Consider the following 71,111-nt stretch of genomic DNA (forward strand, 5'->3'; position numbering starts at 1 on the left):
AAGAAGAAAGGAGATAGAGGAATTGTTAGGATGCCGTTCAGCTAAGTTCTAAGGGTCGCAAGTGAAAAGTGATGGTAACTAGACAATAGAAAAAGGAAGCTCTTTTCAAATAAGCTAAGAAAGAACTAAAGAATCTATGCAAAACTTCTATCTCATTTCTTTCGGTTTACAAGTTGAGTAAAATGTATGATGCATTGGATAACAACGGAGAGAATCAACTAAAATTTATTAGTTTTATTATGTTCGGCTTTTAGAATAAAAATGTCAACAAAGTCGGAGGAAGGAGAATACTTATTTGAACACCACAAAGAAGGTACAAGATATTTTGCCATTGAAAAAGATATATGGAAACCTCGGAATCTTTGGGTCTTTCCTACCCTTTATTTCTAATGATAAATCTTGATTTAATTATGGCGGATAGCATTTATGGAATGTCTAAGATAATTTTAGAGTAATGAAAAGGTATTATAGTTTAGCAAATTATGCTTAAGAGTCCAAATTTGTAGGCTGGTGAGGCAGATATATGTTTGGCCCACATCGCTAATATGATCCATTTGTAATAATATCGACTGTTTCCTTTCTCCACCAAATCAACATTCAAGATATTCTGGGGGTGAAATACTTCAAACCACTGGTTTAGATCCAATACGAGTGGCTCTTCGACCGACACGCTTTTGGTTTTGCTCATAGATTCTCGATATAGACCTGAGTTTTTGTAATTTTCTTTACAGTTGTTTGAAAGCTGGGCGGATCAAGTGTTCATGAAATGACTGATTTTATCAGTCTCTAGTAATGGGTTCGGCCCATTTCTCCCTCTAGTTATTATGTTTGTGCTATACCTTCAATTTATTTTATTTTTGCTTTATCATAAACGACCCAACTTGAATTTGGGATTTGCAGGTATGTTTAGTAGAAAAGTTCATCTTTTGCATGGGCTCTTTTTTTTTTATTATGAATATCCAATCCATTTTTTATTCCCATGTATTCATTTTACTTCTAAGTGTAATATTTTTCCATGGAGTTTACAGGTATAATGCTAACTATAAGTATATCTAGATTTAGGCAAAAAATATCTTATTATATGAAATTTGCATTTAATAAGACATCAAGTTGAGAGCTATAAGTCCTAAAGCTTCAACTTTTATCAATAATACCTTTTAGAGATGGTTCGTCCAACTTCAACATAATATTAATATATTTTATATTTTTTTTCAAATCCATCTTAATTTAAAATGGTTAACCTTAATCAATTTTAGACCCGCTCATATTTTTTTTAAGTTTTTTGTAAAATATTTATATTTTTTCATATACTAAAATTTTATGTATAACAACTTAATTAGTCACAAAATTTTTTCCATGATTCTGTTTTTGTTACCCAACTATGGAAATTTTTAATTTAATCATTAAACTAATTGGATTCTTTTTTTAGTCACTATGCTCTTTAAGTACGTATGAACCAACTAGATGACATAGTCGTTTATTTCTCAGATAAACTACTTCAATGGTCCCTTAATTATGAATGTGTTTTTGTTTTGGTCACTCAAATATAAAAAATTTTCGATTTAGTCACTAAAGTTTTTGAAATTAGATTTTTAATCACCATGCTGTTAAGTTGATAACGAAAGTTTGACGCAACATTTTCTTTTGTTGGCTTAATAATAAATTTCCATTCAATATTTTTATATTTTATCAATTTAGTCCTAAACATTCTTACTAATATTTAGGGCTAGAATTAGTTTTATAATTTTTTATTAGAGGCTAGTAAAATGAGTTTTTTTTTCATCGGAGAACATCGTTTTAACATGAAAAATTATATAAAAAAACTTTTCAACGAATTATGATCTTTCTTGCGCTGCAAACTAAGAACTTTTGAGACTTTCCATGTTGGAGTAGCACTATTTTAATGTAAAGTGTTAAAAAATTTTAGTAAGAATTTATGATGAAATTGGAAACCTTTGAGTTTTCTTACGCTAATCAATACTGGAAAAGAGCATAAAAGAATAGGAAGAGAGTAAAAAAGGATAATAATTAGGATTAAGTTTGACCATTTTCGTAAATGTTGAGAATTAAAATATTATTTTTTTAAGAATTAGAGCTAAATTGATAGAAGATCCAAATATTAATGGCTAAATTTATTATTAGACAATAAAAATGTCACATCAAACTTTTGTTATCAACTTAGCGACATCGTAACTATTTTTTTTTTCAAAAACTTTAGTGACTAAATTAAAAAAAACTTAATTGGGTGACAAAAAAAAACTCTCATAGCTAAGTGGCCATTCATGTAATTTATCTGAGAAATAAACATCCATGTCATCTAAGCTATTTTAGGCTTAATGACATAGTGTCTAAAAAACAAATTCGAATAGTTTAGTGATAAAATTAAAAATTTTCATAATTAGGTTACCAAAATGGAACCGTGGTAAAAATATAGTGACTAATTAGGTTGTTTACATAATTTTTTTATAATATGTTTACATTGTAATATTATATATTGTTATAAATTTAATTTTTATATGTTATATATTATATAATATAAAGAATATTAAAAAAACCTGGACGAGTCGGACTTGAACTTTAAGTGCTTAAGCCTAAGCTCGAAACATATTTTGAATAAGATTAATTTTTGTAAATATTTTTATCCAAACTCTAAGTGTAAATAAATAAGTTGAGTATTGAACAAGCCTAGCTATCACTAACCACATGTTTAAAAGGAGTAAAGTGTAAAATTAAAATAAAAATGTACTTTCCATAAAAAAATATATGTATACCATAGAATTGAAGCAAAATTCTTCAAAAATAAAAGGATAAACCACGTAATTTATTTATTGAAGAATTACACTCATATAACTTTTAATTATTTTAAAAGTTCTGACTCATTTTAATAAATTATTTAAGAAAACAAAGGATAAAAGGGTATGATAAAGCTAGAATATGGTTTTCATGCTGTTGATGCCCCTGCAGGAGTGGGAATTAGTCCGCCAAACAGTCCTGGCCCTTAATACTTGATGTCCACTCTCCAGACGAAGGACATGGTCTACTTCAATTCCTCTATTCTTTTCATTGTTCGGTACCACTCTCGATAATGATCGGATAACATCTTCTTTCAAGCACTCTTTCCGGTACTCAATTTATTTTCCAAAGTTCATGCCTATCCCTAATTGAGTCTGGAGTGCTCTGACAATTATTACTTGTAATTCTTAATTAGTAAATCATGAAAACTGACATTATTTTATATCTATCAAAGCTACGTAGTAGTTGGTAATTAAAATAAAATAAAGTAAAATAAAACATCTGAGTTACCTCCAAAATCCAATCAAGGTACTTGGCATTGTTCACATGGTAATTGACATCTAAATCATTCCATCCAGGCTGCATGTAAAGAAAAAGACTTAAGCATATGAGTTGAGCCAACTGGTTCTGATTATATATACATACCGTCAATCCAGTTTTGATGTGATCCATTGCGTCAATTTGGGGACAAGAATATCTGAACACTTCGACAATGGGTTCAACATCCACCCTAAGATAAGCTTTTATCTCGTCTTTCACTTCCTCCGGTAACTTGCATGTTTTTCTTGTGTTCTTATTCATCATCACAGCTAAGCTGCACATTCCCCGCAATGAACTAAATTATAATACCATATATATAAACACATCACAGGTGATTAAAGGGTAACATAACAAATTTTAACCATGAAGCTCGAACTAGAGTTTCGCCTGTGTTGATGTCATTGATAGTCCAATCAAAACGTACACCGGTCCTTCCGGATGCACAAGTCCAGTGGAGTATCTGAACAACCTCACCCCTTCAAAACCACAAACACTCTTTGATTCATTTTTCCACATGGTAACTCAATCATGTACAGTAATAAAAAACTGATTTGTAAATTAATAATGTTTTATTGACAAGTTTTAACTAACCAACAAGGATATCGATCCACCTCGATATGCTTGCCGCGAAAGACCCATACCAAGTCCATTTTACGCATTCCCGGTGTTATACCGAAACATGTATCGATTGTCAGACCTAATTTCTTGGCATAGTTCAGCGATGCTTCCTATTATATATACCAACAAATAATCAGATACAATCAATTTGATTTTATAGATCCGCTGATGTAAACAAAATATGATGATTTGAACGTAAACCTGTAAATAATTCATTATAGCCTTTGTTGACATTTTATATTCAGAGTCGATCTCGAATGATCTTACACTAACATCCTGCTGGAAAACCAGTCCACCTTTTACCAATCTTCCTGCCACTGCCAAAGGTTGCAACAAACGTAAGACTCTTATCTTTCATCATGTTAAGAAGAAGAAGTTGTCGTACCGGATAGTGAAGTGATCTCCTCATTTTCCATTTCTTTTATCACTGAAGGTACTCGAATCTCACCATTAAGGGCTGGTTGAGCGTGCAAATTGATCTTCAAACTACAGTTAATAACGCTAAACCTAACTGTCTTTTGGATCGCATTTGAAGTTATGTTGACTCGTTGCAAGGAAACCTTGGATTTATTCCATGTTGAAGCAGAGGGTGGCATGAAGAATCTAGAAGTTGCCATTATATATTTAGATGGAAAACAGTGGTCTTTGATGAATATTGGAGGAGGCAAATGTGACCAAACCTTTGAGTTTGAAGGACAACTATACATCACATATATATATAATGGCAACTATACATCAAACCTTTGGATTACTTATATATAATATATAAAAAAAGGGAAACAAGCAACTTGCAATATTAAAATGAAATAATGTAGAACAATAAAGTTAAATACTACTCTACTTCAGTGATTACAAGATCTATAGAATATCGTTATATTAATTTTCTAACTTTGATATTGATTTTTATAATTATTTAAACTTGAATTCAATAAATTAATATTATCAATTTAAATATTATTTATATTTTAAATTATTTTATGGAAAGCACGTACATTCCTCTAAAAAAATATTGCTTTTAATATTATAAATTTGAATTTAAATGTAATGATTAAAAAAATTATTCAAAGTAATTCTATTCAAACAAATAAAATATATTACACTTATAGTCAATTTTAATTATAAAAATAGTTTTTATTTGTCATCTAATATACACACAAAAAATATTTTGAATGTCACACAAATGAGTAGAAATATATTCACACATGTAAATACTTTAATATTTTCGTAATTTTTTTTAATTTAACAAAAATCCAACTTCTTTTACCTTGATTTTTAAATAATTGCCATAATTTGACCTAAATTAAAACTTAAGTTTTCAATTTTGTATAAATATGTAATTATAACTAATTTTTATGGTGGAGGCATATTTTAAATACAAAAACGAGATTAAAAAAAAATTAAGCATCAAAATATAAAAATAAATGTAGTTCACGACATAAATCAGTTTTTATATATTAGCTTTAATATTGGAGCATTAACATTTGGTATTGTTTATATATATTTAAAGTAATTTCAGTAGCAACATGGAGGTTGTAGACTCTATTATGAAGCTATTTTAGTTGGATTGTAGCATTGGGAAGAATTTATGATAGTAATTAAAACATAAAATGGCCTTATAATTAAATGTAAAACGCTCTTAGTACTATATATTGGCTAGCCGAAGAGATAAGATGAGATAAATAACCTGCCTTCCCTACATTGATCTGCCCCTAAATCATTCTCACGCAAATTTTAAATTTCCGAGTCATATAGGAAACCAGTGATAGGGCTGCTGTATTAACTAAAACAGGTGTGGACCGTTTTAATTAATGTGTTACGTAATTTCTCCGCATGCTTATAGATTAGACTAAAATTAATTTTCTTTTATCTGTTATCTATGTATTAATTAAATTATATTTAGTTATTTTTTAAAATTTTATGATTTTGATTTTTGTTATGATTACGGAATTAAAATATAGTAATATATAATTTTAATTTTAAACGTGAGTTTAGATAATATAAATATAAATAAATAATGTTCTTATGATTAAACGTGAGTTTTATTACACAGTGCGTATTATTTTTTGAATCTAAAATTTCAAATGCAAACTCTATTAAGGATTTTCTAAAAAATCCAAGGGAGCTCCATTCGTGAAGAAATAAACTTTGTGCCTAATTTTTCTTCCCCATCGTTACTAGCAAGATATATATATATAGAACGAAAACCAAACCCTTTTCTCCTAGTTTTACCAAACTTCTACGAGTACATATTAAATTTAGTGGTAAATAATACAAATATAGAAAATGCTACTCTATATATTACATTTTAATTTAAAAAATAAAATAAAATAATTTGTGTAAAAAAATATACTAGAAATTCAATCACACGCATGTGTATTGAGGCCACGTTTTTAAAGCACAAAGGTGCATTTGAAAATAACATAGAATAATATTCAACCGAAGCATTTGTAAGTTTGCATAAATATTGCTCTTTATTCACATGGTTTACTATTTATAAGTAAATACATACAGATAGACTCTTTGAGGTGGTTATGTGAGATTTGATTTTTGCCTGTACTAGGATTTTAGTAATACAGCATACAGAATTGAGGTGTTGACAGGTATGTTGTATTTGCTTGGCAAAATATGCAGACAATGATGAGCTGAGGGAGCTGCCAAGCGGAGTGTGTAAATAAGTGGGCGAAATTCAATGCCTCTTGTCCCTTATGTAAAAGTGACGTTGGTGGGAGCAACACTGCATCACCATTAGCTTGGGAAAGCGATGGACGAGAAACCAGTTGAAGATGGCATAATGTCTGGACGTGTCTCATCTTTTGCTGCTTGTTTTTTATAGCATAGCTGGGTCTCTATTTTTTTTTCTTGCCACGTAATTATTTAAATCGGTCTTCCCTTTACCAGGAAAATTTCGACTAAATTTGAAACAGGCGTTAATAGTCAGATCTAATTCTAAGTTAATATGTATGCTATGTTTTTTAATCCTCAATCAATCCTGTTAATGTACACACTTCAACATTTTGATGTTTCAAAAAACACCGACCTCAACTTTGCATCTAGCTCCAACTTTTACTGTTTTGACATCAATACAAGTCCGTTAAATAAATAAAAAGATAAACAAGGGCGGGGAAAATATTACCATCTGAAAGCTAATTATACTTTTTACCTACTCTCCAGCATTTCGCATGATGAATCATAATAATTAAGAATGAACTTAATTTAATTGCAATTCAAAATTTAATGATAAAATCACGCAGCAACCACAAGGGCAACAAAACTAGTAATTTAATGATCAGCGCCACTCATTTCGACTCCATTGGCAAAATTTTCCACGTTTATGTATTAACAAATACTACAGTTATGATGCGACTGACTGACTGACCAAGTTATGAAATGGGCAAAGTACAACATGCTTCAAACATTCGCCTCTCTTCTACGCTCACCTCAATATTCCTTTACCAAACAAAACTTTCTATAGCGCCTCAAAGTTTGTGGCAAACCATGGAGCCCAGCTCTAAGGATCGCTCAACCAAATGGTGAGCAATTTTAAAGCGATACTATTTTTTTATATATATTATACATATACTCAACCCTAGAATCATTAATGAAAAAAAAATTATACACATTTGCAAAAGGAATGCATTTCATAATCAATAAAGGCAAAGAGAAATCTGATCTCACAGGATAGCCGTGGCTTTGCATAACTTTCTAAGATACTCTCCTCTTTCCACGCCTGCCAAGGGCAATCATCCTTTGGTCTGCCATTCCATGGACATTTGAGTTCGAGCTCTGATGTCAGTTGATGCCAACAAGCGAAGCATCACCTTCAAATTTTAAGGTTTTTAAATGCTTCTAGCTTTCCATTTGATGTAAAGGCGTTTCCACTTTGAATGATATCAGGACCGTTTGCACCCCCATTCAAGGGAGTTTCAGTATCCAGATTGTTCAAGGAGTTGTTCACAGCAGAGCTACGACTACCTTCAAAGTAGATAGAGTACGGGAAGTACTCTGCACATCTCACTTTCCATCCTGCGGTATAAGACCATTATCAGACCAAAGGCGTTAATTCCTTCGGCTTGAGCAATCTTTACCATAGACAATTAGCCTTTCCAGAAGAGTAGAAAGCATTATCAATAGCCACAGACATGCATATTTCCACTATTTGCAGGATAAATTTCCCGCATATACTCAAAAAAGGTTTTGGAACTCCAGCAATAGCTGAGTGCTATAAACAGACCAAAACATAAGACAGCGAATGAGAACAAAAATTTGAATAACGAAAGTCTTAAGCACAAATATATCCCTTCAAATTGTCTACAGGTTACAGAATTTTACTTCGATCATCTAAAAAGACACCTACCAACTAAAGCAGCCATTTCTCAAGTAATTTGGTCACCATAACAAGAATTGAATAATCAGTGATAAATAGGAGTAAAAACTGATCATGAAGTCCAACTTTCTTTAAGATGCAAACAATATCACAATATCCACATTTTGAAGATTAAAGACCGTGTACTAACAAAAACCATAAAGCCATCAGAGCTCATAAGATTTACAGAAAATCATCGATTGATGTTGAAACCATAATTTTCTCTATATTTTTTTAAAGAATCCTAATATAGTGTAGTTCTTTGGGTAGCTAATCTACAACATTTGATAACAGAATGATGATATTTAATATCATCGAAATTCTTACTAAAACATCTATAAAAGTAATTCATTTCCTAAGAAGGTAATGGAGTTAAATTCAAAATTTTTTAGTCAGCAGAAATTAATGTGGAGAACTGTAACTTACTCAAAGCAGAATCTGTATCAATAAGAACATTGTCTAAGAGTTTATGGACTGCAATACAGTCCTTGAGTTTCCACTCCATTACCGATCCAAGTGCTCCATTCCTGGATCATAGAAACAGAAAGGGGCAATTAACCTCGAGAGAAAGTTGAGATGCATGGAATACATATCACACAGTAGAAACTTATTACGTTGGCACAACTTTATTGGATGAATCTTCAATTATCTTAACAGCCTCAAGTTTCCTGGTGGGGTCCAAGGTATATAACATTTCTGCGACTGTTGCTCTATGCATCAAGGAATCTGAAGAACAGAAAAGTGAAACATTATATGACTATACCACCTACCTCAAGAAGCCCAAAATGCATCAAGTTAAATAAGCTCAGAAATACCTTCATGATTACCAAGGAAAATTTTGTTTGCCTCATTAAGAGTTTTCTCCTGCAATTGACTGGAGAAAGAGAAAAAAAAAAAGGGAATTAACGCATCAGGGATCAAAAAAATAATAACAGTAATACAAAAAACTCCCACTTGGAGGAATAACTATCACAAAGCCATTTCTAGAAAAACCTGATGGAGGGACGCTCAGCTTCCAAGACACTCCACACAAGTTTTTCTGCATCAGACACCGGAGCGGACATTGAGCTCACTTTATGGAAAAATTTGATCTGAATTACACAAAATTCAAATGAACCATATAAAGATTAGATGACTTTGTATCTATGTACAAAAAAAGAAGGTACTTGTACTTCTGCAAGATGGTGCATAATATAGCATGACAGATTTTACATACCAAGCAGCAATGTGAATCCGGATTATCAGCATCCAACCTTAGCAGTTGCTTTACAGCCTTCCGGAAAAAGGAACAAAAACAATACAAACATATCATTATGAGATCATGAAATAATAGAAGTACAAGTGAGCAAAACCATTGTTCTTCAATTCAAAGATATGTCTACACATTCTTTGAGACTCTGTTTGGGAAGATGACTCTGAGAGAGTGGACTAGGACTATGAGAATGGAATGCCCCATACCATGTACAAATTAGTTAAAATTCAACATAAGAAGATGAATTTCAATTTCACACATTCTATGGGTACTTCAAATTCACCATTAAATAAGATTCAACAGATCCATGAATTTTAAAACAATCAAGAGTCAATTTTCAAGTGTTTTATCACATAATTTACACTAAATCCAAAATCCAAAATCCCTTCTTTTAAATTCAAGTTACAAACACAAGATAAGGCAAAGATGTTTGGTTTTAATGATGCAGTTTCATTACTCCAACCAAGTATCAAGGCAGCAAGTGAAAATGAGACGAGGGGGCTTCCTAACAGAGTAAACTGATCCAAATTCTTAATCCACTTGGTTACATTTAAAAATCAGTTCTAGTTGCTCAAAGACAAAGAGAAGAAACACAATCATGTTCAATGCAAATATAAATACCTGAAAGGCAAGCAAAATCTTCTGCTTTCTCATATTTACTTCAAAAGAAAGCAAGTGTGTCTCCAAAGAATCAGGTGAGTTCTTCTGAAGCAACTTCAAGTACTTTGTTGCTTCCGACAAGGGATCATCAGTCTATAAAATATATAACATTAAACAGAGACCTAGCTTAATAGGCATTAGAGACACATTTTTACAGCAAAAGAGGACTTCAATCAGGAATCTAATGCATAATATAAAGAAGAGAGACAAAGCTAGATAACCTTCAATAATTTTTCTCCATAAGGATCTGGATCTACAGGTTTAATGTGTCGTCTCCCAGACTTAGACGTTCCGCTAGCACTTGATCCTTCATTTTTCTCCTCTGCCTCCTAAAATAAAGCACAGCATTAGATTAAATCATCAAAGAAATGTTATCCAAGAATCATCAAATAAAGCTGATATACTTTCTTAGCTCGTTCTGCCTTCCTCTGCTTTTTCATTTTCTTTTTTTGAGTAGCCTTTGAAGTGTTGTCCTCTACTTCAGCTGGTGAGTTCAAAGGAGAATCGTACAACTTTAGGTAGCATCTGCACTTCAAAAATAAGTTAGGAGTTGAAGCATTCATCAATTTCGAGCAAAGGTTTTCTGAAAAAAGAGACACCGCATAGGAGCCATACAATGATTCAATCACAATAACTATTAACCCAATTTATGGTCTATCACAGTATCATCCACTCCCATTCCACCATACAATCATTAAGAATCAATGCAGAAGTGCTAAATTAACAAATAATTTTTGCTACAGTAAAGTACAACTCTCTATCCTTAACCCAACAGAAATCCAGGAACCATCTTCCTCTCATTAAACCAGCCACAATCTCAAATTGCAACTTGCCCACAAAAATAATTGCTTATAATAATATCATCATAAAGGAACAAAAATTACCTTCAAGAAAATTTTCATACAGCAAGGTTCAGACAATGCATTGCTGCAAATTTCAACTAACACATAATGAATGCACCTGAAATCTATGCAATCATCCCCCCATTCCCCAGAAGGCTAAAGCAAAAAGAGGCAAAGACTGACGGTGATGGAGTCTGAATTTTAGAAAAAGGAGATAAAAAATAAAATTGAAGAAGGTTTTAATCTTGCAAGAGGAAAACCATAAAAAGCAGGAAAAAGTTCATAAAAGGATGAAGGTAAACAAAGTTCAAACAACAAGATCAACAAGACGCAGGAACCGGCAACTGGAAGATCATTGAATCAACTTCTCATCAATAATGGTAGCTACATTCTTACCATTTGGTGTTGAAAAACTAGTTTGGTCTTATATTTAGGAAAGATTATCACAAATGTAAAAGACAAGGCCACCAAAAATCAAACGCAGCTTTGCTACCACAGGTGCACTTCATTACAACCTCACTTACAATCTTTATGTGCAAGAAGAAAAAATGCAATCAAAATGATCAATAATTCAGGGCGGTTTTCAAATCAAAATTCAAACCCAATGTAGGAAAAAAGAAAAGATCAAGCCCGGATAAACCTTAATTGATTAAAAAAAGTAAGGAATCAATCAAAAGATCAAGCCCGGATAAACCTTAATTGATTAAAAAAAGTAAGGAATCAATCACTCAAGATCGATCTTCATTCTTCTTTGATTCAAAGTGAGGAATCAGAGAAAACAAGATGCATAGAAGCGATAACATTGTCACAGATAGTCAAACAGAATAAGTCTACTATGAATCCCTGAAAAGCTAGCAGATCAAACAAAATGCTTCACCTGATGGCACCAACTGCTGCTTTGTGAAAATAAGCATGGGAATGCAACCGATCTTGAAATCTTAGCATATCAACATATGCACGCAGTGTCATTTTCCGTAAACAATAAGAATGGAAATCAAATTGATCTTCAGTAATATCAGCATAGTGCTTCTCCACAGCTAAAAATTTCTTAAGGGCCCGTCCAAGATCACCTTGTCGAAAGTAGCTTTCACCAGAAGCAAGTTCATACCTTCAAAACATGAACAACACTCAGTAGATGTATTCAGATTATAATAAGAGACAGCAACACGCCCAAGGCAATAAACAAAAACAAACCACATGCACTGCATGTCATGAAGGTTGTTGTGCTGGTCTCCATCTTTTGTGAACAATACAGCAATTTTTTCTGCCAAAGCCACCTATAAGAGTACAAAAAGCTTGCTGAGTGTACAATAATAGCGATAGAGATAAATATCATATACACACAAAAAAAAAAAAAGATGGGGGGCAGCTTCAGAACCTGATCAGCCTGCAACATACGCTTGACAGATTCACTGTTTATGTAGCGGTCTGCAAGATCCATACACCTAGCTTCATCTGCCAATGAAGCCGCAGCTACCAAATCACCAGCATGTTTCAATATCCGGCTCTGTGATCAAAGCAGAAGCAACTAATATACACCTACAGCCAGCTTCAAGAAAATTCCAAGAACTTTTCTAGAAGACAGTAAAAGAAAAAGGCTCATAAAGAAGCTATAGCCATGTGGCCAAAACCCTATAAGCAATAAAACCCCCAAAATCCGAAGAAAAGAGGTCATATACTTGGCTCATGCCCATTAAGATTTATTTTCCTCAAGAAAAACTTGTTTCCATTTTATAAAAATATGTACAGCAACTTCACACAATTTAGTGCACAATAAATAGACAATCAAGGTCAGCATCATGGCAAGTGACAAGTCTAACAAGCAAGTAATAAGTCCAAGGAAATATCTTGAAGAGTTCTCAAGCAATGATATGCCTCATGAAATGTGAGCCACATCAGGCAAAACAAAGTCAAATACAGGAATACTAGAAATTTTTTTAAATGATCCACCTGAAAAAAAATTAAAAACAGGCAGAAGAAGAATACAAAAATTTTAAGGTTGATGACAAGAACAAACCTTGACAGAGTATAAATCAATTACGGTTGGAGTGTGCTGTATAGCCTCATCAATTTTTGAAAGAGCAATGTCATACTGTCCTCTTCTGTCATAATGCTGCATCAATAACTCTTAAGTTATTCAAAGGAAAACGCAAAAGAAAGCACCAGATATTTATTGCAAAGAAACTGACCATGGCCCATGGAGTGAGGAAAGCAGATGGTTACCTACCTGAGCCAAAAAGAACAAAATCCATAAAAGTGTTGAAGGGGGCTCCTTCTCAGTCCTGACATCAATATGAAACACAAGAGATCAAATGACTCAGCATAATACCAAATGTGTGCTTGTGTACAAGCAAACAAACAAAAAACATATAGGACTTCACACACAACCATGTAAAATAACCATTATGTACTCATTTAACAGATAACAAATAAGCAACTGAGAGAGGATTTGACTAAACTATAGGCTGTAATAGATAAATAGCACTGGACCAAACCCAATATCTAAACATTTTAAAACTCTTAAGACTTGCTACAATATCACACAACCACCTGAAAGTATATATTAACTCTAAGGGTAGCAAATCCAAGTATTTATTTGCTTGAAAGACGTATTATACTATTACTCATGGGTTGAAAGCATATAATACCTATCAGGGTATCTCCCGTCCCCACTAATTGAATGCTCCAGCTCAAGAATAAGTTGCTCCAATATGTCTGCCTGTAGAAGTGTCAAAAAAGCAGGAAACATTGGTCTTAATATCATGTACCCTACTAGTTGGCAAGTAGTGTAGGCTAATATTTAAAATCTTAATTTTAATTTTTAGATGCAAGGAAACTTACCTTGCCGGGTTGATCATACAAAGGAGAAAGATCTGAGAATAAAGAAGGAACACCCTGAGAGAATAGAGAAAATATATCATTATTTCACCCAATAAGGTATAAACAGCAGTAAAACTCATCTGCATACATACCTTTGTTAGAAGGGGCTTAATATAATTAGCTGCAGCTGCACAGAACTTGTCTCCTTGCAAAAAATCAAGTGGTATCCTCTAAAAAACAGAGTTTGAATATATAAGTACTGTAAAATTCATCAAACATCATAAAGAAAATAGGCATTGCATAATGTCACAGCAACAAATAGAATTGTCATGCATTAATACATAACAAATTTGAGTTTACAGGAAGAAACCATTCAATTACATCCTCACTGAGAAAGCCAAATTCTAAAAGCTCTAAAATTTGACAATTTATTTTATCCATGCAGTAAGGAGGCCATGTCAACTCATGGTCATGTACCCACCCTTAAAAGCGCAGCTTAACTAAAAGAAGAAAACAAAGATAGTCCTTACTAAAAAGAATTAACTCTTGAATTTGTGATGCTGCCATGTCACCTTCTAAGGGTTGACAGTGGCATTTTAACCATCTAGAGTTCATACTGTTGTCACATCAAGACATCAATTTACTCACACCGCAAAAAATAAAACCATCTTTTTTAATATTATTTCAGCATATCACAAGTCAATGAATGGACTCAATCTTTGGTAGAAGCACATCACTGGATTCTTCTCATCACATTATTTCTTAGGTTTAACCCATAAATTGGTACCTAAAACATTTTTCCCATTTTGATACCTAAACTTTTTTTTTTTGGACACAAGTGATATATAAACTACTACTTTTTTTTTTCTCATGTTGGTAACTCTATTAGTCCAACCATTAGTCAAACCGTTAAGTCTATTTTTAAAAAAGGCTTAATCCAAAAATTAGCACCTAAACTATACCATTTTTCCCAAGTTGGTACTAAACTTTTTTTTGGTTACAAATGATACCTAAGCTATTTTTCTATTACCCATTTTATAACCAAAATATTATATCCATTAAAAAAATTCTAACCAATATTAGACAGCCACTTCATATATACTTTAAAAAATATTTTTTTTAATTCTGCTATTTTATTTTTTTCTTTTACATTATTTTTTTCTTTATTCTTCTTTTATAATGTCTAAATGCCAGTAATGCTCGAAATTTGCTCTCCCGAGATCGAGATGCTGATGATTAATTCTGTTTTCGAACTTCACCGCCTGCTTACCCAACCTAACGGATCAAAAAGTTCTTTCATCGATCAAAACCAGTGTTTTCAAAACCGGCTAGGGTACCGGTCCACAAATAAAGGTTGAACCAATTAACCCATAAACCGATACAGACCAGTTGAACCAAGCTAAAACAAATTGGTTGAACTGGTTCTCTCTAATTTTTAATTGTATATTTTTATTTTTTATGAATTTTTTAATAATTTATTTAATCAAACCGAGAACTGATGGCCCAACATGAAGCCTAAAATGCTGACACTTGTAAAAGAAGCCCGAGATGGAAGGAAGAAGAAAGAAAAAAATTATAAAGTGAAAAGCAACAATATATATACATATATATAGAGAGAGAGAGAGAATAATATTTTTTGCCTTTTCTTAGCCACATGATCATTTTTAATTGGTTATCTTTTTTTTAAATAGACTTAAAGGGTTTGAATAACAGGTAAACTAACAGAGGTGCCAACTTGAGAAAAAAATTGTTTAGGTACCAAAACGGGGAAAGGAGCATAGTTGAGGTACCAATTTGTAGGTTAAGCCATTTTTTAAATAGACTTAACGGTTTGACTAGTGGAGGTGCCAACTTGAGAAAAAAAATAGTTTAGGTACACAACTTGTGACCAAAAGAAAAGTTTAGGTACCAATACGGGAAAAAGAGTATAATTTAAGTATCAATTTGTGAGTTAAGCCTATTCCTTATTATAAGTCATAAAAAAAAATCCATAAACAATAAAAGAAAAGACAGCCACCTTAACAGCAGATGACCAGGTGAACTGTTCTGCAAGTGATTTGTATAATGCATCCAACCGATCAATTTTATCAGAGGAATACTTGCCATTTTCAGAATATAGACTAAAACATTTCTGCAAGCCTTCATAATATCTGGAAAATGCACATGCACAAAATATAAAAATTGAAAGTTTGGCTCCCCAATAATCAGAACTAAAAGCAACAAATTACACCAGAATATAGGCAAATATAAATATTGTAGGACTGCAATGAGGAATCCTCAAGCATGAAGAAGAGCTGGACAAGTAAAAAATCTAGTTGATATTATTTATTTGCAATGAGTGATTCATTAATAAGTTTGATTAGGCCTTTCAAATGAGATACCAAAGGCATAAGATTCACCTGTAATTGTCGGGATTCATGGCAAGTAAAGCCTTGTAATGATTGACACCTTCTTCTAGGCGTCCAAGCTTCACCAAGAGAGAAACCTCTTGTTCTTTGGAAGTCAATTTATCAACCTAGAAGAATAGAATCAGTTAAATTTCTTAAGTCCAACAATTAGGAACTTGATAAAAATTTAAACATTTAAAGCACCCTGGTGTTATATATGTTCGCACTTACTATTTTTGACTCTTTCTTGTGCAATTCCTCAAGTGCTCTCTCAAGAAACCCGCATTCCTCTAGCAAAGAGATCTGGAGAAAAATACCATACCCATATAAACATCAAAGAATCTTCTGGGACACCACAACTAGTAATATATGGCATCTATTAGACAAAATATATGTAATTAGTATGTTACTATGCAAATATATATTGATTAAGCTATTTCTAGGATCTCGTTCCTGTAGTTAAAAAATAAATATTTCGTAATATTATGTAAAAAAGAGGTAGACTTGTTTATAATGTGTTTGCAACAAAAATCCAGAATGGTTCTGTAAAACATTTAATTAAGGATCAAGAAAGACAGGTTCAGAGGCAGTTCTTACAAGCACTACAGATTTGATTCCCTGTAAAAGGCACAACTCTTCTTTGAACAAGCCATGTTTCTCCCTAACGTGAATGATATGCCTAAACAGCAAAGAATTAAAAACCCTATGGATGCAAAATACCACCATGGGCCACAGGTTGGTCCTCTATCTCAGACTAAAGTGAACTTGAAGATGATTTCATTTCTTCTCTAAACAAGAAGAATCATGAAAAGCCACACATCAAATGTAAAAAGGCTAGGTTTGCTAATTAGCTACAACATTTACATAAGAATATTAGATTTTGGCAGAAATACAAGCGGAAGGTCTAATGGCATGCAAAAATTATCACGCCATTTAGAAATAAGGTAAAAAGACATTAATATCTTGAATTTTTGTATATTTATCATTATTTTATTTGGTTTATGAATAATTTCACTAATTGTGTTAGTGTTTGTCTGGTTAGCTAGAGACACCAAACTCAATCACTCACGCTTATATATTAGCATAAATTCTAAAAATAGGAATATATGTATAATGAAGTGAACTTGTGAGAAATGCCAGGCACACGCATATGCATGCAAGATCTAAAAAGTATTACATCAGCAATACCTTGTATAAAAGCATTTCACCATGCTCACATTTTTCATTATCAGGTGGATAATCATCTTCTAATGTCCCTTCATATGCTTCTAAAATTTCAACTGCTTTTGCAACACTGATATAAAAATGGCATTTAGCATAAATAACTAAAGGATAAAGATATGAATCCATAAATTTTCCTTCACATGGAATCACTAAGCCGATGCAAAGTAAAGAAAAACCACGCCAACTGATGTGCCAAAGCAATAACTTAAGTACATTCCATTAAAGCATGAAACACAGAATCATTTTACACCAACAAGTAAAAGCCAAAAGAAATTATAGCATCATCACAATTTCCATACAGCACCATAGCAAAAACAGCAGAACTCTGCAGTTAACTAGGCATGAAGGCATTGTTAAAATGCTAATTTGCAACAAAATTTCATAAAGGTAGATGTCAACAGCTTCATTGTAGAGTAGTTGAGTATAAATTTATCCAGCCACCTACCTGTATATTAGTAACACCTTCAATACAATTTACACCCACCATATATTGTGCTAAGAGAACTTAGATACTTCAACAGAAATTTGTATTTTTAACCTTTTATGAACTCTGATTGGATGCTTAGTTGCAATCATGCAAACTAAATGAACCACATTTCAAATGGTATATCCAGGCTAGCATATATCTGATCATGTAATTAGAAACAAAGAATTTGGATTTTTAAGCATTTAATTTAAAGAATTGACTTTGAACTAATTAACAAATGTTTCAATCTTCAATCAAACAGGCCTTTCAATTCTGAACTTCAAATACAGCATAAAAATAACAGCATTCCAAAGCATGTTTCACAAAATAGAAGTCAACAAATTTGATGAAAAGTAAGCATAAGAATGGGTCAAAATATAGTTAAATAAAGAAGAACAAATACTTTGAGCATAAATGGTTGGCTACAGCAAAGCCAATCCAGTTCATGCGATGATTTGGTTTCAAAGTCAAAAGTTGTTGTCTTGTCTCAACAAATCCTGTCAAATCTCGCATTTGTGCCTGTGATAAAAAAGATGAAACAAAAGCATAAAGATTTCTGAAACAACTTGGAATGAGGAATATGAGGAACATCTTAGATCAAATACTGAGCCTAGAAGCACAAATCACAGAGAATGAAGATAAATCAGCTTACCTGCAAGAGTGACAAGTCCCGTAGTATTTCAATGTTGTCTGGATCTATTCTCAAAGCATTGCGATAGCATTTAATAGCCTCCCTGTATTCCCTATCTGACCGGTAAAGGAGACCATAAACATGCCAGCAAACATGACTTTTAACATCATTCTACATTAAGTCAAACATGAAAACAATGTTAAGAAAAGATGACCCAGCTTCGACATTACATGGATTAAAAGAAAAGAAACAAGACTACCTTTAAACCTAGTCGGACAAGTTCATATGCTTCAGATTTACGATCCATGCAATTTAAGGTCAACCCCTTCATCGACAAAGTTTCTGAAAACATGTAAGAAGCCAATAAATTAGTACACAAATACAATAACATACAATTACTAGAAAGTATAAAATACTAAATTGAAACTTTTTATTTCTAAAAGACAGGAATGCAAGCGGGAAACTACTCATCTATGCCAATACCACACATCAATGAATACTCACAAAAACCAACCAAGATGAAGAAACTATTAAAATATTGTACATTGTAAGACCTCATAGGTAAATAAAAAGCAGTTATACTCATGGTAATGCAATATTTCTAACCAGACATCATGGAATAGTCAGTTATACTGCTTTCCAAAATGTCACTGACAGCAGTCACAAAACGTAATTGGAATCCACAGAAACAATCACGTCAAGTTCATAGGCATTTTTATAAAGATTGTCCAAACCAAACATAGAAACCAACACAAACTGCCCTTTTTTTATATCATTCTGTTTGTTTTAGAGTTCTGGCATCTTTACAAAGGTACACTTAGAAAGACCATGAAATGAGCAATATGTGCCTCTCAGTCAAAGGAGTGCATCAAGTTAAACTACCTCCATGATCAGGAAACTTTTTCAGTATTGCATCTGCAGCCTTCAGTCCTTTCTTGCACTGTTTAGTTTCATATGATTTCTGCAATGGAAAAACAAACAAGAGCTTTAGCAATAGCACATGGATGCCCATATCAATAATACAAAAGTTCATCTATGAAAATTAGCTAGAGTACAGTAACAGATAAAAACTAATTACATAAAAATCAGTCTAAAAGAAGAGAGAAAAAGAAAAAGGAGTAAAACACACCAGTCAAAATTCTACTTTTCACTAAATATTTTTTTTCTTAAAAATGGGGAAAGGGGAGGACTTCCAGCGATGTGCAGAAAATCTTCAGATGTTGCTACTGCCGACAAGTTCTTACAATATGTAAATACTAAAATTTAATCTATGAGAATTAGCTAGAGTACAGTATTAGATAAAAACTAATTACATAAAAATCAGTCTAAAAGAAGAGAAAAAGAAAAAGGAGTAAAACACACAAGTCAAAATTCTACTTTTCACTAAATATTTTTTTCTTAAATATGGGGGAAGGGGAGGACTTCCAGCGATGTGTAGAAAATCTTCACATGTTGCTACTGCCGACAAGTTCTTCCAATATGTAAATACTAAAACTTAATCGTGAAGTATACAATTACATAAAACCAGGCTCGGTCAGTTTATCAAATCTAATGAAGTAGATTGCTTTGCAAATATCACTGTAAAAGTCTTAAAAGTAATGTGTGTCAAAGACAAAACAATCGCATTCAGTTAGGAATCAACAAAGGTCAAGTCTAAAAAAATTTAACAACAGGCAAGAAAATTTACTCAAATAGCAAGTCATTAAATTGTCATTTATCTAATTTTCTCTATGATGATACAAATAAATTATTACCAAAGGAAAGCGCAAAGTGTACCCTTCCTTTAAAAAAATCAAACCAAACCAAAATTCAACTTTCCTAACAGTTGCTAAACAGAAAAAAAAATGAAATGAACTTAATATATACACAAAAATTGCCCGAACACAAAAAACTGATTGACGAGCAAGCATATCGACTCCAAATTCCCATGTCTCATTCGATATCCACCATTCTTCTGTGCAACTAAACAGAGCAGCATCCAGCTAGGGTTTTGCAAGCAATGAAGTAAAAGAGATAAAAGAAGAGCGATCGTAGAATTACAAAAAAAAAACATATAAAAAGCAATTCGAGTATAAATACCAGGTAGAAATACCTGGATACCAATTGAAATATATATATGAGAGAGAGAGAAATCGAAGCCTTACGACGATAAGTTTGAAGAGGTTAGCTTCTTTCGGAGGCAACGAAGCTCCCATTGTTTTCTCTGTGGAAGAAAATCACAAACTTCTAAAAGAGAAATTAGGGTTCAAAGAAAATTGAAAAGATTCAAAAAGAAAAAACAAGGTGAGAGTTCGGGTCTGCAAGAGAGACACAGTGGTGGCGCTTATCGGCGTCTTCAACCCTACTGTAAACAACACTAGAAATTGTAGAATTTCCTCTTTCATGGGGCCTATTTTGTAATTTCGTGATATATTCTTTTAAGGATCAAAACATAGTTAAATGTTAACTAGAAACTCGGGTAAGCACGTGGAAACACCTATTTAGAATAACATATAATAAATAATTAAATATATCATTTGAAATTAATTAATAATAACAAATAAAATGTGTATGAAATTAAAATGAAAAAAAATTAAAGGTTGAATAAATATTTGATTGAGTGATAAATTTGAGGTTTTAACGAATTTAATTGGTGTGTTTAAATTCTATTATATACATATTTTAATAGTTTTTGTTAAAATAAAAATATTAGTACTCTCAAATAATACAAGTTATTTTAATTACCGTAGGATACTTTTGTAATTTTTCTAATCAAGTTGGTGCTCGTTGAATTGTGACATTAACTCAATCAGAGACTTAAATAATAGTAAGTATGGATATACAATTGATGAAAATAATAAATTATGGATACTAAAATAACAATGTCTAAAAAAGATCATTAAAATAATAATAGTAATAATTTAATAAAATGGTATATTAGTTATTAATAGTATAGATACATAAATTTAGTGAGAGAAAGTTTAAAAGTTTTTTTAAAATTTTACTTAAGATTTATTATTAGTGTAGTGGTAAAAAAATTGTTTATAAATTTATTAAACACTAGTTTAATCTTAGATATGTTAATTTTAGTTATTTTATCTAAAAACTATATAAAAGTATAACAAAACAAAAAAAAACATCAAAATAATAATCGTAATCGTTTATGATTTTATTAATAACATAGATATACCTAAAACAAATAAAAATAAGGGTTTGTTCTATTTGCTAATTTAAATTTTTTTCTCAATTTAGTTAATTTAATTAAGATAATTATTCGAATTAATTACTGTCATTAAAATTTTGTTAATTCATTGAAATGTTGCTGACATGGTGCACTAGCCAATTGAATAATGACACTTTTTTTTTTACTTTTGACCAATGCTTAAGGACCTATCTGTAATTATTCCAATTTTTTCTTTATCATCTCTTTGAAACTTGTCCTTATCCACCATCATGGAAACTAGTTGGTGGCAGTGATGGCGGCACTGGTGAGGATCCTCCACAAAGCGTCAATACCCACCCTTCAGGAAGGAAGCGTCGCCGTCGAGTGACAACGAGAGAACGTCGATGGCGCTTGCACCTGTTTCCCTCATAGACAATTAAAAATCTCATTCCATTGACACAATTCTTTTGTTTTTTTCTATTTTTCAAATGCAAAGCTTTGATTTTTCTGATACTTACTGATAACTAATATCTTTAATTTGTTTGGGTATATCTTAATTTTATTGTCGTTGCAATTGTTTTGCGGCAATTATTGACTTGAAATTTGTTGATGTTGGAAGGGAAAGAAGTATTTTATTCTTCTCAGAACAATAGCTCTTAGTCTGGTAATTTTCTCTACATTAGAAACTTTACAATATGCTTTTCTTTATCATCTTACCTAGAGCATTAATGATACCAAATTATGATTCCACAAGTAACAACTCCCATATTGGTCAAATGATACCTTATATGATAAACTTGGGTATTATTTTGCACTGGTTTCCCTTAGAGAGCAACTCAAAAAATGAGGTCTCTCGCTTCTCTATATGTTTCTTCTCTATATGTTTCAAATTGTATACATAATTACAGAGGTTGCAACACATGGATAGACCATCATCATTAACACATGGATAAATCATTCTCAGTTGTTGAAATTGATCTTCACAATAGTTTTTTTTATGGAAGCATATAGCTATTTAAACCTCACTCAAATTTTTGCAAGAGAAAGTTTCCATCAATGAAGCGCTCAACGAGTATTGGGAGACGATATTTTGGCCGTTTAAAACGTGCCAGCAAAAACGGGGGCGACGTCCTCTCATTGTCAATTGGTGGTGACACTTCCTTCCTCACGAATGATTACTGGCACTTTTTGGAGGGTCTTCGCCGATGTCGCCATCATTGCCACCAACTAGTTTCCTGGTGAGTAAGAAGGACCAAGTTTCAGAGAAAAAAAAAAGACTTCGGAATAATTTAAAATAAGCCTTTAAGCTTTAGTCAAAAGTAAAAAAAAAAAAAAGTTGTCACCTGTCACCATTAAATTGCCTAATGTGTCATGTTAACAATTTGTTAGTGAATTAATAGATTTCTTAATAACGGTGACTATTTCGAATAAACATCTTAATTTAACTAAATTGTAAAAATAAAATAGAGTGATCAAAACATAAAAAAAAACCCTATTTTAGAGTGAAATTGGATGTAATTTACCCCAAAAATAAATACTTCAATGTTTTTTTCTAAATATATTTCATTTTTTTTACTTTAACTTTAATGTCTCAACTAACAAACAAATTTTGATCAAAATGCCATGGAAACCTTTATATTAAAAGTTGGATTATATTTTATCTTCTCTACTAAAAAAATTGATAAAATAGCGCAAGTTACATGTAACGGTCAGATTATTCTATCAAACACGTCAGTTTTTAACAGTTGAAATAGATGAAATATTTAATTAAAAATGGTCATTTTACTCTTTGATCTAACACATAGGAATTAATTTGTCTATTTTTTCATAAATAGGATAAAATACAATATGACTCTTAATACAACGGTCTCCATGGTACTTTTACCAATAGTTTTTACTATTCAATTATTAACTATGCAAAAAAGAAAAAAAATCTTACAAATATAGAAGGCCCTTAACGAAAAAAAATCAATTAAGTTATTCTGTTAATAATTTCCCTCTTCAACCATATCGACCAGATGGACCAATCAAATGACGATTAACCTTTCACTTTTCTAATAAAAAATTACCATAAAATATAATAAAAATATTAAATTTTATATAAACTTAAAAAAAATATGTATAAAATCATAACAATTTATAAATATTATAAACCCTATAAAAATTTTAATAAATTACAAAAATAATAAAAAAATCCATCAAAATTTATAAATATTATAAAAACTTATAAATATAAAAAAATCATACTTCTTCATTTTGAAAATTAAATCCTTGAAATAAAAATAAACATGTGACATCAAGCCAACCATTATATAACATGAAGTTGTCATAACGTTAGGGTCATCTTCATATTAAATCAAATGTTTTTGACCTTCCACATGTAAAAACATCAATTCTAGGACACTCTCATTTTTATTGATAATTTATTATTTTTATTTTTTTATGTCTAATATTTAACTATAATATAAAAGTTTGAACCTTAGAAATTATTTACTAAATATTATATGTTGTAAAATGATTTTGCTACAACTAAATATTATAAAACAAAACTTCATTAATTCAGCTACTAATTTTTAAAGATGCTTGATTCAAAGGATTTTTTAAATTGAGGAATATAAGGTGCATATTGTTTTGTATCTTCTTTATTATTTTACAAATAATTTTGTATTTAGGATTTAAATTAATATTTGTAATTTAGGTTTTCTTAAATAATCATGTTTTTTCATTTATTTACTATAAGACTAAATTCATTTGGACTGATAGTAATATAAATTCTAAACCCTAAGTTCTACCTCATTATTCATAAACTTTAAATCATAAAATTTAAATACTAAATCATAGAATACGAAACATCAGATACTTAATTAAAATTTAAATATTAACTTTACAGCTTAAAAAAATATAATGATTAAATAATATTAACGTTTAATTCTTGTACTTAATAATTTTTTTTATCTTGGTTCCTGAACTTTTTTAACCTACACTGATTTTGGAATTTGACAATTTTTTACAAAATGATCGTTAACCTTGAATTTTATTATTTTATGATGACTTGATACTTTGAGATTTTTCACATCATCACTTGAATTTTCTTTTTATTTAAAAAATGCTATAATTTATTTAGATTTTAAATTTTTTTGTACTTTAATTTTTTATATAAATTATTTTTTAAATTTTTACATGATGACAAGGTATAATCTTAAAATATTGCACTATCACTCTTCATCAAAATCCTGATTTAAGAACCAATTTGAAAAAAAAAATGTAAAATTTACAGACCAAATGTTGCTTTATCCCTATTAAATATTATAGGTTAAAGCTTCCATTTGGTACCTAAATTAGACGAGTTTAAACCGTATCATCCCTTTCTTCTCCCACAATATCGTAATAAATAAAAAATATTAAATACTAATTTACAACCTTAATCTAAAAAAGAAAAAAAATCAAGATGAGTTTTCCTAAAAGTACGTAGGACTTGAGAAAAACAAATTAAAAAAAATTAAAATTTTACTTTCATTTGTATTTATGTTATAATTAAGTTATTTTGAATCATTTCATTTTCTAAAAATAATGTAATTTTTGTATAAATATATCAAATCCATAAAGTAAAATTTAAATTGAATTGATTGGATTAAAAATATTATTGTTTAAATTTAAATGGAACCGCACTATTATGATTTAAAAAAGTAAAATAATAATTAAAATAATGTAAATTTTTGAATAATGTAAATTAAAAATAGATTATTATTAGATCAATTTTTTGAGAATATTATTAGACTAATTCAATGTAGCATGTTACAACTCATAGAAATTGATCTATCATATTTTCTCTAGGGCTTAAATCTCAAAGTTATATATGGATTTTAATTTAATGTGCAACTGTATATATGAATTTTAATTTGAAGCAATTATACATGTGAAACTCTAATTGTGGTTCAAATATATACTTGAAACTATAATTTTGATTTAATCATGCACATTTAAAGAATAAATACATTAATTTATTTTTATATTAGATAAATATAATTAATTATCTATGAAATATATAAATATAAAATGATGTTTTATCAATAATTGTGTTAATAATTTACAAGAAATGGATCAAAACAAAATTTTATGTATAAAATTGTACAAAATCAAAGTTCATGTATACAATTACACACAATCATACTTTCATCTATAAATTTGAGATTTATCCCTTAATTTTAGTCCAAACTTTGGCAAAAAAACAAGTTAGTCTAAATCAAATGCTCATAATTTTGATAAAAGTATGATGCGGTGGTTGCTCACCTTATCTATTACCTATAAGGTTGGAGGTTAGATCATTGCTTAAGGAAATTGAGCAAATTTTATGGTCAATTATTTACCTCCTTCCTTTTCAAATAGTACCCGCAATGAAAAAATTAATTACTGCTACTGGCAATAGATATCCTAGTTCCAACCAAAAATAAATTTAATGACATAACCATCACTCTTCCTACGAGGATGTGACTTGTTTTTAAGAGAGTTCTGTTGCTAGTATGTATGTAAAAATCGCACAATCAAAATATAATTATACATTAAAAAATAACATACAATAAATTAAAATGAATGATTTAACATTAATAATAACACATGCAATATATGAGAGTGAAAACTTATATGTAAAAATATTAAAATGTAAAAAAAAACAAATAAAGTACTAGTTCAACTGAACTAATGTTCGATTGACTCGTAACACCTAAATAAAAATTTAAACAATAATATAAAAAAAGAATGGTAGAACTAAATAAACTATTAACATCAAAATTACTCATTTATGTATAATTTAAACAAGTAAAATTCTATTGGATAAATGACATAAATAATATTCGATTAATCAACTATAATTTTTTTTCGATCAAACCATGTCGTGATTTTGATCTTCCGAAGAGAATTTGATAAATTTTCAATTTATTATAGTACCACAACACATGTTAAGTAGATCTCCAACAAGCTATGTATATGATATGCATACAAGTATGTATATTCCGACCAAAATATAAATATATTTTTAAAGGAGTTTACTATTGGAGAGATTACAAAGTTGAAAATTGTTTCTATGTGCTTTTAAAGTCTTTTAAACTGAATTAAAAGGCAATATCACATCTCCTGACAGAAAAAAGAAATAGCTAAAGAAATTGTACGACAAATGACAGGGGGTTGCTGATGACTGATAGAAAAGTTCCTAAGAAATGAAAATAAATAAAAGAATGAGAGTGGTGCACCTAAAATAGACACAATAGGATGCTATCGGCTTCTCATACACCTGGTCAGAACCTCTACAAATCTCTTGTACATGTGCTTCTTTAGATAATTTCTTTCTACCTTCTTTCTTCCTTCCATCCCCATTTGTTTCCTTGCAGATGGATTTTTGAGCAAAAACCGGAGATTTTCAGCAAGAACTTGGGTCCCTGGGTGACCCATAGGGTGCAAAAGCCCTGTCACATTGTGATCAACTATCTCTTTTGTGCCTCCAGCATCAGTCCCTAACACCTGTGCCCAGTTCATATATACACGTATATAGAAGTAAAGAAAATCAATTGTCAATATAACAAGAAAGTCGAGCATCTATCTTTTTATGCAATAAACCCAAATTTTGAATCACCTTGAACTTTAAGTGATAATTATCTAGCTTCCATGACCAAAAAAGTTTCTAAATATACATTATTTACCTTTGCCAATTATTTATTCAAGTCAATGTTACTTACAAGTAAAAAAGTTTATTTAATCTCGATATGGAAAATATCATTTATGAGATACCTTCGTATAATTGTCTAGAGTTAGCTTAGTTCATATTCATGTGGTCAAACTGATATAACACATTCTAAATACTCCATACGCATTCCATTAAGCTTGGAAATACATGCACAGATAAAATTTGCATGATGTATGGACACATGAAACTCAACAAATATCATACGTTGGACTTTCCAAAGCGCAGTTATAAGGAAGAATAGGATGAAAGCAATTAGAATGGAACTTCACGTACTAGGACATGCAACCACTAGAATCATTGAATCTGTGATTAATACGTAGCAGGGAAGTAATAGAGAAGAAGTTATCACTCACTAGTACAACCTTAATATAATATCCAACAAAAGCTGTCACATGCAGGCATAAACAAATGATTTCTTACCGGAAGACCAAATGCCATTGCTTCAACAGTCACTCTCCCAAATGTTTCTCCTAGTCCCTGTAAACAGAATGTAGACATCATTACATGTTTCCCTTTAATCGAAAAGAAACCTAAAATTTGATAAATAAGTGCTAACTAGGTTGAATGTAATTAGAATGTGAATTGAGATTCATAATTAACCAGAGTTATAGGTTTTAATCTTGCCAATATCCTATATGTTGTTTCCATGAAGAAAATCAATCTGTTGAAATCACATAGATTTCTCATCTCCGTAACAAAAACATGAAACAATGACAACCAGAAATAATATAAGAAACTTAAGTGCTACATGGAATCCAAGACCAGTAATGTTTTGATAAGGCATGACCCACCAAACAACCATAATATGTGCTTCTAGCACCAGATGATGAAATTCCCTCGTTAAGTTTATTTCAACTCCTCATGCAAAAATGTTTAAACCAGGTCAACATATGCTTGGTAAGGTGTTCCTTATCGAAGTTCTAGTAAGTTGACTATCAGTCATTGAAACCATTAGCATCAGATAGAGACCTTTTTTGCTTGAAAATACTTGGAAAGAAGTCCACATTAAGCACTGCCCAAATGGTTCAAGAGTTTTTTTTGTCGGTCCAAATGGTTCAAGAGTTTAAAAAGAGAACACCAAAAGGAAGTTTGAAAATAATATCATAAAGTTTTAACACAAAGAAAAATATCACACTTCCATTTAGATGTGAGAGAGATTTTGGGTCTAGTTTCTAGTTTTAAATCATTCAGGACTGTAATCAAGTAACTAATCACCACCATAAAAAATGAAACAAAGTACTGCCATAGGCCTATCATAATGTTGAAGTCTACACCAAAGGCTATGAGAAGATCGAAAAGTTCCTGAAAAATCCAAATCATAATGTTGGTGACAACTCACTGCTCAAAAGCAGAAGAGATTTCACACCAGTAGTTCTGTGTACACTTTCAAGGCTTTTGAAATTTTTGAATGTACAAGAAATTGAACCTTGTAATTTTATCTGTGAACTTTGGTACGAGGGAAAGAGAGGATTGAGTCTAAACTTATAACCTGCTAACAATAAGACAAAATACTGCTACTTTTATGGCCATATCTCTTTTCTGCAATTTCGTGTGTTGTATTAATCAACAGCATAGCAGTAGCAATACAACTTTCTTTTTTCCTTCATTCAAAAAGTTTGCCATACAGTTGCACATGGAAACAACACGATATCAAAACAATTTATATGCACTATGAGCACAAACTCTACCACTAACTGTAAAATGGGATAATTTCAGCAATGTATTGATCAGATGAGGCAAAAAATGAATCTATGGAAGAGTAAATAAGTGCTAATTTTCTGCTTCAATCATATGGAATAATACTAGCAAAGACATTAATTATATGGAAGATATAGTTAATCAGATGAAAGGATTGATTATATGCAAAATATTCCATCTGAAATGTAAGAAAACTAAAAAGGATCAGCAATAAAATGTAGAAGAAATAAGAGCACATCTATGCTAATTTAATCAAAAACCATAGATGATCTGTCACCTGGGAGTTCATGACGTAAACATCTGCTGATGAATATAGAGAAGCAACATGTGTAGTTGTAGGAGTCCAGAGTACAGACTCTGACAACTTTGCATGCAGAGACAAAAATCTAAGAATTTCTTTAACATAAGATATCTTATTGCTCTTAGACCCAACAGAACCAATAAGAACTTTAAGAGCTTGTTCTTCTGTTCCTTGGCTATCAAACAGCATCTTCCTTCTGTGACTGTTTCTGGTCCGCAAATCTCTAGAAGATAAATCACCATTGCTCGACTTCAAAACCAAACCTCTTAAATGATGCTTTACACCCAAGGTGGAATGATCTTGCCTGATATCTAATGATTTTTTAACTTCAGAACCAGTTTGCAAAGGATACTGATCAATGAAGAGGTGTGCTGCCTCAAGAAGGAAGAGCTGGCCCTTTCCAGCATTTATGCTACTTAGGGACATCACAAGCATATCATTATCTTTCAAACCCATCTCTTTTCTTACTGCATCACGCAACAACTGCCTTTTTTCTAGCATCTTTTCTGGGCTGGAAGATGGAGTATTTAAAGAACAAGGAATGCCAGCTACAAAAGCCAGCTCATCACTAACAGCAAGTGGAACAAGAGCAGGCTGAGATCTCAGCTTAATATTTTCTTCTTGACACCAGGTAAGCCACTGTTTACTCTGCAATTCAGATAAGAAAATAAGCATTTTCACCCGGTGTAGAACAAGCTTTGACCGATCAAAGTATTCTCTCCTATTTTCCATGATCCACCAAGCAATTTGACTTCCTCCAGCAGGAAAATGTGCAATATATTGATCTGAAACCAACACATCACATTTAAGCAAAGCACGATGACTCAAAACTCGAGATGCTGCAACCTTACATCAGATCACGGTTGCTCTTCATATCTGCATAAGCAATAACTTAAGAAAAAAAATCTCCTATAAATTTCTCACCTATCCATGATGCACAGACTGCTGACCCTGCAATCACAAGGTCTGCCTTCATGGCAGTTTTGAAGCTAAGGTCTGCTCTGTCTTCAAGCACTTTGATCCTTCTCCTTGCAAGCTCGGACGTAAGTCCTCCTTTCTTACTCAGAACAACAGCAGATACAGTGGCTCCACAGCTCAAGAGCTCTGTTGCCAACTCCATCATTGAAATCGGAGCCCCAGTCATTGAGAGTTCATGAAATACCAACACTAATCTTCTGGACCAAACAAGGCGTGCAAAATGCCCCTTCCTATCACATGTTCCAGACCGCTTTTCAGGACTCCACTCCAGAACTCTGTCCTCCACTGATCCAAATGGACCAACAAGCAATCTGTAAGTAGAATTTGTATGTAGAATTTCCTGTTCTTGACCCTCGGAGTCACTAATTTCATTGTTCATTTTTGCCTTCGGTTTACCACGCATCTTGTGCAAACTACGCCTTGCTCTTTTACTCCTTTTCTTCCTTAATGAGACTTCATTCCCTTTCTTGGCCAAAATCACATCAAGCTTTCTATCACTAGACACCTGAGTTTTATTAGTTCCATTATTCACTGCTACGAAACTGTCATCAGCAAGCAAATCTCGTCGTGCATTCTTTTCAGCATCCAAAAGTTTATTTCTTGGATCACCAGTGAAGCCCAAAAATTCCTCCTTTTTATGACCATGAGCCCACCTGGATTGTACATAAAATCCAAGGTAAGCCCAAAGAGTAATCAAAAGCAACCAATAAACTAATCGATTGCTCCTAAACCATTGAATGCCACCAGCTCCACTTCTTGCTTCTCTTCTTGGAGTTCGGCTTGAATGCAGTCGCCGAAATGTAGGAGAACTCTTTGGAGTAGATCTTCCAGAAAGACTGGACTTAAAGCTCCCTAGCCTTAGTGACGGTGGTACCTTGCTGACACTTTCCTCCATTAGCTGAGGGATATAGCTACTTCTGACAACCTAAATCAACATTCTTCTTATCTTAGTGAATACCAAAAACAAAGAGCAATTAACGATCTGTGTCTGTTCTTCTAGCTCCACAATGCTTACAATTACCGTGTTCTACAGGTTTCTGAACTCCAAACCTACATTAACGAAGAAAATAAAAATTTGATGTTCTTTGGGTAACAGATTCATATCTAATGCAAAAATTAAAGAAATAGAAGTAGAAAATATATGCAGAGACACACACACACAAAGTTGGCATAGGTGAAGAAAAGATAAAGATTAAATTTATAAAAGGTCTCTGTCCGTTCCTGTAGCTCCAAAATGCTCACAAGTATCTTATACAGGTTTCTAAACTCCAAACCTACATCAATGAACAAAATTCAGGTCTGATGTTCTTCGAACAACAGCTTCAACATCTAAAGCAAGAAAAGTAAAAGATAAAAGAATATAAATTCGTGGAAGTTACCAATGTTAAAAATAAAAAGTATATGAAACGATCATCGGATAAAGAACCAAGTTAAATATTTTAAAAAATATCGTAATGTTCTAAAAAAGCCTGAACTTTACTTACACTTTCCTAGAAATCAATCAAAATTTGCACTAAGAACTAAATCAAAGGATAAAAATCAAATACCTCTGTTTGTAACTCAGTATCTAAAACATCAAGGCAATAAATATCAAGAAACTGATCAAGAAGCAATTCACATTCTTCAAAGTTCATGGAACATTAAAACATCCTAAAAGAAAAATCGATTAATCTATTTCCTACCAAACAATGTGTAGAGAGAAATTATTTCCAACTTTCTATTTGCACTCACTGAGTAACAGTTTCTTAGGACCAATCAGAATATTGCAAATGAAAAGCTAGATTCAATAACTCTTAATAAGCGCAGATCCTTTTTCCCCTCATTCCATTTACTTTCTCAGCAACCAAACATATTTTAAGAAAAAAAAGTAAAAGAAAAGGTCTTCAATTTCATTACATACCACATTCTCTTTTCTTATATTTTCTCGACAACCAATGCATCTTTGCGTTTCTAACTTAGCAGTCGACAACCAAAGCTAGAATCAAACTTTTAACAGTTACAGGAACTTAGAGCAGTAAAAGCAGAGCACTGAAACTTGAGATCACATATATTTAAGAAATATATCTATCTAAAAATGAAACGTAAAAAAGCAACTAGAGTTTAACTTACACTAAAAGAGTAGACTGAAAATGAAGTTATCACTACATTATGTCATATCTGATCTCCATTATTGATTGATCTAACTTCGAAGCTTACACTAAGCAATAAAGTTGCAAAGAACGGGAGAAACAGAGTTCAAAAAAGTAAAAAAAAAAATTAAATAAATATTGCGTACCGAGAAATATGGGAGGTTTAAGAGAGAGAGAGAACCGTCTGAAGGTTTTTTCTTGAAACGGATCGCACGTGCTATAGAACACGAGCGAAAGGGGATCTTAGAACAAAATATTTGAAGGATGGGAAGGGAGTTTGTATAAATAACAGTACGATAAATTTGTAAAGCTCAATTGTTTTGCGGATCGTTCGATCTCTCCACGAGATGACGTATATATAAATCGGATGGTGGTAAAAGTTATGATGGGCAGCTGTTGGAAGAAGCCGTAGAATAGTTGTAGTTTGTGTGAATAATTGCACAATGAGCTGTCGGTGGATTAAATTAATAATTAAGGCCGTTAGGTTTATTTAAGAAGATTTGCAAATGCTTTGATTGATGAAGGCTCACCAAACTCTGGGTCCCACTAGATCATTTATCCATTTAAAAAATAAAATAATAAAGAAAGAGAAAGATGACATTAAGTATAATGTAAAATCATTTTTCAATTCAATGGATAAAAATATCAAAAAATGCAAAGCTAGCTGTTCAACTATATTACCTCAGGCACAACTTCTTTTACTAATTTCTGCCTACCACGTACCAAAACATTCTTAAAACTCCGGTTCTTAAGGATTTGATCTCAACAATCTCTTCCACTATCTACAAATATAACCTCCGTTGTATTAAGGTAAAAAAGAAATAAAGAAAAAAAGATCTTCCAACTTCAAAATGATTTGCACTGATAAAATTAAAGGAATCCACTGAACAAGAGCAGAATCAAACTGTGCAATGTATCAGCCTTCAAAATCTCAAACATTGATCACGTACTCTCAAAACCAGGCAAGCGTGCTCACCAAAGAGAAATAATAACACCATCTGTGCAAATAAAAAAGAAGGAAATAATAACAATAAAACTAAGGTTCATCAAGCAAACAGCAGCTGCACAATCATTCTTGTTCATACTTCTTATAAAGAAGCCCGCCTAAAACCTCTCAGAAGCTTCATTAGAAAACCGAGCCACAAGAAAAACCTGCCAGAAATTATAATATAGCAGTTTTAGGAAATTTTACAGTGGAAGTCAGACTGAGAGAAAAAGAAGATTATTTTTCTCTAATATCTATATTCATACCGCACATTTAAACAAAGCGAATGCCACCCGTCAAGCCACACTACCATACTTGAACTGACTGCAGCATGAGCAGGCGTTTGTCATATATAACTGCCAGAACAAAATTGGAAGCACGAGAAAGAGACTTAAGTTACAGAATGAAAGAAAAATGATACCTCCAATTAGTGGGAGGGAATAAGTACTGCGCATAATGAACGGATCGGAACTCATTTAAGCACAAATGCCAGAAAAAAAAATTCAACACAGATGAAATACCAACAGGGCCATGTTAAATCAATGCCACAGTCTCTGAAATGTTACCAACATTAAAACTGCACAGATGATGCCTAATCCTTATGTGCCACAGTGACAAAAGAAATCTTCATCTCTTACTGGAAGGGGGGGGGAAGTGCAGACAAGTTAATTACGTAGTTACTTATTTTTGTTTCTATTTTTATCTTTTGAACATCAAATAATAAGGGCTAATGAGTAATAACTTACTTCTAAAGAACATAAGATTTTAGATCCCAATCAGAATAAGCAAAACATTTAACTAGGGATGAAACAATGATTTACCTACACTATCCTGGAACAAGTTGCAGCCCAAAGTGGTCCAGGTCAAAAGCTGGGGAACACAAAGGGCCTGAAAGGAAGGCCTGCACCACCAAGTAATTCACAATAAGAAATTCCAACCATCCACAAAGGCAATGAAAACTTTTGAAAAATTAACCTTCATCAATTTTATTTGGACGGGCTCCATCTTCAATAAGCGAATCACTTGCTAAAGCTCATTTCTGAATATCTGCATGGATATTAATAACAAAACAATTCGAGAGGCTTAACAGAAGCAGAGTGAAGAAAAAAAATTCCAACCCTCCAGAGAAAAGAAGTTAAGATTTTCAACTTGCCTGCGAGGCTGTTTATTTGGGTTATTTTGTCGTTGCCCAAATTCATCACTATGCTCTGCACAGGAAAAACTTTATTTAACTACCAAAGTTCAGAAGTCCACCAATAACAGCAAGATCATTGCTTACCAGTTCTCTGGGAAGGCTTCCATTCGTTATTTGGCTTGTTAGAAGTATTTTCTTTACTGCAAAGGGTAATTAAATATTAATAAACAATCAGCAAGCAGTGATAATGAGCAACTGTTTAACTAGTAAATAGCATAGAACAAAACCAGTAACAATGTATGTAATCTCATATTTCATGTACTTTTTGCCACCCTCCTCTCTCTCTCTCTCTCACACACACACACCTGCAGGTGTAATGTAAATTGCAGAACATCTATCTTTAAGAGTGCACAAAGAGTGCACAGCTTTGACCATCAAACAATCTACAGATGAAAACATTGCAAAACAAAGAGAGGCAGCAACGCGCTATCAAAAATAAATTAACAAGAACTTCAAAACTAATAAGTACAGTTTTAAAACATCCTTCAATAATTATTTTCTGTTTTAAAGTAATCTATGTGAAAAGCAAATAGTTCTATCTTCTATATAAACCAATTATACAATCATCTTCCAAAAGGTCTCACGTGTCGCAGCAAATATAGTGATTGGGATTCTACAAAAATGAAGACACAGCCATGTTTGTTTGCATAAACAGAAGAATGCATATAGCTAAAACACACAGCTGAACTTAATCATGTTTTAATGCTGATTAAAGGGTTTCTTGCAAAAACATTCCAACCAGATCTTAACCTTCAAATCTGACAACAAAGAGGCAAAATATTGCATGCTTCCAGTTTCCAAGATAATTGGAAGTTAATATTTCCCTCCCCCGTTTGGGAAGAAGGAAATCAATGGGAACCAATGCTATTAAAAACAAGCAGGTTGAGTAATGCCACAAACCTTGAGGATCCAGTTGAAGATATCTGTCCCGATGGACAAGCATGATAAGACCCATCAACTGCAATATAAGGTGGACAATATGTTGCCCCTAGAGCCCCAGCAGCACCTGTCAATACTGGCAGCCTAAACAAGAACATGAAACTCATTAATCTTTTTGGCTTCAACATATAAATTAATCAGAATAAAATAATAAGGATAAGCGATCAATTGAGGCATTTAGCATTGCAATGGTAGCCAATTAAATGCCCAAGCTCTAAGCAATCCTAAACCTTTCACTACTGTCAAAATCTATAGCAAATGAGATTAGCCACAAAAGGATTATCTGGAAACGAATGGGGAGCCTTAAAAGATGGCTCATAACCGAGCTTATTTTGCATTATTAAAAGGTGACTTCTCTCAAAAGAAAATCAATTTGGCAGTTAATGAACTAACCAAGATGACCCTCATTTCTCACCGGAAAGCAGACGTAGTTCTTTTTTCATTTTTGGTGTGTGGGGGGTGTTCTACAGGGAAAAGAATTACTGTACCATGTCATTTCAGAATTTCCCCTTCCAAGTTGCGGCTGGGCAACATATCCAGGGAATGCCATGCCAACAGCAGGAACACCAAGGCTACCAGGGTGCTGACCCCCAAATTGCATAACTGCATGTCGATCATTCAGGGGATAAAAGCATCAAAAAATTGAGCTTAGAAAAAGCTAAATACCAGGAATTAGGAAAGAACAGAAATATTGAAGAGAAGATATAAAATAATAGAACTGAATATAAGCAACCCAGTAAACAAAAGCTATTCCTTAATAGTATTTCAAAGACAAATAAACTCAAACAAGCTCCAATCTCTAGCCAACCCTGGAAAAAGAAAAGAGCATATCCCAATTAAAACCAACTCCTTGCCAGGAATCAAAACTCCATCTGATGTCTTATCCATACTCAGATGAAAACTAGATCCATACAAAATTGGGCCCAGTATTTACAATGCACGGTTCCAGGCAAGCTGATTTCCCCTTCTACATTTTACTTTTTCTGGTACATGCTGCTATCTAGATAAACTATTAAAGAACTAAACACATAAAAAGCTTTACCAGGCAAAAAGGCAGGAAAGTTTTGATCACCATGGTTAACAGCAATACTCCCAGTAGCTCCCATAATCTGAGCTCCACCATATAGAAAAGAACCCTTTCCAGCTCCTTGAGCACTGCTTTTTCCCTTGCTCACCAATGCACCCTTGGATTTACTTGTTTCTGACGATTCAACCTCTCCAGATTCATAGGAACTGACTGACACAGCTGTCTTTGGAGGAGAGGAAGCTTGAGACCCAATACCAGGATGCTGGCCCAACTGCTGAGCAGCTGCTTGTACAGAAGAGATAGCCCTGCCATGAACAGGATTTCCCTGAACAGAATTCACCTGCGTTGGTGGAGAAACTCTGTTTAATTGGTTATGATGTGGAGCAGGATGATAGGCCTTCGGTCCTGGAATAGCTACACCTCTACCCTGTACCCTGGACTGAGAGGGTTGACCAGTATTACCCAATGAAGGTCCTGAAGGTAGCATCTGCATGTTGGTTAAAGGCTTCACAGAAGTTGACGTGCTGGAATCATCTATATAAAGCTTTGCCATGCTGAGAGAATCGAGTACATTCTTCCCTTGTAATGAATCGGATTGTGACACAGAAAAATTCTCATCCGTAACAGAAAGGTGAAGCTTCCTGCTTAGGTTTCCAGCTAGCACGTCCTTCTTCTGAGCTAAAGTAATGTCTTTGCTGGAAGACCCTGAAGGATAAAAGGGTGGAGAAGCAGAACTCAAGCTCGATTCAACAATATGTTTCCTAGCAGAAGCTGATGCAGTGCCTGCATTTGTTTGTGGAGCTCTAATTGAATTGGTTTGTGAAGTTCTCTCAAGAGGCTTCCCGGTACTAAAAGATTTAAACTAATTCAATGTCATGCAGGCTTAATCATGGTAGGAAGAGATAGAAAATTCAACAAAACAAATGTGCATATGAATACTCACGATTTGTTTAGTGTTGGAGTTGCCTGACTGCTCTTTCTCATACTAGGTTCATACCTCCTAGGTCCTCTCCCTCTTAATGCCTTAGAAGCATGGGTCTGATTATTACTTTTCCCCAATGCTTTGGTCCTACTTCCCCTAGGATAACCACTATCTGGATCCGTATTTTTACTCCGAGCTCGATATCTACCTCTAGAAGATCTTCCCTGAATGTGAAAGAAAAAAATAATCTCAGTGGGAAAAAGGAAAGGATCAAATGATATTAGGAAAGGAAATGAACACTTATCCTGCAAGTTGAATATGTACAAAACCCTTACGTCTTCATAATGCTTTTCTTGCAATGTCATCTCCTCAAATTTGTCATGTCCCCATTTCCTATCATCTTTAGATTCCCACAATTTTCTTCCACCATGTGTTCGCCTAAAATGGACATATCAAGTTGATACACGACTTAGAAACATTTGTAAAAGCTTTAACGGAAAAGGCAGAGCAAGGACATGGCAATGCAAACCTAAGAGTATAAAGAAAAAAACCTAAGTACAATAGTGACTATCGAACCGCAAAAAGATCAAATTAAGACCAGAAATCAAGCAATGGAAACAAAGAAGTAATTCGGTTCAACAGTTGGATTATACTGCTAATCTTCACAAAATATGCACAAGCTATAAATAACGTACGTCTTTGCACACATATCAATGAAAAATGTGGATATAAATAAAGATTTGGACCATAGTTATTAAAATTGCATGTAGTTGTAATGGCATTGCCAGTATAAGAAAGAGTATGTTGACAATTGAAAGTTACTTTTTATAAGTTAGTCATGTTATTAGTTAAGATGGCAATTTAGACCCAGAAAAGCTAAAGAAAAAGAATGGAGACCTATGACGACCGCCAACATTGTCTCGGAATCTATCATCGTGCATATAAAACGCCCCAGCAGTCGGCACAGCAAATGGCTCATTTTCCTTCTTTTCTTCTTCATTTTCCTCTCCTACATGATTATTATTAATGTCCACTCCGTCATCCACATTCCTACTCTCATCAACCACCGGTGCGTCTTTTACATCTTCTCCAGTTTTCTCCACATTCACTTGCAACTCTCCTTTCCTTGCTTCCTCCATCTCCTCTTCATCAATTTCTTCCTCCTCTTCATCATATACTTCTTCTTCTACTACTTCGTCTCCTTCCAAGTCTGATTCTTCTTCTTCGTCATCATCATAATCTGCAGCACCGCCCTGACCATCGGATTCATCGGACCGAATCGCAGCCTTCCGATCCATCTTCCCCTCAGTGTTATTAACCTCTTCCCTTTCACCTTCCTCATCGTCACTCGCCGCCTCTCTCCTCCGCATCCCCAGCGAACGCTTCACCTCCTCTGGATCACTCTCGTACTCCACCTCTTCCTCCCCCGTCGTAGCCATCACGTTATTGCGGACCGAAACCAACTCGACTAAACTTCAAAAAGGAAAAGAGAAGATGAAGCAAACTTTGTAATGAAGCAAAGACCAAATTCAAAACTGATCGCCTAAAAGTCGAAGAGAAATCAATAACCCAAAGAGCCTTGAATTACAAGGGAAAAAAATAGATTTCTTATTTATTTTCAAAGAGTAGGATCTAGGAGGAAGCGTTATTTAGGAAAACCCTAGACTTTTACAGGATTTTCTTTTTTTTTTTTTTTGGAGGGGGCGTAAAACTAAAATTGAACGGTGAAAAGAGAGGACTTTCTACCTTGTTTTGTTATGAAGCTCTTTTTTTTTCTTTTTTTTTTTGGTTAAAGAGGATTACTTGCGTGGGATAGGGTTATTTTAGGAAATTAAAGTAATTAACTCGCAAGTAAGAATGGGATTTGGGAGAGACAAGAAGACTTTCGGAAACTTTATCCTATTTTCTATAAAAGTAAATGTCAGTAGTTTTATTTTCTTTCTTATAAGGAAAGGGGATCGAGTATTCCAACATTAATAAGTTACCAAAATAAAACTGCTGAAGAATAAAAATATTAATATAATAATAAATAAAATATTAATTAATTTTTAATCTCAACGTTTATGTAGCAAACATTAAATTACGAAATGTGAACAGTTTAATAAAAAATATTAAAATAAACGTCAATAGAAAATTTTATTAAATAAAAGGTTGAATAACACCTTATTAATTTTATTATATATCAAAGGTACACACGAAATGTAAAACAAAATTTCGAGTTAAGGTTATTGCACTTTGTGATAGCAGAAGAATGCAAGTAGTTTTCAAGAAATAATATGAAAACTTGGAAAAGGAAAACAGTTGATGGATATAAGAAGAAATTTGATTAAACGAGGAAGTTTTTACTAACCGAAATTAAGGTTCTAATTCTTAATCTCAACGTTTATGTAGTAAACATTAAATTGCGAAATGTAAACAACTTAATAAAAAATATTGAAATAAACGACAATAAAAAATTTTATTAAATAAAAAGTTGAATAACACCTTATTAATTCTATCATATATCAAAGGGACACACGAAATATAGAATAAAATTTCGAGTTAAGGTTATTGTACTTTGTGATAGCAGGGGAATTCAAGTAGTTTTCAAGAAATAATATGAAAAATTAGAAAATAAAAACAGTTAATAGATATAAGAAAAAATTTGATTAAATGAGGAAGTTTTTACTTACCGGAATTAAGGTTGGCGCGGCATAGATTGAGCACAATTATCACTACAACTAACTGTAGACCTCAAACTACGAATGATAAAAAAGATAGGAACATTGCTAATGGAGGCAAGGGGAATTTCAGGAGGTAATAAAGGGGTTGTCCGAGCCCTAGGACTATGAGTTGCCGCTGGCAATGAGGTCGGTGGGCCCGAAAGAATGGCGATGGAAAACAATGGCGAGGCTCTGCTAGCAGCTCGAGGAATTAGTTTTGGTAATTCATCTTTCGTCTCCGCATGTTAGCTTTCAAAATTCATCCAATGAAGCTGTCTTCCACTGTACTAGTGGATGTTGCAAACTTCGTGCTGAATTCTTATTGTCCAACAGCTATAAACATACACATACACACGGACACATGTATATGTGTGTATTCTCTACATTTAGTTAATGTTAAGAATTATACCATTATTTTCTCTATATAGTAGTCTTTTTCTTTTTCTGACACACTCGAAAAACAATAAGAACTACTGGTCCTTATTCCACTAGAAGTAAAATTAGTTACTATAAAATACTTGATAATATTATTCGGTCACTAAGGTTTTTGAGCCTAAATTAATTCTAAATTGAAGCGGAGATGTATTATTGTTTCTTTCTTATACCAAGCAAGAAAATAAATATAAGAGACTTATATATACATTTTATTTCATTCTCTTAATACATTTTCCATTTATTATGGTTGATATTTCTGAGTTAGCTTACTATTATATATTATAATAATCTCAAATATTTAATTGCAAAGCCGAAGAATTGGTAACATATATTTCATGAGATGAGAAATTGAAAATATTGAAAGTTCAGGTTATCCTATGAGAAATAGAAAATTTTTACGATATTAACAGCTTAGAGGTTGAGACATAAAAATTCCACATATTCATCCTAGGCCAAGGGCACGGGTTTACTAACAGTCAGCTTGGTAGATCATGGAATTGCTTAGTTCCAGGATTGGCACCAAAAAGAAAACCTGAGGAATAAGCATAACCAAGTATAATATTTCCTCCAACAAAGGTAAGGACTGCTTGCAAATGGCAAGTTCAGGACAAACCAGATAGATCTAATGGGGATACCTTTTTCAGCATTCTGAAGCTTTAGGAGAATTTTCTGGTGTCTTCGCAACAACAGCTGCATGAAGCTCTTAGACCATGGAAGCATCCTTCAACTTCAATGCAAATGCAGACTGCTCCTCATCCTCTTCCACATATTTAGGTAAACACTTGCATTTAGAATCAATCTGTAATATCCTCTAGCTCCCTCTGTGACAGCACTGGCTCTTTCTGTCCCAATTACGAGGACATTCACCTCAACTTTCTCCCTTCCTATCCCCATATATCAATTCACAGCTAAGAATACGACTCTCATTCTCTTTTCCCATCTCAACCGGGACGTCTTGTCGTAGATACAATTGAAGTCCCCAATGTGTTTTAGACGGAACAGCTTCAGTTCACTTTTTTTATTTAAATTATCATTCTCTGGACGTCCTGTCGTAGATACAATTGAAGTCCCCAATGTGTTTTAGACGGAACAGCTTCAGTTCACTTTTTTATTTAAATTATCATTCTTTTAAGAGAAATTCCAGAAATCGTATTTGAAAATTTAATATTCAAAACATCTGAAACCCGAATGTGGTAACGTTCATTTATCAACTTCTGACATCTTGTATAAAATAGGAAATTTCAGGTTTAATTTGAAACCATTAAAATGACATACAAGACAGCTGTGCTATAAGACCAGCACAGGAGGACGAAGAGCAAGAATAATAGTGATTGTGATTGAACAGTATGCGTTTTATGTAGAAATACGTTTACAGTACAAGTTCCATATGAAGACTAAAAAAAGAGAATCCCCAAAAAAACCAACCAGAAGAGTCGAGGCCTCAAGAGGGGACCAAAAAATAGTGCCTAAAAACAACATAAAATGCACTGAATTGGGGAATCGTCAATAAATTCTCAAATTATTTCTACACTCACTATGGCACAAGAATTTTTTTATTTTAGGACCAAATGCCTCAGAAAGAATATGCTAAAACTTAAGCAACTAAAGTCATAATTTGAAAGCTAACCAAATAACTTGTATATGTTCCATCCCAAAATTCAATGTGCTTGAGGGATCCAAATCATCGGGAATGCAAAGACAATCAGCCCTTATATTTCACATCTTTCCAACTTCTAGTTTGAAATCTGCTGATCAAATAAGAAGTTAATACCGTAATAATGATAAAGGGGAACCCCACTTTGAAAATAATTACTTATGGTCTAATTCTATTCCGGAATAATTAGAAATAAACTGTAACTGGTAAATCTTGACCGATAACTCCTACCCTATTGAAGCACTCCATTTACTTTTATTTGGAAGGGAACAAATGCTATAATAGAGATACAAGAAGCTGGAGAGGTTCACCGTAAAGGTGAAGATGTTTATTGCCCTAACCAAAATAAGTCATGGGTCAAATGAATTCTATGTTTCTAATTGGTACGGTTAAAAATGCATTTTCGAGAAATAATAGTAGTGATGGTGGTAGTAGTAGTATTAGTAGTAAAGTTTCTCACATTAAGTACATGATGAATGGAGCTCAAACTGAATGTCTTCATGAAACCTAGTGATCTGGTGTAAGCACTGCCAACATGAAGGAAAATGGTAAAAAGTAAGAATTTAAGGGATGACAGAACAAAAGAACTGCCAAAAACACCACGTCAAAAAGAATATAACAAAATTTAAGGCTCTCATTAATGATCTACAGTTATTCAGAATACCAAAATAATAATACTTTGATATTAGAATGCAAAAAATTGATTGGACAAACACAAAATAGATAAGAATAGTTACAGGGAAGGATGGATCAGGGCCAATAGATGAGCCTCATATTAGTCAATATCAATAGGTACCATATTAACTTGATCTTGCCCAGTTTGGCGCACAAAGTTGTCAATACAAAAAAGAAAGGAGATACTTGCAACCAGCAGAGAACATCTATCAAATTCCAAATAACGAGAAAGATGAAAACAATTCAGGAGAACTGTTTAGAAGTCAGTTAGTGGTAGAGTGTTAGTTAGTGGTCCAATAAACGAATCACAAAAAATGAGTCAGAGAAGTCCAAAATAGAAAGGGGGTAGAGATGGCATGTTAGAAACAATTAATCACCAGAGACAAAATTTCGATTTTCACACTGCCCCAACCAATTGCTTTTAGGCTGACGGGGTTCCTTCAGTATTCGTACCCCACTCTTCTTCTGGCTCGTTACCATTAACGAGTACTGCACCATCGTTAGAATCAGCATCTACAACAACAGGCTCCTCTTGGCTACCATCTTCTCCATTCTGCTCCTCTGAATTCAGACCATGCCCATTTGGTTCTCCAGCCTGTGATGCCCACCAAATAAAGGACAGACAATAAAATCAAACCAGACCCCTGAACCACTCAAGCAGTTCCTATTTTTTAAAATGTCGCCGACTTAAAAGAAAAAACAGATACAAATGGATTCTATACCTCATAATCAAGTACACCATTCACAAGAGGCTCCTCATCATTCATAAGAGGCTCCTCATCATCAATTTGCATGTTTCTGAAAGCCTCCACAAGTGTCATCTTCGATCTATCAGCATGGTTCAAATAATCCACTGCAAGGGGGTAAACACCCCTAAAAACCAATTGAAAGTAAATAGCATATCTATGTGAGATAAAAACCGGATGTGTCAACCATGAGGCTTTGCAACCAACACAAAATGATTAAAAAATTACAGCGCAACCAAAAATGACCAAACAGCTGGATTCTGAAATGATTTATCCATAAAAGCGGTAATATTATCGAACAAAAAGGAATAATACAAAATTTCCTAGAAAACAGTAACAAATAACAATAAAAGAAAAAGGAATAATTTTTTATACCTTGTTTCTGCCACTTTAGATTCAACAGAAAGAGCAAGTTCCCAATCCTCAAACAAGTTTGGATACTCTCTAGGATCAGCCAAAGATTCAGCAGCTTTTGGATTAACCTGCAGATAATGTAAAAATAACTTTCCTTTTACAGTTTATACTGTTAAACAAAACAAGTAATAAAATGTCAGGGCAGGTAGTTTTGAGTATGACTATAAGAAACATGGAAGCCCAATAGATTCATGTTGCAAGGATACAAAGAAATTACATGTTATTGCCCTTAGGGTGCAAATAAAAAGACTCCAAATGCTCCACCCCCCATTGGTTTAGTAGAAAAAACAGATTCCCACTTACGATTGCAGCAGTACATTACTTGTACATTATTTAAAAAAAAAAAAAAAAAGAAAAAGAAAGGATAAGAGTAATTTTCTTAGCCTTCAGATGCAAAAGCTCTATAAGCAGAATTTCATACCAATCTTTTCCAGAAAAGTACCAAGATGCTATGTAATAGAATTAACCATTATCTTGAACATAAAGGAAAGAAGCCAAGCTATACTAGTTTACTCTGGACAACAAGGGGTAAATAGATATTTCGCCAATGGTATTCAGGGCAATGTTGAGACATGCTTGACTCATGGATGATAAGTATAGAAAGGAAAAGCAGAGGAAGAGGAATGCTTCATAATTTTTATTATAGACATGCAACTTCTTGAATCTTGTAAAAACTATACAGAAAATCAAAAAGAGGAATTAAAACAAACAGAAGGTTATGTACGATATAGCTAACCCTGTAATCAAGAATAAAGCATTGAAAAAAAACAGAGAAACATATAAGGGCAACTAACCTTGTTGAGGTCTCTTCTCCAGATTGCTACTATCTCTGAAACCTTGCTTGGAAGATAAGATCGCGCCATCAGAGCAGCCTCAGGTATCCGATTACTGTAAACGGAATACTTCAATATCCATAAATATAATGACATGAATGGCAGTCTACGATTTCTGGTACTTGATAGAAGGAATTACCTTTCCACCAAAAGCTGAAGGCAATCCTCTAATTTACCCAACATGAATAAACAAAGAAAAGCAACATTGTTTTTCCCTTGCTCTTTGGAAAGAGATGCAAGTCTTGATATTCCCTCAGCATCTCCTAATGAGGAATAAAGCAGCAATAAACCACTCAGGTCCATTGCATGCTTCATGGATTGTTCAGCCATTTCTAGCTGAAATGACAAGTTTAGTATAATTAACAAGAATAAAAGATTTAAAAACAGGCAGGGAAGCAATTATCTGAGACTAACAATTCATATGACATGCACATAGCTTAATTAAAACAAACAACTACCGCACATGATAAAATTCAAAATCCGCATTGAAAAATTTCAGTGTACAGCATCCAGCATTAAAAAGACACTAAGAAAACATGACAAGGTTTTTCTCGTACATTTCAATTACAGTTAATAAACTACAGAGACAAATTGATAAATTATTTACAGAAAGGTAAAGCTGTCTATTCCTACATCCTTAAGAGAGATTTCATTCAAGAGGAAGATAAAACATTGGATATTTTCACATTGTGACTTGCTAGAACATCATGAGACAAATATAAAAAGCAAGAAAAAACCTACTAAGATAGGTGATGGGAAAATCAAGATTTAAAAATCAAAACAGAGAGAAATGACACTGAAACAAATTAGAGAATATACAACACCTTTCCAGTGGACATAGCCAATTCTCCTAATTGCTTCCATTTGGACTCACTCTGAACTTCCGTGGCTATTTCCTTTAAAAAAAATGAGTACAAGAGTGAGGATAAAAAAATTTGTTACAGAGCACAGTCAAAAGCTTAATACAACATGGAATATATTACTCAAAAATTCAAGAAAAGAACAGATCTATGAAGTTGTAATACAAACACAAAATTAATTTAACAAATTCCTTACCCTGGCAATCTCTAATTTACCAAGCTGAATGGCAAGCTCAAATCTGTAATCAGGGTCTGTAGCAACTTCTAGAGCATCATCTATCATACCTCGTGATTCTAGGAAACGAGCCACACTACCATTGAGAACAAACCGTTAACTAAATCCAAGAAATATTTCAACACAACTTAGAAACAAAGAAACTGAACATGATAAAATTTTAAAATATAACGCTTTCAGGAAGATAAAAGGACCAGCCTTCTAGTCGGCTACTTATGGATACAGATTAGATCTGGAATTCTAAGTTTCTCAACACACAGATATGACCGAGGTATTACCATAAATGGAAACGAATCCAATCACAAGGGGCATGAATGACTAACACAAACCAAAAATTCAAATTATGTGGGAATGAAGGAAAAGAAAAGGAAAGGAGAAGAAATAAATTCTAACCCCCAACCAAATTTTGAGCAGTGGCTACTAAGGAAATCTTTTGAGAACAGACAACAACAAACCTATTAAGGTGCTCTTTAGGAATTGAAGGCAAAATCTCATTGGCCCTTTCCAAGTCTCCACGCATCACAAGTGTCTTGTACTCAATAAGGCTGAGAAGTAACGTGTATCCCATTACACTGTAACATATGACACGGATGAGGGCAAACAGATGTTAATAATGTATTTTCAAAACAAAATTTAACGCGCAATTTAGATGTAAAAATTAGCCATGACTTGCTGACTTACTTAAACTCTTTGTCTATCAGATACACCCGACTTTGACTAGCAAGATATCCCAACAAGTACATAGGACGGTCCAAATGAAACATTGTGGTGACCTAAAACCATTTATTATCAAAATGAAATCATCAGAACTTGAAAAAACCAAAGCATTTAAACCTATGGAACACTTCCAAGGCAAGGATAAGCAGAACACAAATACCTCTCCACCAACACAGTAATTAAGTCTCCATGAAGAGTTGTTGTAAATGAAACAGTCCCCAACCCATATCCCAGTCCTAACACGTTCATTGGTTTCATGAAGAAGCTCAAATGCATCCTCAACTCCTTGTTCATCAACTGGTGTTCCACTATCTAAGTATGATTGAACTACATCCCGCTGCAACATTAAAATATTAAATTCAGTTCTGTATGTCCGCATGAAAGCATGCATGTATTTAACAGACAAAAGAAGAGTCCATAGTGCAAAATATTTTGCAGATCTAATAAGCAGATTATACAAGGTGACTTACATTGTACTTTAGGATATAGAACGATGTATCACTGGCAATTGCCACCAAGTCACCACTATCAGCCCAGTAAAGATTCTAACAATTTCAGTAACATAAACAAAAGTACATTTAGGATCCAGTGTAGCCAAGAAGAAGCAAATGCGATGCACAGAGCTATTTTAGCTTACTTTAACGGTAACATCAATCCGACGAATCAATCTGCATTCAGCCCAACTATAAAAACAAATAAAATCATTGGAGCACATTGCCAGTAAAGTGCCCCCAAAAATACGCTCAGCAGAGAAGGTTGGCCGGACACTCTTCTTTTCCTGAAAATGTTAAATCCCCATCAATACCACCACATTGTAAAAAGAATCTTGAACATTGTATTAGATAAAATTCCCTAACAATCATAAAGGAAACCACTAGAATATGAAAAGTTAATAATCAGAATTATAGAAACGTTCAGAATTTCTGACAGTTTAAAAAACAAAAAATATCAGAAGAATTGAAATCCCTTCCCTACCCAAAATTTTATTCATACTCTTAAATCCATCTCTCCAGCCGCAATAGATATGTTGCGTATAACATACCTTTCAACAAGTGAAAACAAAGTTTGCATGGACGCAACCTTTGTTATACTAAGGAATATACCATTTATAACAAGAAACCATATAAATGAAAAAATAGTAAAAACCTGGAAATTTTTGCTGAAAATTTTTATCTTTGATGAGCTTTCTCTGACAGCATACTCTCCATCAGATGACCAAACGAATTCCAATGCTGAACCAAATGACCTATTTCTCCATGCTAATGCTGTATATATGATGTACTCACCATCTCCACAGACAACAACAAACCTACCATTTGGGTTATGCTTTAAGCTCTGACAACAACAAGAAAGGAATGAGGGTAACTGATTGTGCAAGAATCCAACGAATCCAAACATAAACACATCTTACAAAAAGAATTAATCAACAAATTTTGGAGCGAAACTTAATCTTATGCTCAAAACCATTTAAATAAGGCTAGAAAGCATCAACTCACTTGAGGATATAGATCACATGTCCCTAATTCCTTTACAGCCAAGGGCAACCTTTCTCCATCAGTAACCTAAAAAACAAAGCAAAAGGCATCTTAAGATGAAAATTCCTGTACTGAAAGTCGCACCATGAATGCAGAAAGAGAAATAATTTTACAATAAATACATTTACCTCAAAATCTGCTCCTACACTCTTAATATTCACAGTTTGAATTTCATTGTGCTTAGCCCAAATTATTTTCCCACTGTTGTCCATACTTGCTACAGGAACTTCACGACCAATTTTCACCATAATAGTTCCTTCATCATACCCAATCACAATCCTGCAAGACAGAATTGTAGAGTACTCTTAGCCTTTTATGCATAGCAGATTAAGAAGTATCATCCAAACTAATCAACGCAAAAAGGAACATACAACTAAAGAACTCAGGTCAAGTAATCTAAATTAATTGTTTTTTCACCTTCAGTGGGCACATAGACATAATCTAAACTAATTAGAAGGCCCTATTCAAGCATTTAATGATCAAAAGAAAATTTTCTAGTATTTAAGTAGTAATAAACAACCCAAAAATATTAAACCTGTTGCATCATTTAACCAAAAGTAATTACCTTCGTGAACCTTTTATATATCCAATTGCCCAAACTCTCTCGAGACCATAATTCAATGTATTTTCAAGCCTGATCACAAATGATTTGGTTAGAAAAACAAAAACTTGAAGAATTCAAAGATATCACTGCATGCATAAAAGACTATTAAAATTAAAATATCCTAAGAAAACACTGAAGTATCAAGCAAATGAGGAAGAAATATAAATGATAGTGCACTAAGGTGGCTCTAGACTGTGAATTCTACATCCATCTGAATGATGAGTAACAAAGAGGAAGCTGGATAAATATGCAGAAAGAGAACCAGATAAAATAAGCCCAGTCAAGAAACAAATGGGCACTAGAAATTGAGAGGGGTAATTTGGTTCTGTTCCTGCATAACAATTCAAGTTTCCTCTTCATTCCTTAACTTCCTATCTCAAGAATTACCTATATGTGGTAGCATGCCAGATTCGAACTGTCCCATCCTCAGAACCAGTAATAATAATTGGAAGTTCAGGATGGAAACAAACTGCAGAAACATTGTGTGTGTGGCCTTCCAATGTCTGAACGCAACTCTTGGTTTGGTAGTCCCATACCTGATCCATGGGATTTATTTGTGAACAGTTCCCTCAAAAATTATTTAAGATGAAAAAGATAGCTGAATACAAATAGTAGCTGCTTACCTTAGCAGTGTGATCATCAGACCCAGTGATCAGGTAGGGCTTATCACCACCTGTAAAGTAATCAACACAGTTTACACCTTTCTGATGGGCATCCAAAGTAAAATTTGGGTCGGGGGAGCCAAGGTTCCAAATCTAGAATTTCAAACAGAGCCAAGGCAGACTTAGCATGGCTATACCATATGAAGTAGAGATATAATGAAAGAGTTACAAATAGAAAGGCCCTTTATACCTTTATGGTACGGTCAAGAGATGCACTGGCAAAAGTGTTCGTATCTTTGGGATTAAAGGTCACTTGCATGACATAATGGGAATGTCCCTCAAATATCTGAGTACACACCCAACCCTTCTCCCAGTCCCAAAGCTTTATGAGCATATCATCAGATGATGACAACACATATGGAAGAGTAGGATGGACAGCGACACATCTAATGTAATCGGTATGTGCCTCAAATACTTTGACCTTATCCATGGTGTTGTAATTGTATACACGAATAAACATGTCATCAGCTCCAGCAACAACCCATTGTTTGCGTGCAACAAACTTTGCTGACCTAACTGCAAATGCAAGATGTTGAGTTTAGAGACTGATAATAATTCTACCACAAAGCACCTGGAAATGGAAAAACAGTATCATCAGACCAAGATAAGTCATCACAAAAACAGATAACATACCTGGCAACTCAGTGACCTCAAATGACTTAGCCATGGTCTGTGAAGCAAGTTAACACTAATCAATAAGCGAAAATCCAAACAGCACAAAAAGTTCAAAATAAGCCTAATACGATTTAAATAACATGTTAAGAACTCAAAAACTTATACCAATTAGATTCCATGAAATTACAAATAATTTCTGTCGCCTTATATTTGAATAAGCATGTCAAAGTGCAAATGAAACTGGTATTGTTCAATTTCTTTTTTTTTTTTTTAATTTTACAGGTACTGGACTGGCCATATACATAGAGCTAAAAGGATCCATGTTCCTATGTTCATTAGATTTAAGCAAAGTATATGCTTAAAGCTTTGAAAATAGCACTCAAAAGAAGCTACAATAATACATTAATCATAAAATAGAATCATGTCAGAGTTATACAGTGTAAAGATTTAGGGTTAAGGAGAAACAAATGGAGCGCAATTCAATTCATTTTAGAATATTACAGTAAACATGGGGTCAAATTCATGGCTCATAGGCATGAAAAAAAGATGGAAATATATCCACAAGATGAGCCAGACTAAGAATTAAGTGCCTCTACATCCTTCAAATAGAGAAAAGCATTGGATCAAGCTGAATGGACAAAGATCAGCATGGACTAAGGTTAATTTAGGCTTAGTTTAGCATTGCTTCTCAAAAGTGCTTTTGGGTCAGAAAGCACTTTTGAGCAAAAGCTAAAATTTTCTGCTTCTGCTTTTGGCTAAAAATATGCTTTTGCAAAGCATTTTTTGTCCCAAAAGCACTTTTGAAAAGCTCAAAAGCATCTTGTTTAGCAATGCTTTCATCTCAAAAGTGCTTCTTAGAAGCAATGCTAAACTGGCCCTTAAACTAATTGAGCACCATGATATTCTTTTAAGGGAAAATAATCATCTGATAGGTCAACGCTAGTTTCTCACATAACAACCACCAAGGATTTAAAAACTGGACAGGACCAAACTGGTAAGACTCCAATAGTCAGTCTGACCAGTCTTTAATTATAATAACATTTAATGTTAAATAAGAAATAAATAAAGTAAATAATCAATAAAATATGCATTGAGTTAATAGTATGGTATTTACAAAAATAATAGAAAAATGTAAAACTGGTTTTACAGGTTGAATAGGTTTATTACTGGTTCAACCAATATCTGGTTCCATGCACCATACCGGACTAAGCCTCCAGTTCCCAATTGAACCAGTCAGTCCAATCCGGTTTTTTCATCCATGCACCCCACAGCACCCAAGGAAATGCAGTATGACAGAAGGTGGAAACAATGCTTCAAAGAGTAACATAAAATCAAGCTCTGTGATGAACTTTTCAAGATTGCTTCTTTTACTAGAAAAATATATTATTGAAAAAAGTGATCCCCCAAAAAAAGCAAATGGGATAGTTATTTAACTAAATTTCAGATGCTAATCTAACATTAAATATATCCACTTATTCATCTATTTTCCTGCTCTACCATTTAACTAACATGGAACTGGGTAAAACTTCTAACTTTGACGGCTATTTTATATATATTACAAAATATAAAACTTGCGCACCTGTGACTGGTAGTTCCAGATGCAGACAGTTCCAGAATACAAACTTGCTAGAATCCTTCAATAACAATCACAATATATCATATTTCGCCTCCAAGCTTGAAGGTTAATATTCAAATAGATATGAAACAGAATGAAGGGTTGAAATTACCATGGTTCAGTAGGATGGAGATCTACGGATTTTACTCTCTCTGATCTTTGAGCAAGTTTCCTCTGATCAAAACATCACAATTAAGAATGTTACCATACAATTTACAGAACACTTGTACAAATGGAAAGAAGATCAAATCAGTATACAAAACTGAACTCAAATGAAACGAATAACACGTACCTTAATTTCAAGTCTAAGTGGCTGTCAAAGCAACAAAGCAAAAAACAAACAAAAAAACAATTAGCAGAAGGCCAAGCAAGAGATCTTAAATCAAACTCATCCACTAAGAGGTCAATTCTAAATCGCCGGATCCATATACAAACATTCAGAAAAGAAAACCGAAAAGGAAAATCACGCGCCAGATCTCAATTATATTCAAATCCCTAACTCTCCGGCTCAGCTGCATAATACTCAAAACGATAACAGAAAAAGAAATGGCGACTTTGCAAAGCAAGTAAAGCTAGAATTAAACATAATTCAAAAATCTTCGCACTTCAGATTCCATAAATTTAAAAAGAAAAATGATAAATGGCTGCAAATAGAAGGGGCGTCGAACCAGATCTAATGCCGAATCAAACAGATCAAGTAATTAAACTCACCATATTGAAAATAAGAATTAAACAAGAAGAAGCTCTAGATCGAGATCACGCTGTTGATAGAGAGAAATAAAGAGCTCCTCTGTGTGTCTACGTCAACAAAATATGAATGAGAGAGAGAAACAAAGAGAAGAAATGCTTTAGAGTTAAGGGATAGATTTACGGAAGTGCCACTCAGTCACTGCCGTGGTTGAGCTACGGTATATACTGTCTCAGAATAGAATGTGGATTCAACGGTTATCGATTGCTCTGGTGTGTTAAAACGGACGGTGACAGCCTTTTAGGATTAGAAAAGCTGTTGGGCCATTAACATGTTGGATTATCGATGGATTGGATAACTCTTTTGGGTTTCAAGATTTTTATATTATTAACTTTTCATAGGATAGGCCTTTCCATTAACAATTTTGGGGCTTAATTTGACATTGTTGCGGTTGGAAAGAAATGGATCCGGAAAATTATATTCAACAAGTTTCAATAAACTATAGTTGAAGATGTTTTTTTTAAGTGTAACAAGTGTGTAATCACACAGATAGAAGATAGAGATGTTTATGGGTGAAATCAAATTGAGATAAAGTTTTAAAATATCTTTTAAGTTTAAGCTCGTTTTCGAGTTGAACTTTGTAAAAAAATTATTTTACCATTTAAAAATTAAAAAAATATTAAGAATTTTTTTTAGTTTGTTATTTTATATACTTTTATAATTATTTTTAATTTCAAAATATTTTTTTATTTTTTAAATTGATTTCAAGTAAAATCAACCCGGTCCAAAATGTAAAAATATTTGTCCAAGCCTAACTCAAGTCGGGCGAGCTATCTATCTCTTGGATAGGTTTAACCATAAGCATCAAACTATTACAAATGGACTATTTGAGTAATCATCAACAAGACCTAATACAATCCAATTTAAACTTAACAAATTGGGACTACCTAAGCTAAAATTCTCATACATGATGGGACTTAGAGACATATGCATATAATTGCCAAGTGAGTCAAATCCTCATTGCAATTCAGGAGTTTTTAATGTTTGATATTCTAGTGAAAATTGTTATATCAAAAATAAAAAAATCTAAAATCACGTAATATTTAAAAGTAGCAATATCTATATATTATAATAAGACGAGTGTTTAATACATTAGCAGTGCAACTTTTTAAATTCATAAATAAAATTATAAATTTATCACACATCTCATTTCTTACATACATATATATATATAATACTATACATTATATATACTTGTCATCAACCTAACCCTATTTATGTAATTTTAAAATTTTACTCGAGTTAATATTTTGTCTTCATAATAATATAATAAAAACTAACTTAACTAATAAGTTAACAAAATAAATTTGCCAATAAATCTATTTAAATTTTATAAAGATATATAATTTTAAAAATAACTATATTTTTCAATTAAAGAAACTACTCCTTACAGAATTTTTAAAATAGATATTCATGTGTTTTGTCCCATATACTTATGCATACAACTTTTGTCCTATCATGAGTTTTGTTCCAATTTTTTCTAGTTACTTCTATTTATTATGCTTCGTACTAATTTGATCTTTAGCTTTAATTGTTGAAACTTATATTAATACTTATAGTATAGTTGTAAATATATTCTATTTATAATGTAAAAATTTAAAAAATAAGGTAAAAACATTTCAAGTCCCTCTCAAATTCGATATTATGTAAATTAGTTCCTTTCAAGAAATTGAAATAATTTAACTGTTATTATATGAAAGTGAGTAATTAAAGATAATTAAATGAAATTAATATTTTCTGACAATAGTTTATAATTTTGATAAATATAATAACAAATTAAGCCTTCTATATTCAATTAATTTAATCATGATTATAAAAAAATTCTAAAACATGCATAAATTAAAAAAAAAGTTAAAAATTCAAAAAGAATATTTAAAAAACTTTAGCTTCAAATACATTTATAAAAATAGAGAGAATATATAAACATTGAATGTTAAATTTGTTATTATACCAATCAAATTATGTAAAATTGATAAAAAAAAATTTAATACTAAGATTGATTGACTTTAGATATTCATTTTTAAATTTGATAGAATTTAAATTATTGTAATTAAAAAAATTTACTCTATATCAAAATTGTGCTTTACTTAAAAGGAATCGCATAGGTCCAGCTGTCTTCAGACATTGATGGACAAAAGCCAATACTCATTGGGCTTGGCGAGAAACATGGGCAGCATCCGATCGACCCATGACCCATAAGAGATTGAAAGCTACTGTCAACCTTTTTATTGCAATTGCTCCTTTTATCTCGTGCAAACAATTCCTATGATAATAGTGATAGGGTAACCCGAGCTGCTCATGGGTCGGGTCAGGTAGGGTTTGAGTCGGGCTCAATTAAAAATTTAGGTCTATTTATTGGGCTCAAGTTGGGCCTAAAAAATAGGTCTAAAATTTTAACCAAACCTGACCTAAATAAAAATACTAAAACCCAGGCTCAACCGGTCCGTATTAATTTTTTTATATTATTTGATATAATTTTTAAATATATATAATTAATCAAAAATACTAAAAAATCAAAATAAATATTTTTCAATAAATTAAAAATAAATTTTAAAAAACATGAAGACTTAAATAGCACTAAGATAGATGCAACTTAACAAGTAAATACATCTAAAATATAACAAAATTAACAAATTCCTTTAAAATAATAACAAAATTAACAAATTCCTTTAAATAATAACAAAATTAATAATAAAATAACTTTTATACAATATCCAAACAATAACAACAAAATAGTAGCAACATAATAGTAATATGGTAGCAAAATAGTGAGAAAACAACAAGAAAATAACATTAAAAAAAATAAATTTTTTTGTCATTTAGTGAATTCGAACCTGGCCGGGCCGGGCCAAAAATACCTTACCCGAGGCCCGGCCTATTTTTTAAACGGGCTTTATTTTTTTCAAAGCCCATCTTTCGGGCCTATATTTTTGCCCAAACCCCCATACTTCGAGCGGGCCTTCGGGCCTGACCGGATAGCCCAACCCATGAGCAAATCTACCCGAGGCCACGTTTGAGATGGTAAACACTTTAATCATTAGATCAATACATAAAATTCTATTTAAGTTATATTTTTATTCTCATTTTGATACCTTAATTTTTTATTAATCACAGGTAGTATTTAAACTGCCATTTTCAGGGGCGAAGCCAGAAATTTTTTTTAGGGGAGGCCGGATGAAATTTTAATTTTTTATAGTTTATATTTCTATAATTTGTAAAGGATTAAATTGAATTTTTATAATTTTAGGGGGGCCAAAGTGTAATTTTACCTTTACTAATTTAAAATTTTTAAAAAAATTCAAGGCCCTAAAATGAAATTTTCCATTTTAGGGGAGGCCGGGTCCCATGCCAGCCCCCCTGGCTACGCCCCTGACCATTTTTCCCTAAGTTGGCACTTTCAGTAGTTAAACTATTGAGTTTATTTTAGAAAAAAAAGATTCGATCCACAAATTGACACTTAAACTATATTTTTTTCCATTATGTCAAAGTGGTACCAAAATTATCTTCTTCTTCTTTCTCAAGTTAGTACCTTGTAGTTTAATAGTTAATTAAATAGTTAAATCTATTAAAAGAAGATAACAAATTAAAATTTAACACGTAAAAAGTCAAATATTATTTTCTCTTACATATATATAATCTTTTTATTTTTTTCTTTTTTCAGAACCAAACCGGTTAGGTCACCAGTTCTCGATTTGATTAAATTGAATGACTCGATCAAATAAATTATTAAAAATTAATAAAATAAATGTATTTTTAAATAGAGAAAATCAATTTAATTGATTTATATCGGTTCAATTCCTATCTCCGAACCAATTAATAGATTCTCAGTCCAATTAGTCTTACTAACCGATTCGGTCCAGTTCTGAAGCCACCAGTTTTGATTGATGAGATCATATTTTTAATCCTGTCAAATTAAGCAATCAGACTATAAAATTCAGAAACAACAAAAATAGGTTCTTTTAAAACTTATTTACTATGTGATTTTTGGTTATTTTATTTAAAATTTATATAAAAATATAAAAAGTTTGATTATGTTTCCAACCCTTGTATTTTTTAATTTTCTTAAATTTAACCTCTTTATTTTTCTTGACCATCGACTTATATAATTAAAAGGAAAAAAAAAGGTTTAAAGTCAATTTGATAACATTATTAATGAATTTTCATTGAATTTGAACTTATGATATTTTAATATTCAATCAATTACTGAAAATTAAAATTTAATTTATAACACATAAAATAAATAAATAATGCTCTAAAATTTCAAGACTTTTAACTTTTAATCTTGTGATAATGATTTTCTCTTTTCTTTTCTTTTATTTTCTTTTTTTGTGAAAATTGTTTGTCCATCCAATTCGGTATGTACCATCGAACTCGAAATCTGTCAAGCCGACTAAGGATAAAAAAATAGTTAAAAAAAAACCTTCAAAAAGAATTGAAAAAAAAAAGGGAACAATAAAAAAATGAAAAAGAAAAAATGTAAAAAGGAACATTTTTAAATCTTAAAAAAGAATTATCTCGTTAGTAATCGTGTTCGATAAATTACGCAATGTAATAGTAACTGTGCATTCCCCCTCTTTATATTAAAAATTTTACCACGTGCATATGCGTATAAAAATTACGGATTTAAAATATATATGTATTTAAAAATAATATAAAATAAACAATAAAATATATAGTTTGAAACTAATTAATCATAATAACACATGTAATTATATATTACATCATAAATATATCAGATTAACAATACTGTATGCACTACAATTATTTATTATGACGTTGTTATCAATTGTAAGTTAGTATCAAGTAAACTTGCAACACCAACTCAATTTAACAATATTATTAATATATACAATTGACGGAGATAATAAATTATGCATAGTAAAATAAAAAATGTATAAAATATATCAAAATAAAGCTTTGGTTAAGTGGTTAATTTAAGGTTTCATTAATTTAATTAGGCTGTGTTCACATCTCAGCATATATATATTTTTATTAGTTTTTGTGAAAAATGCAAAGACTAAAATATTTTCGAATAGTATAACTTATTTTAACTATGAAATGACATTTTTGTAATTTCTTTAACCGAGTTGATGACCCGACTGAGGGTGATACCGACTCAGTAAAACACTTAATAAATAGCATAAATAATATATGTTTTTATCTTATTTTTTAATCTTCAACAATAAACCTTAAAATAAAATTTCCTTCCTCTCACACAACCACAACCATTGCTTCGCCATTGGTGCCACCTCCAACCTAAAAATGACATTGATCCACTCTTCATCTTAAAGTCCTAAACACGAATGTGTGCTTGGATTTTTCAAAAAGCTTTGAGAATACCCGAAATGTGAGCCTTGAGCTTTCAATTCCTTTTTCTTCGATCTCTGACGCCGAAAGTTCGAATGGCCTTCAAGAATAGTGCTTCCTCACAGTCTTCTTTGCAACTCTATCATTTGGATTTACGAAGGGATAATTAAAACTCTTTTTTGTTCTCTTCTCTTCTGCTTTTAATTTTAATGTTATGGTTGTCTAGGATGCTTGATATTACATATATGAGTATTAAGTGAAAATAACAACATGGTATTACATATGTAACAATATGTTGGCCTAGTAAAATTTTAGAAACAATGGAATTTAATGACCATTGTTTGATTATGATTGGAATTTAAAAAATTGAAAAGTATAAGGACTAAAAAGGTTAAAATATGCTATAAGTCCCTATATTCTTTGACCACTCGAAATTTAGTTCATTTACTTTTCAAATTTCAAATTTTAAGTACAATTATTAACATCGCTAAATTTTTTTGTTTAACTTGCTAGTGTTATCTTGAAATTAAAAAAAAATCTCACTTGATAACCATACAAAAAAAATAACACAATGAATTCAAATTTAACATTTTAACAAAATTAACAATTAAACTTACATTTTTAAATTTAAAAAGTAAAATAACTACATTTAAAAACAAAGTAAGACACTAAATATTAATATAGAAAAAATACAAAAACTAAGTATATTTTAATATATTAAAAATGATAAAATTAGAATTTTGACTAAATTCTCAATGTGAACGAAAAAAAATCACCTGGCTTTAACTTTCTCTCTATATTTTCATAAAGTAGTATTCTTAATTTCTTTCACTTCTCTTTCTCCCTACTCTTTGGAGTTATTTGATATTTTCTTTATAATTTGGGCTAATTTCTTATTTCACCACATTCATTGTCCGATTAAAATAAAATTAACTATTCAATTTTTTTTGCGTAATGTTTTTTTTTTGTCTAATGTTACATTTTTTTTCCTTTTTTTTTTCAATGAAAAGGCAAAAAATGGAAGGAATAAAATAAAATAAGCGGTTCGTGATGAGAGCAAGCATATATATAATCTGAAACGTAATAATGACTAATTTGGATGAATCAAACACTGGGAAAAAAAATGGTAGACAGAACCACTTTTCTGCTTCTTAATTGCGCGATTAGGTAAGGGGCATCACCGGTCATCATGTTTTATCCTGCACCTCTTTCTCAACCGGATCATTTGTTCAAATTAGGTTAACTCTCAATTACTTCAACATTAGTCCTTAAAATTTTTTTACACTCTGCCACCAACCCCTAACATTGTTTTTCTTAATTTCTTATGATTTTTGTTAACAATTTATAACGTGTAGGTTTAAATCAAAATCAATATTTTAGTGCCACCACCACCACAGGATGTCAATGTCTATATAGAAAACATGAAAGATTGTTTCGCATTTACAGATCGCCTTAGTTGACTTGGAATTGGATCAGGTGGTGATAAAAAGTAGGAAAAAAAAAAGAGCACATGGTAGTAAATAAGTCAATTAGGGTAATGATAATGGATCGGAAACTACGTCGTAAAAGTGGGTTTTACTAATTTGAATGGAAGCGAATATGCCAAAGAATAAACTTGCCCACTCAATAACCCCCTCTCAAGTGTCCCCTATGATCTTTCCGTCTTCGTCCTGAGAAACTAGACTTGGGAGTACTGATTGGGACCCTAGTCAAGCACTACATTAATGTCAAATGATAGCCTTAAAGTTAAAATGCCACCACTAACAAAATCCTTAGCCTTATTTTGACTTGACAAACATATCCTGCCCCTGCATACGGATTTTCCCACTTTTTTGCTTCCTTCAGAACCTGGATTCATCTAGCATTATTGCTTCGCCTTGCAAGGACTGACATATATACGCCCACGGACTCCATCTCATTGTTAGTTAAAGTTTGTTTGTTTTTCAGGCACAACGTACGCTGCATGCAATCGAGATGTTTAAGTGCCGTTTTAGAGGTTAGATATGATCTGAAAGTTTAGAACAAGTTTTATTACGTTCAAATTAGATCAGCTATACATAATCATTTGATTTTAAGTTAGAGGACTAGCAAAAAAAAAATGATAATTTCGGAAATTGCCATAAATGGGCATGGAGCAGAAGCAGTAAGCGTATGGGGATACGTTTGTGTGTACTTATCTGTCATATTTTCGATTCCTTACACTTTAGAGATATGTTTATGATTAAAACAAGTAAATTTGAAAGCGATTCTCAATTCCCACCAAAGACGCTTGTTCAGCCACGTATGTTTTCATCACTTTTCAGCCACCTAAATGCAATCGATACATTATCAATAATAGGTCTTCTAACAGCATCATGATGCCTTGGTTTCATGCACAGGTGCCCGCTGGGATTGACGGGCCTTTGTTAAATTGACTCCTCAGAAAAGAAAAGAAAAAAAGTGCATTGTCGATGCTGAACCAGAGCTTTATTAGGAGTGGGGGTTATTATTTAATGTGTAATTATCAAACATTAGGCTGCTATACTTTAAAATCTATTAATTGCCAGCTGAGTTTTAGGTATTTGAAACCAAGGGCAGATTCCCCATTTGATTGCGTGATTAGTCTTGCGTACTGTAGAGTCTACCAGTATTCGACACATTCATATACGAGTATAGGATAAAAAATTAAATGTACATGCTTTCCAAATAACATAATTGAATATGGTCGGAACAAAACTATAACTCCATTGTAAATGGGAGTTTAATTAGGGTTCTTATTTTTATTTCTCTCTCTTTTGAGTCTAGCTAAGGGGCATGTTCTATGCAAAAGACAAGCATACCACTTCAACTGCTCATCTAAAAGTTGATAAAGAAAGAGGGAAAAAAAATTCTGCAACAGGATTGAAATTGTAGCATTTGAGCTGTTGAAATAATGGCCCTAGAAACTGGTGTAGAATTGCAATATTAAAAAAAAAATCTTCAGTCAGATATTCCCAGAACTGGAGCCCCATTTAAGCCCAATCAAATCCGGCCAACGATGCCACGGAATATTCTCGTTGGTGGCTTTTATCTGAAATGATAGAAAGAAAAGAAATGGTGGTAGTGAAATATATTGTGCTTAATTCTGGTTCATCAATGGTGGGAACCTATATATATTGCTTAACTAAATGCATTGCCTTTTACAATCCATTTATCGGTAGCAATCAAAAGCCTTCTACTTCTCGCCGCATATAGGTGAACAAGGCCATATCCTTTTGTCCTCTCTATTTTGATTGCATATACCTTATTTAGATTCGAGTGTGAGTGTTGTATAAATATATATATATTTCACCCATAAATATATTTAATTTTTAAAATTTTTTCCATGTATTTTAAAGTTTCTTAAGAAATATATTCTCTTAGAAATTATATCGGATAAAAAATCGGAATAACGTAGAGGAGAAAATAAAGAAAATTCTTTTGCCTTGAAATATTAGTGGCTCATGTCAATGATATTATTTTGTGGGAAAACGAATTACTCTGATCGTTCAATAAGGGCGTAAACTTTTGACTGCCAGCGATTCTAGGCCTCTGATATTTCCACTGCTAACATCTCAATTCTGGGTCACTGCTTTATATATAGTAATATTTTCACAGTGGAAATAGAAAATATGATGATAAAAAGTATAAAACATATGGAGATTGAGAAATACCATGAGGAAAAATCCCTAACAAAAAAAAAAGTCGTAAAGACTAGCCGGCCAGTGGCACGTGGCCTGCTATTGATCGTGATTCGTGAACTTGGACATTTCAAATTTTCAACCCTATGGGTTCTCCACCATAACTAAAATATACAAGCAATTGACCAGTTGATACATAATGCAAGAAAATTGAATATACCTTTTTTTTTTCTTTTTTATTGGAAGATTTCTTTTTATAAACTAAGAGGGTACTGTCTAATTATTTTGATTAATTACCGGTAAACCTATGATTATCGGTTTGAGCTACAAACCTAATTCAAATTAAATCAAAATTCTCATATATATTTTTCAATTCAATCCAACTGTGTCCAATTTAATTTTAATTCATATGAAACAAATAATTATATGAAAGTATAAATATACATATATATTCATTTTTAAGTAATATTCTTAACGTGATATAATAGCAAATTCAAATGTCAATAACTATAATCTCTTTGAAATTCTGATATTAGAACCTCTCTTGTACTAAAAATAATAGTTCTAAAAACTGTTATATAGTTAAGAAGCATCCAACGATATGTATCAAAGATGTTATGCATACCGGAATGCTCTTATAAAAATTTAATTTTCAAATGCTGATAAGTTCTCTAAATATTAGATGCAATTCCATTTACTTTAAAGCTGAAATACAATATATTTTTTAAAAATAAAAATATAGAAAATAAATAACATGCAGAGTATAATATATTTGCTAATGGTAGGCGTATTTAAATTTGGTTAAATTGGTCAAAAGAAAGGTGCTCTTTTTTTTTTTTAGTTCAAAATATTTATATTTTTTTTATTATTAGCTTGAAAGTATCTTTATCTCAAAATAATGAAAGTGACTTTATGTTAATATTTATCTTGAGGCTTATCTTTATTGATCGTAAAACGGATATAGATGATATTTTATTTAAAAAAAAATTATAATAAATAGTTTAATTTCACAAAAAAGAAAGCAAGATGCTCTATTTTTTATTTTTTTTTCATATAATAAAAGTGCTCTATTTATTTTAATTTCACAGATGGAAGGTGCTCTAATTTAGTGAGTTTGATCCAGCAATGAAAGCACAAAGCATTATTGCAGCACTGTTTTGAAAATTGTCAATCCAGTAATGCTGTTCACAACATATTGGAAGCAATTAGAACTGGTTTTTCATAAATTTCGACTAAAAAAAAGCACTTTCACATATATAAATATAAATATAAACAAAATAAAGATTATTACATATATCAAAATTTTAAAGAGAAATATAAATGCATTTTAATTATACTTAAATATAGTATATTATATTCATTAAAGTATTTTAAAGATAATATTTGATATTATATGTTTTGATAGTATTTTTCTTGAAGACAACTGATGTTTTAATACATGGATTGTCAGAGTTAACATAACTGGTTGTGCATGTAAACTTTTAAATTTCTAAAATGTCTCTATTATTTCAGTCCAATGTTATTCTTAATATATTTAATTATTGAAAATTTTACATCAACTTTTTTAATTTATTTAAAAACTTAACAGCATAAAATAAAATGAGATTGGGTTAAACAAATATAACGTACGTGTATAAATTTTTTTATTAAAACTTATAAATTTATTTATTTTTTATCTCTACTTTCTTCCCGCATGTGTACGCACATATATTATATGAAATATTATTTAATACATGGTTAATAAAAAAAATTAAGTCTAGGCTGTCCTTTTTATTGGCCATTGCATATAAGTCAACTTTAGCTAGTTTCCAGGCATCAAACAAATGTCAAAATCCCTTCACTCCTCTTTGACCTCATTAGGACCATTTAATAATATCGTTTGTTGACTTCTTTTGACCGCTGTGCTCACATTAATTGCGTGCGATACGTGGAACCATATTGGCTCCGTTATGATCATCTGCTTCTGCATTTCACTGCCTGAGGCTCAGCTTTGTTTTAGACTTTTGCTTGATAAATTGAATATATATATAAATAAAATAAAGAGAAAATTAGAAATATGAAGAAAAAATTACATCATTTTATTTTTATTGGTGATGGGTGGGTGGGGATGATGGAAAATTTAGAGAAGAAAATACTTTTCTTGGTACAATTAAAAAATATATATTATTTTGTCATCATCATTTGTAAGTTGAAAGAATGTCAAAATATGATGTTAATCCATGTACTTTGACAAATTCAAAATTTAGTCCCTATATTTAAATAAAAAAAGTTAAAATTAAGTTCTCTTACTTTTTCGATTAAAAAATCTCAATCTTATCATTAATATTATTAGTATTTTTTATTAAAATTTGTCAATCTGACATGTTGACTAGGTTGTCCTCGTATGTATTGTAAATAGTTGAAAAAGGATAAACAAATTTTGACGGAAATTACCAATAACGATAATAATTGGAATAAAAAAAGTTAAAATTAAAAAAATAAAAAGATTAAATTTTTAACTTTTAAAGTACATGGACTAAATATCAAATTTTGAATAAGTACAAGGACTAATAACGATAACTTAATTCATCTTTCTGTTTCTGCCTCTTATCTTTTCATTTTGAAAATAATGGTGAAAATAGTTATCTTTCCAATTTCTTTCTTTAGCACTTCTCTCTATTTTTTGACATTAATAAAAACATTTTCTTTTCTCTTTTCCATCGGCCTGCTTCTCTCTCTCTCTCTCTCTTTATTTTTCTGCTTTACTAAACAATGCCACAAATAAAAACATTTTCTTTTCTCTTTTCCATCCGCTTCCTTTCTTTTGCTCATTTTTCTGTTCTACCAAACAATGCCACAATGTCATGTGTTCTATGGGCAACGTTATCTTCCAAAACTTTATTTGCAGAACATGAATGACAGGTAACACGATATATGCACAACGAACCCAAAAAAATTATTTATATTTTTTTTTGTATAGAAAATATCGCAATTTAGAATAAAATGTCAGGGTATAAATATCCTTCACATTCTAAAAGTGATTATTTCAATGCGGAAATCGAAACAAGTATTATGTTTTTACGATTAAATGATGAAATCGGTGGATATCGCTGTCTTGATTTGATTTTCAATTAGAGTGGACTTAGATGGAATTAGAGCCTACCAGTCTGAGACCAAAAATAGATAAAAAGCTAACCAATCGCTTTCCTTTTAATGAAATGTGCAGATTGTTTAGGTTTCGTATGATATTTCCTGCTCCATCAAAGCACCATATATGAAGTCAAAAACATACCGCTGCAAGAGGTAACCCATTCATCGGATATGTCTAATTAATTTGTATGCGATTTATTTTAGCATAACTATATGTTTAATCCTTAATGTTTATATTTTCTGTTAATTTAATTTTTATTTTTAAATAAATTTTGTTCTTAACCATTTGGAAAAGAGTTAAATGTTCTTTTTAACAAAAATGATAAATTAAACAATAATTTTTAACGTTGTTGGGTTGGCAATTTGCATGGTAATCCATGTACATATCATGATAATATAATATCATTTCTCTTATATTTCATTTCAACAAAATTTTAAAAATTATAGAAGTAAAAAATCAAAATAAAACAAAATTAAAATTTAAAAAAAAGCATAAAGTACATGTGAATTATCATGTAAGTTGTCGTGTTTAAAACTTTAATATTTTAATTAATATATTCTTTAAAAAATTATTTTGACTCTTTTTTTAAAAAGTTGATAATTAAATTTAACCCTTTTTAAAAAAATTAAAGACCAAATTAAATTAAAAAAATCAAATAGACAAAAATATAAATATTAAAAGTCGTCTTTTATTTTAGTTGGAGACTTCTTTGATTTGCTACTGTTTTTGGTGACATGATTTTGAAAAACATCACCCCTCGTGCCCTGCTTTTGACAATTATATTAAATAATTATTACCTAGTTAATTAAGATTAAGATGTTCAACAAACATGTGCATAAGTATATAATGGGGGACTTTAAAATATTATACACAATATAATTATACAATACTAGGTTATGGAACAAACATAAATATAAATAATAAATGAAGTTTTGGTTTAATCATAAAGTGTAAATACTAAAAAAATATAAATGTGGGTATATTTTTATATAAAATAATAAAAATAATTTTAAAATAATATTTTGTTATATTATTTAATTAAGTTAACATTCGATTGACTTATGACACTAACTTAATTAAATGTTTAATGTATCGTACAAAATAGCATACATAAATCTTAAAACTACTTAATTAAAAAAATACAACAAGAAAATATTACAAACACAACTTAAATAATATAAAGTATTAACCTATAAAAATTATATAAATATAAGATATCTTAAACACAATAAAAATCCGACAAAATGATTGAATATGACATAGATAAACAATTCATGAGGTCTAAATTCAATTATAGGAGATAAACTACTATTAACCATCAATATGATACATATGTACACCCACGTTAATTACAGGTTGAAGAAAAACATTATGCAAAAACAAGAAGTGGCAAGCCTTTTTAATAATAAAAATATTAATATAAAAATAAAATAATTATTAAATATTTTATATAAATTAAATGATCATATATGAGTATCAAAAAAATAATACTCTTTAAATTGAGTAAGAATAAGTGAAGCCAAGAGTCAATGCTAAAAGAGGTGTTTCCATTAACTGAATTTCTTTTTTCTTAAATATCATCCAATTAATAAACTCTCTCCAAACACCACCACAAAAAGAAAAGGTGAAATAGTTAACTTTGTCGAGAATAAATGTTTAATCAAAAGTAGAAAAGAGAGAGAAAGAAAAAGGAAATATGTATTCTTTATATATATTTAAAAAAGTGTAACAGAGGCTAGAATCTTTCTCTACTTGGTGCAAAGCCAAAATTAAATAGACGGTCCAGATTAATTTTTGTCCTCCCGTTTGAAAGCAAGCCAGATTTGGGAACTGAGAAAATTCCATTTCATAATTAACCTCGACCCGTTAATTTGTACGTGTTTATCGTTTTTTATTTTTATTTTATGTTAACATAAATAAATAATAAATTGTTAAATATATAAAAAATTTAAACACATATTATATACAGGACGAATCTAACGGGGGTGACAGGCCTCGGCCCCATTAAAGAGAAATTTTTTTATTTTAACTTTTTTAAATTTTTAAAATTTTAAATTAGTAAAAGTAAAATTATATTTTAACCCGATATAAATGATAAAATTTTGATTTAATTCTTTAAAAATTCTTTTCTACTATTGTAAAAATTATAATTTAATTTCAATCCTCTAAAAAAATTTTCTGAATTCGCCCTTGCTCATAATCATCATATTCAAACCAATAATCTTATTTATTAAACAAATTATATAAAGTTATCATATAAATATATACATTAACAAAAAAATTGGGACAATTATCCTAGTAAATTGATTTGATTGGACCAGATTACAAAATTTCAACCAAGAAGCCAAAAGTTATAATAGTGATAATATTGATGTAACACTCCAACTCCATAAAATCCCATTTTTTGGGTCTCTTGATTTAAACCGGAACTTGATTTTAACCGTTGAGATAGGTCTAAAGACCAATTAGTCTTTAAGCTTCTAAAGAGCTTCCTTATGTTATGACCCTCCTGAATGGATAGCTTTCAGTTTAAGCAGCTGCATTTAGGCGGTAGATGCTCCTTGCCAACTTCGCAAAATTCTAAATAATCAATACTCCGTTTATATAAACACAAAATTTGTTAAAAAAACATTCTTCAGAAAATAATTACAAAAATGTGCAAAACTATTTTTTAATTAATATAAATATTTCTGTGTGTTTATATTTTACATACTCTACAAAATCATTCAATATATCAAATATAAATATGTGTGTTCTACTTTGATTACATGTTTCAGTATGTGATAATGTGATAATAGAAGGGAAAAAAAAGGGTAAAAAGAAAGGAACGGCCTTGCAAATATATGGGGTGGGAATGAATTGATAATGTCGAAAGTAGTAGCAATTAGAAAGAGTTCAAAATATTCCTTTTGGCAAAGGCAGTTGGAAAGTTACACGTCTTTCTCTAAATTTCCTTTTAGCAAAGCTTTTGAGTTTAAGACACTAGACTAGACTTGAATGTAAATTTAGAATAATCTCTTCTTCTTCTTCTTCTTCTTTTTTTTTTTTTTCTATTGTCGGCTTTTCAAACCTAATCAACAAAAATTATAATTTCACAAACAAAGACTCCAAGATTTCCTTTTTCGTTAATAGAAAAAACTTAAAAACTAAAAAAAAGCTTCATTAATATTGGCAAGTAAAGTACTCCTGGTTAGCTAATTCCTAACAATAATGAACTTAAAACCAAACGTCATGTTATTCTACTAATATCAAAGTTTTGTTTGATATTTGAAAAAAGAAGAAGAAGACATAAATATTAAATTAAGCTAACAACCTAAGATTTACCAAAAATATTAGGATTTAAATTTGTAAGTTATAATATGACCACAAAAATTAAATTAAAAAAAATATGAGTTTAGGTAACAAGTTAAAATTGATAAACTTTTAAGATCTTAAAAAGTCAAAGCAAATTGAAATATGAAATTTGAGTGATATTTAAGTAGAATTAAGTCTAAAAATGGGTAAAAACATTTTAATACATTGCCTAAACCTAATTTTAACTGGGTACATTTTACATCTAAGTCATATAAAATTTTGAAGTGATTTATCTCTAATAAAATCAAGTACTAAAGTTAGGTTTGAACATATAATTCTACCTTTATTTAATGCCAGATCACATTTTAATATCCTATCAAAATGTGACTTATCTTATTTGCTATTAGTTATATAAATTTTAAGAGAGATTTGTTTTTATAAGGTGAGATTATTATATATGAGATAATAATTTGTCTTTATTTCAACATGGACTAAATTTGAACAATCACAAAACTTCTTAATACCCTGCCTTTGATCCGTCTTGAATAAATTTACAAAAAAATTAAATAAAATAAAAAGAAAAAATAGTTAAATATGACACCAACTTTAATCTGCTCATTAAAAAAAAAAAGGGGGGGGGGAACCAAGAAGATACATTTAACATGTACTAAAAACAAATAAAGCTTTTGCACTAAAATCTTGATGATAACCGAGAAAAGAAAAGTTTATAATGGGGGAGAAAACTTTGAGCAGCATTTTAATTCAGGAAAAAAATATTATGCTTATCAATTGTTTCAGTATATGTACTCTATATTGCTTGTGCTCATTTTCGTTTGTATTTTAGAAACAACAATTCACATTGCTAATTAGTCTTCCATTTCGTATCATCACATGGCTTAATATTTTAGCATTTCATTTTTCTTTCCTTCAGTTTTTATTCGTAATTTAAGTTGCAACAAATAATATAAAATGAAAACAATTAAGAAAAAAAATATTTTATAATCAACTGTTTATCTCTTTTAAGAACATTCGAGACGAGAAAATTAATATATACTTACTGAGTTGGTATTACTCTAAATCAAATCATAATTCAATCTTGAATTTATAAAAAAAATATTATTTTTACAAAGGATAAATATAATTTTAAGAATATTTTTATTTTTTTATATAAAATCTAAAAAAATACATAAAATTCAAACGTAAACTATCATAAATCTTACCCCTGAACTTTATCATCTCATTTAAAAATATATTTAATATCTATATGAATTTTTTTTATAAATTTATTAAATAATTATTTTTACTCGCATGTCACATAATCTAATTATATTATTATACATTATTGTTTTTTCCTAATGTGTTAGAGACGGAGACAACTGGCTAATGACCCTCTCCTTTCTTTTTCACAATTTTTTGATTTGGAAAGATTTAGTCTGATGAATAAGAAGAAAAATATTCTTTCTTTCTTGTTTTCTCACACAGTTTTTTTCCTAGTATTAAGAAAATCCACTTTGTTTTGGGTTTTTTACCTCAATATTATAAAAAAAAATTATACACCAAAATGGATTGTCAGCCAGATTAATTACGAAAATGGTATACTTTTTGGGGTCGTGCCTACCTGACAGGCACAACCTATTATTTTATTATTAATTTTTTTTGTTTTAAAAAATTATTATTATATTATTTTTAATATTTATATTAATATATGGATAAAAATACGGGTTTTATACGGATAAAAAATACCCAAAACGGGTCGAGCCTGTCAGGTAGGCACGAGTAGTCGTGCCTAACAGGCAGGCACAACACCCTGCACATTTCCCTTTTCTTTATTTGCATTTTACAAAAAATTGGTCTTATATCACTTTTGGTCCCTCTACTAGGCCTAAAATTAAAATTCAATCTTTATACTTGAATTTCTACAATAATATTTGGTCCTATTTTTTATAATTTTTTTTCCAAATAATTAATATTGTTAATTACTCTGTTAAAGTTTTTAACGTGTTTTTTAAACAAAATATTAGTTTAACAAAACAATGATATGTTAAGCTGTAATAAGTTTTAAATAATAAAATTTCTAACAAAAATGTATTCCAACTTAACATATCATTGTTTTGTTAAACTAATATTTATTTAAAAAACACGTCAAAAATTTTATCAGAGTAATTAACAAAAATTTTAATACAATTTGTTAGAAATTTTATTATTTAAAACTTATTCCAACTTAACATATCATTGTTTTGTTAAACTAATCAAAAATTTATAGAGTAATTAACAAAAATTTTAATACAATTTTGTTTGAAATTTTATTATTTAAAACTTATTCTAACTTAACATATCATTGTTTTGTTAAACTAATTTTTTGTTTAAAAAAACACGTCAAAAATTTTATCAGAGTAATTAACAATGTTAATTATTTATAAAAAATTATAAAAAATAGAACCAAATATTATTGTAGATATTCAAGTATAAAGATTGAATTTTAATTTTAGGCCTAGTAGAGGGACCAAAAGTGATATAAGACCAATTTTTTGTAAAATGCAAAGAAAGAAAAGGCAAATGTGCAGGGTGTTGTGCCTACCTGACAGGCTTGACCCGTTTCGGGTATTTTTTATCCGTGTAAAACCCGTATTTTTATCTATATATTAATATAAATATTAAAAATAATATAATAATAATTTTTTAAAACAAAAAAAAATTAATAATAAAATAATGGGTTGTGCCTGTCAGGTAGGCACAATCCCAAAAAGTATACTATTTTCGTAATTAATCTGGCTGACAACTCATTTTGGTGTATAAATTTTTTTTTTATAATATTAGGGTAAAAAACCCCTTTGTTTTACATTCTTACCCGCCGCTAATTATTTTATCTAAAATTTGGCTCTACTAAATATACTACATGATAAAATCCAAATTCCTCTCAAAATAAAAACAAAAAAACGGGAATTGATGAGATATGTTATAATTTCTTAAAAGAAATATGAAAGGTACATTATTAATATAATTTTTAAATTCCACAAAGGATAAATATTAAAAATAAAATATA

At 31.4% G+C, this 71,111-nt stretch overlaps 5 protein-coding genes across 17 annotated transcripts; all 5 read right to left on the minus strand.

The window, feature by feature from the left end:
• Positions 1-2,800: 2,800 nt before the first annotated feature.
• LOC121229350 (acyl-[acyl-carrier-protein] hydrolase FATB2, chloroplastic) lies at positions 2,801-4,688 on the minus strand. Of its 2 annotated transcripts, none has more exons than XM_041113441.1 (7): positions 4,337-4,688; positions 4,153-4,268; positions 3,925-4,061; positions 3,696-3,809; positions 3,439-3,607; positions 3,304-3,372; positions 2,801-3,177 (listed from the first exon to the last, which is right to left on the minus strand). In XM_041113441.1, exons 1-7 carry the CDS (start codon positions 4,656-4,658, stop codon positions 3,127-3,129), a joined length of 978 nt encoding a protein of 325 aa, XP_040969375.1. In that variant the 5' UTR covers positions 4,659-4,688; the 3' UTR covers positions 2,801-3,126. The 2 variants fall into 2 exon arrangements, with proteins under 2 accessions (XP_040969375.1, XP_040969374.1); XM_041113440.1 differs by having other exon boundaries at positions 4,400-4,680.
• Positions 4,689-7,261: 2,573 nt separating this feature from the next.
• On the minus strand, positions 7,262-21,002 carry LOC107906500 (N-terminal acetyltransferase A complex auxiliary subunit NAA15). The gene is made up of 26 exons (XM_041113442.1): positions 20,741-21,002; positions 19,479-19,557; positions 18,856-18,938; positions 18,618-18,767; positions 18,369-18,484; positions 17,464-17,569; positions 16,507-16,578; positions 16,288-16,403; positions 15,906-16,038; positions 14,041-14,118; positions 13,910-13,963; positions 13,717-13,787; positions 13,296-13,350; positions 13,086-13,181; positions 12,447-12,575; positions 12,263-12,345; positions 11,946-12,176; positions 10,631-10,751; positions 10,448-10,555; positions 10,188-10,319; positions 9,531-9,587; positions 9,308-9,405; positions 9,130-9,188; positions 8,929-9,040; positions 8,741-8,841; positions 7,262-7,974 (listed from the first exon to the last, which is right to left on the minus strand). The coding sequence occupies exons 1-26, from the start codon at positions 20,789-20,791 to the stop codon at positions 7,772-7,774; spliced, it is 2,694 nt and encodes an 897-aa protein (XP_040969376.1). The 5' UTR covers positions 20,792-21,002; the 3' UTR covers positions 7,262-7,771.
• A 5,741-nt stretch (positions 21,003-26,743) lies between these two features.
• LOC107944312 (uncharacterized) lies at positions 26,744-32,947 on the minus strand. 6 transcript variants are annotated; one of them, XM_041113443.1, is made up of 6 exons: positions 32,728-32,946; positions 31,610-31,726; positions 30,399-31,502; positions 29,451-30,259; positions 27,896-27,952; positions 26,744-27,252 (listed from the first exon to the last, which is right to left on the minus strand). In XM_041113443.1, exons 3-6 carry the CDS (start codon positions 31,345-31,347, stop codon positions 27,007-27,009), a joined length of 2,061 nt encoding a protein of 686 aa, XP_040969377.1. In that variant the 5' UTR covers positions 31,348-31,502; positions 31,610-31,726; positions 32,728-32,946; the 3' UTR covers positions 26,744-27,006. The 6 variants fall into 6 exon arrangements, with proteins under 6 accessions (XP_040969377.1, XP_040969382.1, XP_040969381.1 ...); XM_041113448.1 differs by lacking the exon at positions 32,728-32,946 and adding an exon at positions 32,562-32,710 and having other exon boundaries at positions 31,612-31,726; XM_041113447.1 differs by lacking the exon at positions 32,728-32,946 and adding an exon at positions 32,562-32,710 and having other exon boundaries at positions 31,608-31,726.
• A 472-nt stretch (positions 32,948-33,419) lies between these two features.
• On the minus strand, positions 33,420-39,560 carry LOC107944310 (protein MLN51 homolog). 4 transcript variants are annotated; one of them, XM_016878134.2, is made up of 13 exons: positions 38,547-39,560; positions 37,985-38,087; positions 37,671-37,873; positions 36,743-37,575; positions 36,189-36,303; positions 35,662-35,784; positions 34,846-34,901; positions 34,720-34,774; positions 34,542-34,613; positions 34,388-34,467; positions 33,833-33,922; positions 33,667-33,733; positions 33,420-33,579 (listed from the first exon to the last, which is right to left on the minus strand). In XM_016878134.2, the coding sequence occupies exons 1-9, from the start codon at positions 39,086-39,088 to the stop codon at positions 34,586-34,588; spliced, it is 2,058 nt and encodes a 685-aa protein (XP_016733623.1). In that variant the 5' UTR covers positions 39,089-39,560; the 3' UTR covers positions 33,420-33,579; positions 33,667-33,733; positions 33,833-33,922; positions 34,388-34,467; positions 34,542-34,585. The 4 variants fall into 4 exon arrangements, with proteins under 4 accessions (XP_016733623.1, XP_040969383.1, XP_016733622.1 ...); XM_041113449.1 differs by having other exon boundaries at positions 33,420-33,733; positions 34,392-34,467; XM_016878133.2 differs by having other exon boundaries at positions 33,420-33,733; positions 33,838-33,922.
• Positions 39,561-42,117: 2,557 nt separating this feature from the next.
• On the minus strand, positions 42,118-52,905 carry LOC107906503 (coatomer subunit beta'-2). 4 transcript variants are annotated; one of them, XR_005927080.1, is made up of 27 exons: positions 52,663-52,905; positions 52,244-52,264; positions 52,064-52,125; positions 51,916-51,970; positions 50,355-50,391; positions 49,912-50,237; positions 49,683-49,814; positions 49,447-49,595; positions 49,021-49,089; positions 48,584-48,734; positions 48,417-48,482; positions 48,067-48,255; positions 47,558-47,698; positions 47,391-47,465; positions 47,081-47,257; positions 46,885-46,976; positions 46,659-46,775; positions 46,165-46,279; positions 45,933-46,004; positions 45,248-45,444; positions 45,070-45,163; positions 44,237-44,343; positions 43,838-43,988; positions 43,493-43,710; positions 43,178-43,321; positions 42,901-42,967; positions 42,118-42,531 (listed from the first exon to the last, which is right to left on the minus strand). XR_005927080.1 is itself a non-coding variant. In XM_041113450.1 (26 exons), the coding sequence occupies exons 1-25, from the start codon at positions 52,663-52,665 to the stop codon at positions 42,948-42,950; spliced, it is 2,760 nt and encodes a 919-aa protein (XP_040969384.1). In that variant the 5' UTR covers positions 52,666-52,905; the 3' UTR covers positions 42,118-42,531; positions 42,901-42,947. The 4 variants fall into 4 exon arrangements, 1 of the variants encoding a protein (XP_040969384.1); XR_005927079.1 differs by having other exon boundaries at positions 43,178-43,367; XR_005927078.1 differs by having other exon boundaries at positions 43,178-43,710.
• Positions 52,906-71,111: the final 18,206 nt, after the last annotated feature.

Source organism: Gossypium hirsutum, chromosome A05 (genome assembly GCF_007990345.1).
Source record: "Gossypium hirsutum isolate 1008001.06 chromosome A05, Gossypium_hirsutum_v2.1, whole genome shotgun sequence".
Classification (NCBI taxonomy): Eukaryota; Viridiplantae; Streptophyta; class Magnoliopsida; order Malvales; family Malvaceae; genus Gossypium; species Gossypium hirsutum.

Coding starts and splice junctions, on each gene's coding strand:
- LOC121229350 (XM_041113441.1), bottom strand. CDS start 4,658: ATGTATAGTTGTCCTTCAAACTCAAAGGTTTGGTCACATTTGCCTCCT. Junction 4,269..4,336: donor GGAGATCACTTCACTATCCG/GTACGACAACTT, acceptor AACCTTTGGCAG/TGGCAGGAAGATTGGTAAAA. Junction 3,608..3,695: donor ACTCTAGTTCGAGCTTCATG/GTTAAAATTTGT, acceptor GGGAATGTGCAG/CTTAGCTGTGATGATGAATA.
- LOC107906500 (XM_041113442.1), bottom strand. CDS start 20,791: ATGGGAGCTTCGTTGCCTCCGAAAGAAGCTAACCTCTTCAAACTTATC. Junction 12,576..13,085: donor TTGATTTATACTCTGTCAAG/GTTTGTTCTTGT, acceptor CTTTGATCACAG/AGCCGGATATTGAAACATGC. Junction 8,842..8,928: donor TCCAATAAAGTTGTGCCAAC/GTAATAAGTTTC, acceptor TCTATGATCCAG/GAATGGAGCACTTGGATCGG.
- LOC107944312 (XM_041113444.1), bottom strand. CDS start 31,347: ATGGAGGAAAGTGTCAGCAAGGTACCACCGTCACTAAGGCTAGGGAGC. Junction 30,260..30,398: donor AGTCTGTGCATCATGGATAG/GTGAGAAATTTA, acceptor TGTTGGTTTCAG/ATCAATATATTGCACATTTT. Junction 27,953..29,450: donor TTTACGTCATGAACTCCCAG/GTGACAGATCAT, acceptor TTCTGTTTACAG/GGACTAGGAGAAACATTTGG.
- LOC107944310 (XM_041113449.1), bottom strand. CDS start 39,088: ATGGCTACGACGGGGGAGGAAGAGGTGGAGTACGAGAGTGATCCAGAG. Junction 37,874..37,984: donor AAGAAAAGCATTATGAAGAC/GTAAGGGTTTTG, acceptor TTTCACATTCAG/GGAAGATCTTCTAGAGGTAG. Junction 37,576..37,670: donor ACTCCAACACTAAACAAATC/GTGAGTATTCAT, acceptor TAAATCTTTTAG/TACCGGGAAGCCTCTTGAGA.
- LOC107906503 (XM_041113450.1), bottom strand. Junction 48,256..48,416: donor CATGTGATCTATATCCTCAA/GTGAGTTGATGC, acceptor TGTTGTTGTCAG/AGCTTAAAGCATAACCCAAA. Junction 43,989..44,236: donor TCTAAAGTGGCAGAAACAAG/GTATAAAAAATT, acceptor ATTGGTTTTTAG/GGGTGTTTACCCCCTTGCAG.